This window comes from Procambarus clarkii, chromosome 43 (genome assembly GCF_040958095.1).
Source record: "Procambarus clarkii isolate CNS0578487 chromosome 43, FALCON_Pclarkii_2.0, whole genome shotgun sequence".
Taxonomy (NCBI): Eukaryota; Metazoa; Arthropoda; class Malacostraca; order Decapoda; family Cambaridae; genus Procambarus; species Procambarus clarkii.
The window spans coordinates 35,394,607-35,466,695 of NC_091192.1; the positions used below are offsets into that span (position 1 = coordinate 35,394,607).

Consider the following 72,089-nt stretch of genomic DNA (forward strand, 5'->3'; position numbering starts at 1 on the left):
TGGAATACCCTGCAGGTCTCGGTCCATTTCAGGTTTATTAATACAATCATCGCCACAGACAGTTGGCCAAGCTACCAGCACGACTAGTGCTGAACTCTGCTTCCTATACCTGGCCTACTTCACCAAACAGCTCTTGTTTATTTAGATATTCGAAAGGAAATATTAAACAATGACTCGTTTAGTATAATTCATTTCCGTTATTAATCTAAATTATCTCGTGCACTACAGGAAATAAAAATAACATTTTCAATGACAGCCGCGCAAATATCACATAAGTCCCGGATGGCTAGGGCTAATCAGCGAGCAGCTTACAAATCCGCTAAAGAAGTGATCCAATCAGCACCACCGTCTCATTGGAGTGCTGGTGACGCGGACCAATCGGCGAATTTGTTTTGACGAGAGTGCTGGAGCCGAGCATGAAGGAACACTTCCCATAAGGATGTCTGCTGTCAAGCATCGCTAAAAGGCGCCATGGGGCTTATTATATCCAGATTTCGGGTAAGATGGACGACCTATGAGTGATGTAATGAGTGTGATGATGAAGTAAATTAGTGGCGTAAGGAAGAGGAATAGCGACCAGAGAGCAACAGGCTGGACACACCGGCCACTACCCAGTTTTGATGCTACTTGTTGTTTTCCTTCGTGCCATATATGTGCTTTTTGGGTGACGTGTTACTTGGTGCTATTGTTACTTGGCTATGTTCATAGCTGTGTATTGATGATCCTGCAATGCTCCCCTCACCTGGGTGAGGTTATACCAGTGTTGCTTGTATGGTTACCTGTGTTGCTTGTATGGTTACCTGTGTTGCTTGTATGGTTACCTGTGTTGCTTGTATGGTTACCTGTGTTGCTTGTATGGTTACCTGTGTTGCTTGTATGGTTACCTGTGTTGCTTGTATGGTTACCTGTGTTGCTTGTATGGTTACCTGTGTTGCTTGTATGGTTACCTGTGTTGCTTGTATGGTTACCTGTGTTGCTTGTATGGTTACCTGTGTTGCTTGTATGGTTACCTGTGTTGCTTGTATGGTAAACTATTGTTAGGGAGAGGAGACATGCAAGTCTTCTCAAGGACCACCCTAGCCTAGGCTGTCCATACTGACAGCCATCCTGTGGTGGCCATAACCTGGCTCCCCCTGCCGATACACACATTGTCAACTGTACACTGCCCCTTAACTACCAGTCTAACATTCATTGTCACCAATATACATGTTTTAACATAGTGTTCATATTCCCAAAACTGCAAAATGGTTACTTATGGTGTTGGGTTAAGGTACAGTAACGTCTAAATTGTTCTTGGCATAGAAATCTAACCTAACATGAAAACTATACAATTCTTTAACCATTTTTCATCTCATTTGGCAGTAGAATGGCATATGTTTGGTCTGTGTTGCAATATTATGTTTTCCATGTGCATATATGGTAGTGACATGGGCAGTGTGTGTGTTGGGGGGGGGGGGGGCAGTGTCATGGGCAGCATATGTGTGGGGCGGTTATGGGCAGCGTGTGTGTTTGTGTGTGTGTAGGGCAGTGGTGTGTGTGCGCGCGTGGGGCAGTCTCATGGGAGGCATGTACTCGCCTATTTGCCACTTATTTGTGCTTGTGGGGGTTGAGCTGTGGCTCTTTGGTCCCCGCCTCTCAACTGTCCTGCCTCTCGACTGGTGTACAGGTTCCTGAGCCTACTGGGCTCTATCATATCTACACTTGAAACTGTGTAGAGTCTGCCTCCACCACATTACTTCCTAATGTATTCCATTTGTCAACCACTCTGACACTAAAAAAAGTTCTTTCTAATATCTGTGGTTTATTTGGGCACTCGGTTTCCACCTGTGTCCCCCTAGTGTGTATGCCCCTGGTGTTAAATAGTCTGTCTTTATCTATCCTTTCAATTCCTCTAAGAATCTTGTATGTGGTGATCATGTCCTGCCTAACTCTTCTGTGTGTTATGTCTTGTGTGCGTATCATGTATTGTGAGGGGGGGGGGGTGTACTGGGTTAGTTGTACTCCCCTAGTTGCAGGCGATGAGTCACAATAACGTGGCTGAAATAATCGATTTGAGAATGGTCCAGGACGGACCGAAACGTCGTCGTCCCTTCAACTTCTAGTGTGTGGTCTGGTCAACTCCCCTAGTTATGCTTGTGGGGGGTTGAGCTTCAGCTCTTTGGTCCCACGTCTCATCTGTCAATCAACTGGCGTACAGATTCCTGAGCCTTTTGGTCTCCATGTCTACATTTGTCATGTATTGTGTGTGCATGTCATGTCTCATGTGTCTAGTGTCATGTATCATGTACTGTGTATATGGGGGGGGGGGGCAGTGTCAAGTGTGATGCGAGTTGCTGGGGGGGGGGGGGGAGGTTGGGCGTGTTGAGTTGTATTCACCTAGTTGTGCTTGCGGGGTTGAACTCTGCTCTTTTGGCTCACCTGTCAATTGTCAATCAATCAAATGTTACTAACTACTAATTCTTTTTTCCACCCCCCATCCCCCAGTACCTATTTGCTGCTAGGTAACGGGCATCTGGGTGAAAGAAACTGCCCATTTATTTCTGCCGGCCCTGAGAATCGAACCCTGGTCCACACGACTATATATCAAGCATGCTATCCACTCAGCCACCGCCCCCCCCCCCCCCCCCCGGTTGTTAAGGGGGGGGGGGAAGTTGTGGGGTGGGAGGGGGTGAGTTGTGGGATGGGGGGGTTCAGGCGAGTTGTGTGTGGAGGGGGGGTCGGACGAGTTGTGTGGGGAACTAATGATGATGATGATAATAATACAGTAATAAAAATAATGCTAATAATGATACTGTATTTGATAGACATAATGGCATTTTAGTGCACTGATCTGAACCTAGGCATCAAGGTTAGATTCTCACGATTGGTGGGGGGGGGGGAAGGTTTTTAAAATAATCGGTATTGGTGGCCTACAGTGTGTTTACCATGTATGTTACACAAATCAAATAATGCTCTCTAATGTTCATGTATTAAGGCAGAGACTGGGAAAAAATGTTATATGATATTTAGTAATTAAATATGAGGTGATCAGATATCTAATGCAGGTCACTGGTGTGGTAACTGCAGATGGTGTGTATGTCGCTCGGCTTCGGGTTAACAGTCGGGTATGGCCAGGGCTTTATAAAAACACTTGTCCCTCTTCTCTTCAAAGTATAAGAGATAGAGTATTATAGCCTATGAGAATAAAGTCTATGATCCTGAGGGGCTACAGAGCCTTACATCCTCAGTTTTATTCTCAAATTAGAGAGTTCAGCTGATGTTTTGCAAAGTAAACCTAAATGTTATAATAATACTGTACTTTGTTTTTATTCTCATCATATTAAATCCAAGTTAACTCTAATGCCTTGCTTGACTACTTTAAGTTTGCCTTGTGTATTGTACAGTACTAACATTTCTTTTTATTTTCAGAAAAAACAATCAACCAAAGACTTACTTGAAGAGATTCAAAAGGTAAGAAATTTAAGCTTTTAAAGTACAGTATGCCTATTTTATATAGTTCTCATTATTAATGCTGAATTACACATTATTTGATGGACAGTTTTGCAATGATCTTTACTTTAAAAAATTATAGTTAGCAGTAAATAGACTGCTATAATTTCTTGCAGTTAATATACTGCATATTCAATAAAGCAAATATAATGTGGTGGAGACCTAAGTACAGTGCATGCACTAAATGAGGTTTGAGGGAAACTTCAAGTATATGAATTGTATGTTATTGCAAGATAACTTTTTGGTGTTCAGGAGACGGTAATCTAGCAAATTAAAGGCAGTAAATTTAGAAGAGAATTTATTTCAAAGGAATTAATATCATGAATTGTGCTGTATAAAGGGCTTTAATACTGTGCTAGGTAATGAATGACTAGCTTTTGCAGGTGAGACTTGAACTCTATTATTGGATCATTATCAAAGGTGATGCTCCTTTTAAATGAGTAACTGTATGAGACTGTAAAGTTGGTTATGGGTATATTAGAGATAGTTTCATGGCAGAATGTGGAGGCGATCGAGGAATACCGGGAGACGACGGAGCAACGCCAGAAGAAGCTGGTGGGGAGCCTCGTCCTCTACTCCATCGTGCTATACTTGGTTGCCGCTGTGGTCTTCTACTTCTATTACTTCCCCAACAAGCTACGCGAGAGGCTGCTATATGCCACCCCTTTTATTATCTTTCCCTTCTTGTGAGTACCACACTTCATAGAGTTCACTCTATTAGACTTAAAATTAAGACTAGAAATGTACATAAAACACTTGATGTGCAGTAATTATTAATTATTATTAACTGAACTACAGTGCCCAACAGAATATTTACTCATGGGAAAAAACATAAATACTGTACTGTACATGCTACCTCCAATTTTCACAGAACAAAGTTCTGTGAAATTGAGTTCTGTGAAAAACTGTGAAAAGTTCTTTTTGTTCCTTAAAAAAGTGTAAATAAAAAACTAGCACATCACATTTGTTAAGAGGAAAATTGGATAAAGCTCCAGAGGGAATAATATCCACTCTCTACACAATGATACACTTATTTTAACATTAATATTTAATGATCCTCCACTTTCCAGAAATAAATTCATGGTACAGTATAATGATGTCCACAATGCTTAGGATGTGCATAACTAAGCCTAAAAGATTTGCAAGACACGAGAACATAGGCTGTGTGGGAGTCCAGCTCTTTGCTGGGAATGCTGTAGACATGAGATTAGTCTGGGTTGTTCAGTAATTTACATAAGTACATGCAATCTGCATTGGCACAACAATTAATACAGTAATTTTATTCAACATTTGCCGCCATGAATCAAAGAATATGTTGGTAATTTTTTTCCAGTTCAAATTATATTTACAGTACTTTATAATTTTGTTGATGTAAATTTTTGAGTTCCCACATTTCTCTTAAATTTGTAAATCAAAGCATTTTTGTATTAGCTTTCTGGCATTACCCAGCTAATTAAACCCCTAAGTTTTATTCCACGATGTCTTGCTAAAACTCCAAAGCCAACCCTCTGAGAATATATGCACTTCTTTGTATAAAACTGTAATTGCTTTATAAACATGCTTCATTTTAGGCTTACTGCCTTCCTTACCATAAAAATCCTCTCATTTTCATTCTTAGCAATATCAATTAATATTTCGAATTTTCACAATACCCATTGTTTTATATTAATATCTAATATCATAGTTGTCTTCATCACCATGAACTCTGCCATGCTCATGGCAGAGCATAAATATTATTATTATTGGTCAAATGATTGGCAAATGCAGTTTAATGCTGACAAAGTAAAGTTCTGAGGCTAGGTAATGATGATAGTGTAGAGAAACTATCTAAACCTTAGGACTACGAATCCGAAGATCATCTATTGATCTATTTTCAGAATCTATTTTCAGTATAGAAAATAGATTCTGAAAATATATTTGCAACTCATGCATTTAGGGATGCAATTCTCCTAGTGAGTCGCACCTTGTGTCAAACCTACGTGAGGCTGACAGAGAAAACTAAACCTTTCTCCTTGGAAGGATCTCAAGTTTATTTGGTGAATAATAGGAAGCCAATGCAGGCCATGACCTTGTATTCAGGCCCTGCATATGTGTTTTGACTAATCACAAGATTCAGTAACAGGCATTAGTTATTCAGCTTGTGCAGTATTTATACTGTAGTACTATTTTGTGTACTTAGCCCATGCTAAACGCACTTTTTCTGTGTACCGTAGTAGCTATCTTTTGTTAGTTCTTAATTAACTTTAATTGGGTTAGGTTGTACATAACATTTTATAAAATGATTTAACTTGTGAAGTTTTCATCTAAAGTTAGAATTTGTATACAGTATATTGTATTTAGTATCATTTGCAACTACTGTACAGGACAATACATTATTACATGTACAGTACAGTAGTACTCACCAATACAGTACTGTGATTTAAGTTTTAAAATTACATAAAACTCTGTTGAAATTTAATAGCTGAAACTTGATGTATTATGCAGGCATTTTATTAGATATTTTGTTAGCAATTTCATTATGAAGAGGCTTAACTAATTTTATATTTTGGTTGAATTGTTTTGAGGCTTTATGTCCTGAAACATTAAAGTATTTTAACATTTTATGAACTCCCTATATATTATAGTTAAAACTTCCACAGAATCTACTCTTTAAAGAGGCTGCTGACTTGGTATTATCGACGGAAGATTTCTAAAAATGAAGAAAAGTTAAAAAGTCTCCGCGAGAGACAAGAGAAGATCTTGGAGCAGGTGATGGAGACAGAAACATACAAGGTGGCGAAGGAGATACTGGAACTGTATGCTCCTGACCAGCTACGCAGGAATCAGGTGTGTTGTGTACCTTGACATGACTAAGTTGGATTCAATATAAACGATGCCCTCCTTACAAACTGGAATTCTCATCCATGTGGAGGGCAGTACTCTAATGCTAAATTAGCCTATAAATAGTGAAGTATTTTGTCATGCAAGCCAGTAGAGGTTGGAGGGAATGATTGTTTTCTGCTGCAGATGTGGCCATTCAGTTGATACCTGGTTGATGGGGTTCTGGGAGTTCTTCTACTCCCCAAGCCCGGCCCGGGAGCCAGACTTGACTTGTGAGAGTTTGGTCCACCAGGCTGTTGCTTGGAGCGGCCCGCAGGCCCACATACCCACCACAGCCCGGTTGGTCCGGCACTCCTTGAAGGAAACAATCTAGTTTCCTCTTGAAGATGTCCACGTTTGTTCCTGTAATATTTCTGATGCTCGCTGGTAGAATGTTGAACAACCGTGGACCTCTGATGTTCATACAGTGTTCTCTGATTGTGCCTATGGCACCTCTGCTCTACACTGGGTCTATTCTGCATTTTCTTCCATGTCGTTCACTTCAGTACGTTGTTATTTTACTGTGCAGATTTGGGACCTGTCCCTCCAGTATTTTCCATGTGTATATTATTTGGTATCTCTCTCGTCTCCTTTCTAGCAGTTAAAGTAGTAATTGGCATATTACTCTTGTGATTAAGTGCACGAGATACTGTAATTGGTATTTCCTCAGCATGGCTTTTTTTCTCTGAGGTACAATATTTGGGTTTAAGTGCCACTTTTGGAAACTTGGTTATAGATGTTTTATATAGACTACAAAAAAAACAATTGTCAGGTTTATTGCAAAATTCATGGTATTTGAATGAGGAAACATTCTGTAAAGACAACTGGACTGGACACTAAACAGATCTCAAGAAGGTAATAGTCATAACCTCAAACTAAATATACACTAGAAAACAAAAATTGCAGTGTAGTGTCCCATGTACCACTGCATACATTACTGGTTTCTATACATTGAGTCATATTACCCATTTTTATTGTATTTTTCATCAATATAAAATGTATATTATGGTCTATATTATAGCTTTTTTTCTATGCTGTTGGACAGAGCTCTTAAAAATAACATGCCTAGTTCCTGGATGTTTGACTTTATGGGTGTCAGATGGGTGCCAGCCTTTCCAATGTTCAGTGTCTCACTTCTGAGAAACACCAAGCTTTAAGATCTAATATTACTTACTGTCTCTGCTCATTAATCCATATCATATGGGGCCATCCTCATTCGAGAGTTAGTCAAATTTCTTACCAGGAATATCCAAAAATGAAAAAATGTACAATTTTTGTTGTTTCACAACTTGCTTATTCCCACAGCTTACTCGTGCATGATGAGCATGAATTGATTCAAATTGGCCAAAGATTTGGGTTGCCAAAATTTGGATTATTGAGCTCTTATTACTTTTCTTTCTTTCATAGATATATAATTTGTTTTGCTTTTCAAATACTTTATGCCCAGTTTTACTCAGTTATGAGACTGATCTTAGATCCCTATGATCCGCTCTTCTCAAAGAGCATACCTGATTCTGATCCTGGTGTTCAGTAGGCCTACCCAAGTCCAGAGACATGGTAGTTGTAATTATCCAAGTATAGTTAACAAATAAAATCTGTGCTTGTGGTGTCCTGTCTTCCCAGTACTGTCATACGTTGTTTTGAAACTACTGATTGGTTTTGGCCTCCATCATCATCTTGCTTGTTCCAACCATCTACCACTGTTTGCAAAAAGAGAACTTTCTAATGTTTGGCAGCTTTGTTTCCTGAGCATGACCACCTTGAAGATGTAATTCTCCTTCGTCAATTTTTTCAATTTATTATTTTGTATGTAGTGATCACATAGCCTCTCTTTCTTCTATATTCTAGGAGATAGAAGAAAAGAAGAAAAATATACCATATTTGATATATGAGGACACCTTTATCCTCACTTTTATTCTCTCCTCATACCATAGCTCTTGGTTGTTCAGTTCCAGACGTGATTTAGTTACCTGTCTTTGCATCTTTTCCAGTTGGATGTGCTTCTTGAGATATGGGCACCATACATACAACTGCTGCATGTTCCGATTTATGTCTCGTGAAGATCTTGAACAGTTTCTTTAATATTTTGCCTTCATGTACAGTATTTAAAAGCGATTTTGAAGGATTGGTATTTCCTATTGTTTGCAATAAAAGATTGAGGACTCCTGTCAAATGTTTTGTTCCAGCTTTGGGTTTGATACCATTTCCTTTCTGACTTCCTGTCTGATATTCACACTTGTCTGTTTACTACAGTGTCTGGTTTCCTTAATCACTTCTAATATTTCTTACTCTGGCAACTTGTGCATAGGGTAGTTGCGTATCCTCCTTGCACTTTTCTATTCCTTGTGTGACCACCTTCATCTCTACTGAAAAAGATCTTTTCCCTGTTGAATTTTCTTGCTTAACTTTTTGTATTCACTAACATACAGATTTGATTTAGTGTCCTCAAAAGTTACTTTTAATACTTTATTTTTCTCCCCCAGGACTTTTCCTTTAGTGTCCCAGAGCTCTTTATCATTGCATAATTCCTTAATTTGACTTACTCGGGCTTTCATTACTGCTGCTCGGTTTCCTAACATGTCCATGTGATATTTTACAGTGTTCTCTATGTTTGCCGACGTGTGCAAACCACTCTGGCTAATATTTTCCTCATCAAAGCCATCAAAATAAATTCAACTTTTGTCCTTCCTCATGTTGGCAGCCATAATTGTCGTACTTGTCACTGTGATACTAAAGCATTGGGGAGCTTCTAAGAGCTATTCCAGACATTATCATTAAAGTTTTCTATTGGATCTCTTACATGCTTCAGTGTTTTTGGAGGAGATTTGAACAGTTCCTGGGGCTGTATGTTTTTCTTTGCTAATGCCTATCTGGACACCGAAAATATTTAATTAGATAAACTATGTCTCACAGCTAAGCAGAACAATTGCATTCGTGTGGAATAATGAGCTTTTGTCTTCTCTAATCTTTGTACTGTGTACACTTGCATTCATGTTGTACCCTGTGGTATGGTGTTTAATGTGTAACTACGTGAAACACTGTCTTAATGGTGGTGTAGCACTTCTCTGCTTTAGATTCATGTTTTGTGGCACTTGTCTCTGAACCTCCTGCAAGAGCCTCGCCAAATTCTGCACAATGTAAATCATTAACACTTACATTTTTATTTTCTATCTTCAACCTTGTATTATTAACTAATAGCTTGAATAAAAGACTTATTAGTATACTTGGCAAGCTAATACAGTAGCTTTAGTTTCTTCATGCTTTCTTATGGTCCTTCACATTATGTTTAAAAGTATTTTACCAATACTATATTTCTGCCCTTATCATTGAATACTTAACCATATGCTCCAGAGTGCATTCTGATTCTTGCCTACAATCTCTATCACTACCCACTTGAAACCTTTTAATTATTCCATCCAAATTTGTGAACTTCCCCATTTTAGTCTAGTAATGTGGTCATTTGTTTCACATCTTTTCTTATTGCTTTAATTTTTTGTTAACATCTTATGTTCCCATATGTGGTCATTATGCATTTCTGATAAATTGTTCTCATGATCTCTTCAAAATTCATGTTGCATCATCTGCTTTTTCTTAATTTTTATCACTTTCATACTTTTAGTACAACTCAAAATCTACAAATAATAAATTGTTTTCAGATGCTCAAAACGCCAACGCCTGTGGGCCCAATTGCACCGACCCCTGCCAGTCAGCATGCAGGTTAGCCGAAAGGAAAAGTTGTCGTTGCCCTCAGGGCATCATGTTCTTGAATGTTGAGGACCAGCCGTGGGATTATTGGAAGTGTGGTGTTTGTTGTTTTGAGTGTTTGTTAGTGAAGTTATCAAACCGCTTGGCCTGGTTGGTAGAGCGATGACCTCATTTCTTGCAGGTCAGCATTTGGTTATTGATGCTCCTAAGTAGTTGCACGCTGTTCCTTATATCCGACTTCAAATCCCAGCTCCCTATCCTCATATTTCTTCTTAGTACTGTATACAGTAGTTGCGTTAACTTAACATTTCTCATTATTATTCTTTACTAGCTGAACCCGGCCACGCATTGCTGTGACTCGGCAACGCATGTGCGTTGTTGAGCCACAGCAACCTTACCCCCGTCTCCCAGTCCTTCCCACCATTCCACCACCTCGTCCCCTTGTCCTCCCAACTATTCCTCATTCCCCTATCCCTCCATCCCTCCATCCTCCCATCCATTCCCCACTTCCCCGTCCCCTCGTCCTCCTCGTCATTTCCTCCCTCCTCCATCCCTATGTCCCCACCATTCCCCACTCCACTGCCCCCTTGTGCTCTTCACCATCTGCCACTCCATCCCCTTGTCCTCCCTACCATCCCCCCCTCCCGTTCACTTGCCCTCCGCACCATCCCCCCCACTCGTGTCCCATTGTCCTTCCCACCATTCTCCATTCCCGTCCCCTCGTCCCCACCATCCCCAACTCCCCCGTCCCCACCATCCCCAACTCCCCCGTCCCCACCATCCCCAACTCCCCCGTCCCCACCATCCCCAACTCCCCCGTCCCCACCATCCCCAACTCCCCCGTCCCCTCGTTCCCACCATCCCCAACTCCCCCGTCTTCTCGTCCTCCCCACCATTACCCCCTCCCCTATCCCATTGTCCTCGATACCATCCCCCACGCCCATCCCCTCGTCCTCCCCACCATTCTTAACTCCCTCGTCCGATGCATTCCCAAATAATCTGATGTTCCCATCAGAAAATTGGGAACATAAAATGATCTGATGTTCCCATCACTGAAATATAAGAAAACAGTTAAACAAAATGAAAAGCAATGACAAAATAAAAAAAATAAACTATACTCAAGAAATGAGTGGGTATGTATGAGTTGTTTACCATACATTGCCATATGTATGGTAAACAACAAAGCTCAATTCCAACACAATGTCACACAAAATAATTAAATCAAAATTAAAATAAATCAAAATTTATAAAAATTCAATTTATCAATGAAATCGGAAACATTGAAATGGAATCGTAACATATTTAGTATAGCATGTGTTGGTCTTGGGTGCAACAGATGGCGCTGTTTTTCAAAAACGCATGTTTTACCTGTCACAGGGGTGGCATCTATATAGTATGTATATAAAAAGACGCTCCTATTCGAATGTAACGTTGTGCCAAAATTTCAAAGCAATCGGTGAGGAACTTTCGGAGATTACAGCGTGTGTGTTGCTCTTACCTTCAACAGATGAAGCTGTTTTTTTTTTTTTAAAGCATGTTTTTTCCTGTCACAGGTGAGGCATGTATATAGTAGATATATAAAAAGACGCGCTTATTCGAATGCAACGTTGTCAAAATTTCAAAGCAATCCGTAAAGAGGTTTCGAAGATTTCCCTCGCATGAAAAACACATGAAAAACACAGTTTTTCAGAAAAAGCATGTTCTTTTACTGTCACAGACGTGACATCTATATAGTATGTATATAAAAACCTGCTCGGATGCAAATGGAACGTTGTGTGAAAATTTCAAAGCAATCGGTGAAGAACTTTCGGAGATTAGCCGTTATGCACAAATGAACATTTCTATTTTTATTTATATAGATACCTGTTTCATTTTTTATTTTTTGTAATTGCTTTATTTTATTTTTAATTACTTTATTTTATTTTATTTGTATTTTATATTTTTATTTTACTAAATGAACTTGAAGTTTGAGGTCAGTAAGAAAGCTCTATCCCTTAGGCTGCGGACATCATCAGTTGTGCAGGCACAAATAGCAAATACATGTGTAATAGGAGTGATATAAATAGATACAAATATAAGGCAGCTCCTGTTTATATTGATATAAATAGGAGCTGCCTCATAATCCAATAAGCCTTCTGTAGTTCCTTTATTATTATGATGATCAAATGACTGGTTGACCTGGTATACTTCATTACAACCATATAAAGATGTGAAACGTATAAGAACATAATTGGTATAATGTATAATGTACATGTTTAATTTTAATGGAATTTGAACCATGAAGATTACTGCATTGGTATAGTAACATTTGTGATAACAGCATTTACATAATATGGTAATTATAAAATGATAGGATTTTTTCATGTTTGAAGGTAAACACCACTACATTTGTATATAGCTATTATATCCATATTAGCCTCGTTTGTGTGAAACCTAAACGGTAATAGTTTAGTTACCAACATATAACTAAAGTTGTACCCTAATGCAGGAATGTAATAAAAAGTGGGGATTAACACTTTTGCCCACTAATGACGAAGTATGGAGTCAAAATTTTAGTACTGTACCTTATTTCCACTGATAATGAAGTATGGCGTCAAAAATAAAAAAAATTTTGGCCTGCTTTCGTCTTGGATGCGGGAGAGGCGCGCCGCGGTTTTGGACATTATATGCCTATACTCCTGTAGGGAATTTCATTGCGAATACATTGATACCAAAATGAAAGACCTAGGACGAGAATTGAGGTAACAAAGTTGAAAAGAGTAAACACATGTTATTGCTCTTGAGTGCTCATGAGGGGTAACGTGTTGTCACTTTCTCTGTTTGCTGTGAGTGGTACGCTGGGCTTTTGGACTTTATATGTGCATATTCTCATGTTCTATTGGGTGGGAATTCTATTGTGAACCCAATGATACCAAATGAAAGACCTAGTACAAAAATTGAGGTGACCAAGTGAAAAGTATACACATTTCATTGCTTTTTAGTGCTCACGAGTAACATGCTCTCACTTTCTCTGTTTTGTGCAGGCGGTATGTCGGGCTTTCGGACTTCATATGTATTTAATCGTGTAGAAAATTCTATTGCGAACACATTGATATCGAATTGAAAAACCTAGGACGAGAATTGAGATGACAAAGTTGAAAAGAGTATACTGTACACTTTTTAGTATTACCGCGCCCTCTAATGGAAGGCCGGGCACGCCTCCCTGCTCTCTTCTGGGTAACTGCGGCTTGCTTTCATCACGTCGGCGGGTGGAGCGCACCACGGCTTTTGACATTATATGCATATACTCCAGTTGGGAATTCTATTGCGAACCCATTGATACCAAAATGTAAGACCTAGGACGAAAATTGAGGTAACCAAAGTGAAAAGAATGTACTCATTTTATCGCTCTTGCGCGCTCCCGGGTAACACACTCACTTTCTTTCTTAACTCATTTGCTGCGAGTGGTATGCCGGGCTTTTGGAGTGTATATGCTTTTAGTCCTGTAGAGCATTCTATTGCGAACACATTGATACAAAATTGAAAAACCTAGGACGAGAATTAAGGTGACAAAGTTGAAAAGAGTCTACACTTCTCATTATTACCGCACGCTCCAGCTGAACGCCCAAAACCACTAGGAAAGGTGGAGTGATCGCTCTGGAACCACGAAAGTGTTAAGGAAAGACAAATGAAAATTGTGAAGTGTCAAGAGATGAAAGTTGGGTGTTCCCATCTGTAACTAAACTGAGCTGAGGTGCTTTATAGCATTTTAGGGTTCCATGGACCAAAATACCATCTCTACAATGTTAGCCCCTTTCACAAATATGTGAAAGGGGCATTAATGATGCCCCTTTCACATATTTGTGTTTAGCCGAAATTGTGTTGGTGGAAATTCTTGTTACCTGAACTTGCACTAATTGAGGGTTCACTGCATATTTGTTTTTCTCTATTGATGCTAAAAATATGAGGATTTAAATTCAGGAAAATAAATGTTTGTTACACACAAAAGGAGATTCAAAAGTATAACAAATGGGAACTAAGGTGAGGCATTTTATATAAATAAGGGTAGTTTGAAGAAAGCTTCTGATTTGGCATTGTTAATTTAACACTTTCACGCTCTGGGCGAGCGAGCGCCAGACCACTCTTAAGGTGGGCCGGGCATTCCACGGGAGCATGCGGTTTTCAATTTTGTCACGTCAATTCTTGTCCTAGATTTTTCATTTTGGCATTAATGTGTTTGCAATAGAATTCCCTACAGGAATACAGTATATGCATATAAAGTCCAAAAGCAAGGCGTATCACCCACACCAAGCCGAGAAATTGGCACCTGTGAGTGCCCAAGAGCAAAAAATGTGAATATTCTTTTTCACTTTGGTCACCTCACTTCTCGTCCTAGGTCTTTCATTTTGGTATCAATGTGTTCGCAATAAAACTCCCTACAGGTGTATATGCATATAATGTCCAAAACCACAGTGCACCCCCACCCTCAGCCAAGCTGAAAGCAATCCGAACTTTTTAAATTTTTGACACACCGATACGCCATTCCCGCACATTCGTCTTAATAAATTTTTTACTCTATGCTGTGTTGTCCCTGGGAGAAAGTGCTAAATATTTTTAGGTACCATATTTGGGCAGGATTGACTGGCATCATCCACACAAAATGTAGTTAATGGACTTGCCTCACAATTACTAAAATGACCAGTTCTGTAGCAAGTAACTGTTGACACCTTTTTTTGCTGGGATTTAATCCATACTGTACGTGTTCTCATTAAAAATGTTGGTATTGCACTTTTAAGAATTTGTTGAGCTGTTATTACTGCAATTTATTCCAGCAATAACAGTAAATATGTTTAAATATAAACATATATTTAAGTATTTGTTTTAAATATTTGAATATTATGGAGGTGGATTATGTAGCATTCACAACCTCTTGATAATAGTAGACAATCATTTAAGATGTTCGAAGACGAGTGGTGAGCACAGCACCGACTCCTCAGTCTGTGCCTCTTGGAAGCATGGGAGCACGACCCTTGGGCCCCCAAGTCTTGCCGCACCAGACTCCCATCTACACTTCCAGGCCACTGCCAATAACACAATCGACGCCTGTGAGACCAGGTGAGTCGTGGCACCTGGATAAGTCTTAATGAGATAGATGGCCCTTAGTATGGATGGGGGCAGGAATGCTGCATTACAAAAGAATGTACTTTGTACATTGGACACGCTGAGTGGGCAACACTTATGAGGTTAGTTGGAATTTAGAGGAATGTGGAGTTCTTTTCGTTTGACCTTGCTAAAGCTTTATATTTTATTTGATGCTATTAAATTTGTTGTGTGATTATATATTTGTATTTAGTGGAATAGAGCTATTTTCATGCTGTTCCTTCATTTTATTGATTATAATGCAGGGAATGTCACAATAATGTGGCTGAAACAAATAACTTGACTCCCGCACCTAAAGTGAAAGTGATTCAGTTTGTCCTGTACTCTTATCAGGTCATGTCACGATTTAATCGGGGTCCAGGTCAAACTGAAAATCAATCTTTATTTCACTTCGTGTTTGTGGTTTGGGTTATTATAGATTAAAACAAATATTTGTTTTACTTGCAGTGGTTTTTGAAAAGGCTGCCATCACCCATATGCTTATTTCCAGTTTGTTTTCTCAAGAGTTATATTATTATTTCATAAATTGTGTGGATATCATCTCGCTCTTATTTTCTTGGTCTTCAAATTGGGCATATTCAATACACACCTTGAACCATTTGGCATAGTTGACATTTCTTGGCTATAATCCATTTCATTAAAGGAATGATCATATATTAGATGGTCATCACACTACTGTATGTACAATACTACCTAAATGTCTTGGTTTAGATCAGATATAATATAATTTGTAGCATTTCATTACCTGTTTACTTAAAAACACTTCAAAATTTGCCAGCATTGTGTAAGAAAGTGGGGTATCTGTGGTTTACTGGTGATAAATACAGTAGCTCCATTCCTTTACCTGATCTTAAAATGTCATCACAAAATCTGTTATACTTATTTCCACTCTGCAATTTTTTTATACATTTATTTACATTTGAATTCCAACATCCATATTTGGCTCCATTTGTTAAGCTTAATTAGATGTACAGGATTATTATTTTAGCCTTATTTCATACAGTATTATATTGCTTTGATTTTAATTTTTGATTTGCATTGTTTCGTTTAATAATGTGCATGAATGTGAGCCGCGTGTTGAAGCTAGTGTAATGCAGGTCTAGCTGGCATGAGCACTCTAAGGTCAGCATCATCAGGAGGGGTTGTGCCTCTAGGCCCTGGGCCAGCCAAAGGCCTCCCTGTTGTTGGCATCACTCCCGCTTCCTTCACCGCCACACCAGCGCCCCCTCTCCATACAACTGTCCCACGTGAGTCTTCTGGCCACTGTCTTGCATTGTGTGTAAATAATTAAATTCTAATTTTACTACAGCATTTGTGTCTTGGCGAGAAATAAACACTTGTTCTTCAAATCATAACTATATTCTGTACACATTGCCGAATGTTAGGGCTATTGATATTTTGCTATACAGTATTATGAATTTGGAGAATATTGTCTTAAGTTTTTTTTTTTTAAAAACTAAGGTCATTTAAATAATATTATGGAATAAATGTAAATGGAAGAAATATTTTGGTTTGCTTTTAATAACAGGAATTTTTAAAGGCAAGCACAGTACAGTCTTGATATGGTTGCTGGTTGTCTGAACTTCACTTTTTCCAGACCACCTCTGCTTGCAATATCACCAGTTGCTATGTGCTTTACAGCCCAGAGAGGTTATCCATGGTTATCCAAGTAGACCCATTGTGAGGTGTTTGTTCCCTTTGTAGGTAAACCACCTGCAACAGAGGCATCCAAATGAACTCTGCTGGATTATTGGTTGTCTAGCTCATCCTGGATTCAAGTAGGGCATTAGATGCTTAGTTTACATTAAAGTTTATAGATGTAGTGCTGCATGAATAAAGTTCCCAGATGGGGATGAGTTTAACAAGGGAGAAGGGTTCACAGGTACGACCATATGCATTAACATAACTATTTATTACGCTTAATTCAATATAGTTTGGGATTTCTCTATTTTATGAAGTGTTTTACTCAAAACTAATCAGTGATGTGTAAATGTTCTGCTGAATGATTCTTAACCCTCCCAAGGAACCCTGTCTTAATACTGGCCTATATGACTTGCTTCACTTATACAGCTTCTTAATCACTGTCGTAATTACAAAGTGATTATAGGAGTCCCAATATGAATACTCAGGACATCAATTTACATGCACAAAACATATCTTTCACATGGTATAGCTACATGTATGGTGGAATTATCACCGACACGTCCTCTACTTGGCGGCACTCGAGTCATAGCTCAATGCTGGACACTGAGTTCGGAATGTGTCTAATCTCTCGGATTCCACCTCCACCTGTTCCAGGTGCTTGCAGGCAAATCAAACTGGGCTACCTCATGGGCAGTCACGGATGGGAGACAATTGTTTATTCAAAATCAAATGGTACGTACTTGCATCTTTCACTCCCAATTCGCTATTTCTCGTTCACATTGTCCTCGTTGTGAAGCCAGGTGTCATAAATTTACACTGGCAATTTGTCTCGACTGCCCTCAGTTCTCGTTCCACAGACAGGAGGGAATTAATGATGACGATACTGTAGCTTCTGTAGACTTCAATGTACAGTAAGATGGTCTTGTTTGAATGATGAAAACAACTGGGGGTCATGTGCTGGTGAATAATCACAGCTAATCCATGCAATTGTTATGATTGTCTTATGTTTTTGTTCTCTATACACAATAGGGGGTCACATGTTTGGTATGACCATGGCTCACAATTGTTACTGATAACATCCTCATATTATGTGTCTTGCTAACCTTGCAAGTCACTTGCATCTTGGGTGTGAACTTCGCCTGAAAAATACACACCTTCTGGCACTGGTCTCCTGACACTTGTGCTAAAATAACCTATAGCACCCACCAGCGCAATCAACACAACCAAGTAAAACCAGGGACTCGAGTACAGTACTGTATATGTATTTTTAAATTCATATTAAAATATGAAAGGTATGGAATAGAATTGTTAAAATAAATATTGTAATGTGGATGTTTCTGTGATTTAATGCACGTTTCTTGCAATGTTTTAATTTTATTGTCAAATTTAAGCAATTATATTTTATTTAATTTCTCTTGTGTACAGTCCTTGAACTGTAAAATGGTATGGTTACATATCTATACAGCTGTATTATGGGTAATAATTAGTGTCTAAGCTTGTATTAAATCAGCCTTGTTTTGGTCTCTGGAAAGCAAATAAAAAAATACTGTACTGTATCTCAAAATTAATTGAAAATGCCAATGATGCATGCCAAACATGCCATGGTATATTTCATATTAATAGACCTAAATGTCAGTGGTTTCCTTAGGAATGGGTCACCAAACATAGATGTCCCATTTCAAATCTCCAGATGCATGGCAAGAATTTTGCCAAGCAATATGAAAATACCACTAAAGAGTATTGACACTGCTGCCATTTACAGCATTGTTAGATCATGCTCAGTGGTTCCTGAGCCCCTCTGGGTCAAACTTCTAAGTACTGGTTATGTTTTTCAAAGATATTTGCATAATTGTATGGGAAGGAATGGAGCTATAATAAAGATCATAATAAACATGTTTATACTGTACTAGTACTAGCAAAATATCCTTTCAAATGGGCGATGTGTCTTGTCTGGGAGAGACGCTTGGGTGTCCGGACACTTGAATGTGTGGCGAAACTTCCGGATGATTCAATTATTTGTTAATTTCCTTGAGATTTGCATGTACAGCATTCATTCCAATGTCCTGCTATTGAACAATGTCTTTTGATTTATACCAAACCAAAAGTTTTGCAGCAAACCTAATCATATTTTAGTCCACTGTAAATGTCAGTAGCTTTGTCTAAAGACAGTAACTATAGTGCTCATGAGCTGCATATAATTAATTTTTAATTTGTAAATCCAATTTTGTTACCCAGTCATGTTGAACAGGGATGGATACACGAAGTTTATTTTCCAAAATACCGATATTGAACATTGTTCCAGTTTGGGTCTATTAATTTTTTTGGTTGACTACTTATAACCAATTTGTTAATTTGTTGGATTTATAATCCATGTGCAAATTTGTGATTTATTACTTACACCATCATTCATGTGTGATGTTGACTAGTTTATCTCAAGCCTTGTGCCTTTCTGCAATTATTAGAGCCATAAACAAATCAGTCGTCCTCAAGTAAAAACAAATCAAGATTGTTACAATTTAATAATTGAAGTATTGTACTTGACTTTAGAGCCCCTTATAATGATTGGGCCTAGGGTTTGACTTTGCTACAAATATTTGTGATAACAAGAAAAGCTAGTTAAAATATATCTTGTTTCTGTCAGTAGCACATCTTTTCACCACTTTCCCTACCCACTTCCTCGTTTTGTGGAAAACCCCATACATGCCACCGATACTCATTTTTTAATACAGTATCATTTCTACGTAATGCCAACAGATCTAGGATGTACACATTATTTACTTCGGTATCTTGTGCTTTGATGCCAGTAGGTTCTACAGGATATCTTGTGGGAGAACGTGGTGAATACTTTATTACTTTGTTAATAGCTTTTGTAAGATGCCTAATGCCTTATTTACAGCTCCCAGCAGTGTCAGAGGTGATGGCGCACCTCCGGGACCGCCCATGCCACGACCAGTGCTGCCACGGGAGCGAGGCTACTTGGATCGTTTCGTTGAGTACTTAGTGGGTGATGGGCCTGCAAACCGTTTTGCCTTAGTGTGTCGTCAGTGTGAGTCGCACAATGGGATGGCACTTAAGGACGAGTTTCAGTACCTAGGTGAGTGCCGGGGACAATATGAATACTGTAGTAAACAAACATCACTAGTTCAGGTTCATGAAACCTGTAATTCTAGGTTATATGAATTGATTTTTATAATGAACACTTCTAAATTATTTAGGGTGCGACATTACTCGTTTTTCTAGGTATTTAAAATGTGAATTTTTATTATTATGTATTAGTTAAAGATCCATTTCCCTACTTCTTCAGTAATAACTTTTGTGCGCATTTTGTGTGCAATAACATCATGGTCTCGTTTCTTGAAAGCTTTTGCGAAAAATGGCCTCTATTGTTCTCTGCCTCCTGAAATTTGATTCTTACAACTTCAGCTCAGTGTTTCTCTACATAGCCTTCTTTGTCATTGTTGGGATAGAATGGAACATTTGAGGTGTTCTGCCATTTTTTATTTGCCTACAAAGGGAAAGAAAAATGACAGAATTTTTTCAAATTTGCATCTTCTTTCTCCTTAGTGGTATGTGACTTGCACATATTTCTAGTGCTACTGTGCCTTTTTCCTCAGGTACCGAGTTAAGTTTGTGTTGTTTAGCTGGCCTTCTCAGCATATTTCTTTGAGATCTTGGTTTATTTGTTCTGGTTAATTCAATTATTAAAATTGAATTAGCATAATCATCTTCCTCTTGGAGTTCAGACTGGCTGCAAAGGTCTATTGCCCATGCAAGTCTAAACTTCAATTATTAGTTTGTGCTCTGAGTAACATGTATTTGTAATCATTGTCCCTAATCAGTTCATTGTTTGTAAAATTAAGATCTAGCATTTTAATTTCTAGTTCTACTATTTGCTAATTAAAGGAAAACCTGTCACACATCTGCAAGAGTTCATTTGTGTGTGTGACTATTCATTTTAAACTGCTTCATGGGTTTCTGTCTAGTATAACTGTATTTGCCACAATTGTTCCATTTTAGGTGCTGTAAGTTGAAGTCGTCAAGCAAGTTTGTGAAGGGTTGCTAAATAGTATTCTATTTTTGTAAATTTAAAACTGCTGAGGATTTGCATCTGGTGATTTATGAAAGGACAGTCACCAAATTCAGAATTTCTATTTTGATCATCGGCACTTCCACTATATTATTTGTGGTGCTTAGCAGCTCTGTGTAGATGAGTGTGTGTGATGTACAGGCTGACCCCACCCTGTAGCCTGTGTTTCCTATCACATCTGAAAATATTGAATTCTGATATTCTCATCTCACTGTCATAAGTCCTTTGTGCGAGTTTGTCAAAGCTACAAGTGCTACGTTGGCCTCATTTAGGAGACCAGTTATAAAGTGGACTTCATTTTGCATGTTATGATACCTTGTAAATTGTCAAATACAAAAGATGTTACACATTTGTACAAATGCTGGGTATTTTACGTGGTGTTAATATCCAAATATTTGTTGTAAAGTAGTATTAATCAATACATCTATTGTATGTTTGTATATATATATATGTATGTATGTGTGTGTGTGTGTAACAAATATATGTTATGAGGTAACATATTGTCTGTATATTAGTGAACAAATATTAATTTGTACTGGTGATGCTCCCCAAGACCTATTATTATTTACAATGGTTCAGAATAAACAATAAAGATGTAAAGGGGTGATGTTGAGCAATGAGCCTAGTGTCCCTAAGATTTAGGGACTGTTTAGTAGAACTTCATTGATTTTTATTCTTCTTAATGGGTTGTATCAGACAATAATAGTTTCTCCATTAAATCTGATGGGTAGAGTATGTTTGGATCACCTCATCTTGTGCCAATTGAATATAGGTGTTATAGCCAGTTTTATGGTGCGAATATTTCTAAAATATTTGGAACTTAATTAAATCTTTTTGTCATTTTATTATTTTTTCAATGTAAATTTTCAGCATTTAGGTGTGCGTATTGTTTTTACTGGAATCCTGCTCGAAAGCAACGTCCCTCTGCTCCTCGTCTAGAGAATCTTGCCCCTCCGCTTCCTCCATCACTACCTATTGCCGAGGACCAAGAGGACGAGGATGACGAGCAGGAGTCATCATCAGGTGAAGAGGAAGAGGATGATGATGATGAGGGAGGCGTGGAGGAAGAAGGTAGGGAGTGTGATTGATAAAAACTTGGAAGGAGGTAGGGAGTGTGATTGATAAAAACTTGGAAGGAGGTAGGGAGTGTGATTGATAGGAACTAGGAAGTATTGGCAGGTTTTATGGATAGTGGGATGGTACAAGCTTAAGAAATTTGATATTAGTCTTGGATATGATGCAAGATATTTAAAGAAAGGGTTGGATGAATATACAGTAGAAGAAACAATGGGGTACTGTAATGGAAATGTTGACAAAAGTGGTGTATGTTCTTAAGCAAAGGATGTATTAGAATGGCTTAGTTTTTAACCAAGAGGAGAATGTTCTAATGAAAGTGAGGCAAGGTAAGGAATTTTGACATTTATAGCTGGAAAGGAAAGTGTTGATGGGAAATGATATTGAAATCAAGGTGGAAAGGGCATCCTGAAAATAAGGGTGAGGGAAAGAAAGTGAATGGGGTGGTGGTGGAGGGGGTAGAAAGTGGGAAGCTGAAAGTAAGGAGTAAGTGGGAAAGTGGAGCTGTTGACTAAATGTAGGAGTTTTGGAAGAATGACTGTGTGCATGGAATGTTAGGTGTTGTGTGGAGATGATGATGTAAGGAGGCATGGATGTGCTAAAGATGCTGTTAGTGCACAAGGCAGTAAGTTGTTTTAACAGATATAAGGCTGTGTTTATATGAACCCATACATGCACTGCTCAGTAAATCTCTCCTCCTTTTATCGTTACAGGTGGGCATACAAACAAAATTAATTTGCTAAAGTTATTTGCAGTTAAAACAAATTCAGGGATTGAAGTTCTCCTTTGAGGTTGGAAAATACCATGTCAAATGACTTGCAGATAATTATTAGTTTAATTAGCCAACACATTGTGTTAACTAGAATTTAAACATATTTTTTCCTCTACAGTAACTTTATATAAATATTTAGAGGGCGATAGATGTTTATACCTAGTGTTTATATTTGTTAATATTAGATTTTTATTCTTGAAGCTGTGGAAGGTGGTGGCTAACACTACTTCTGAGCATTTCTCTCGTTGACCTTCCTCACTCTATGCAGGTGTTCAGGAAATCTTTGACTCGCTTGCATTTTCAAGTCCCACTCACATGGAGTTCTGAGAACCCTGGTTCTAAATCTGGACCCGAGACCTGAGGAAGATGTGCTTCATAATTTGTGCCCTCTTTTTACTTATATGGTCTCATGTGGTTCAGTTTTGTGAAGTTTCAGGAACCTTTCAAGTTTCCTTAGTCACCTTGTTGCTTTCCTTGACATTACCAAGTCTCCTTAACCCTCAAATGGCTCTAGTTATTGTGTAATTGTCTTAATTTTTTTTTTTTTACTCCTGCCTGTTTTTTTATCTAATGTACATGTTGACCCCTGTCATGTTCTCTGTTTTTTATCTTGTCCTTTGCTTCTCTGTTATCTAGTAAACCAAGGTTTGCTGCAAATTTTTTATAGGTTTCCTTCCTGAGTGGGATCTAACTCTGTTTTCTATACATTTCGTGAGTTATTAATTCCATTTCATTTGTTGCCTTCACCTCCCAATCTGTTTTCACTTGGATTTCCTGCAGGCAGGCCCTTCACCTTCTGTGACCCCCTAGTCTGTAGTCTCATGCCTTCTTCAACCTGTAACTTGGTCGGGCTTTCTCTCCCTACTCGGCTTTATTTTTAATATTAACAGATTGTTGGCTCCTTGGGACACGTCTTAATTTGTCTTCTCAACATCTGCCTTATATTTAGGAAGCACCAGGTCTAGTGTTGTTGTCTTCTTTTCCTCTTGTTGGTTTCTTGATAGGCTACTCCAAGGAGATACGTGGCATCATTACTAATGTCTTGCCAAGACTTTCAGTGAGGCAGTTGCTTTATTTACAGAATCTGGAAGCAGTAGTTCTGCAGAGGAAGATGACGAGGAGGAGGAAGGTGTGGTTTCATCGGAGGTATCGAGCACTAAGGCTACATCCAGTCAAGGTGGGTTGCGTGAAATCTTAATAACCCGTGAATGTAGGTCTGACTTTTTCACAGTAATATACTGTATAGTACAGGGTTACTTCTCGAGCACAAAATCGTGTTCAATAAGAAATTTGGCTGTACTATCTCAAACACATCTAGAAATGTGATCTCTAATAGTTGAAAATAATGGTGACGCAGTGTGAATGTCTTGGCGAGAAGTGTAGTCGACGGGCATGAATGTGATACGTGTGCTGTCATGTTTCATGCCTGATGTTCTGGCACTTGTGGTTAGCTATGCATCACTAGCTGTTAAATATTCTATAATTCATTGTATTGTTGTTAATTGCCAACGTCTTTATATTTCAATAATTCCAATTTTCATCCTAATAAATCTTGGAAGAATTGAGTATAGCTTGTGTAATATTGATTTATAGAAGGAATTTTGTAGATCTCACATTGTATGATAAGTGCTGTCTAATTTTGTTTATTGTGATTATATGGGGTCCACACTAGACGAATTAAGCTGGCTTTTTCACCACGAAAGTAAAAAATTAACATAAATAATTTTTTGTATTACAACCAACATAATTCATGTTTCCATAAAATCTACACATTGTTAGTGGATGATTTTCACATACTAATACAGTATTTCACAATATTGAAACAATTTAGTGATTACAGATATTTCAGATTTTGTTTTGAGTTTATCTGCTTGATGAAGAGCTTCAAAATGTTCATTCATATAACATAGCACAACACTAAAAATTACTAAACATGAACTTTGTTCCCTTAACCCTTAGACCACACACATTACCGCAAATTTAGGGGGCATAACATCGAAAAATATTCAAATTATATAAAAATAATTTAATGTTAAACAAATCTCCAACTTATTGACTTTAGTGTCGTGAAACTCTCGTAAAAATATTTTCAGAAATTGATTTTAGACAAATTTTTGAAAAATAAGAACATTTTATTGATAAGAACAGCTCCTAATAACTGTAACTGAAGGATTATGCAGTAATAAAGAGATGCAAGCACCTGTCCGACGCACAAAGAAGAACAACAGTAGTAAGAAGTGTCCACAAAGTGGATATGCAGTTGGTACCTTTATATCATTGCTGAATAATACATAATAACACAGAACATAATGAATAACTATGTTAATATGATCTATTTTGTTATATATCATATAAATACATTGTCCAATGTTAATGTGTTATTTTCATCAATGTCCCAAAAGTATTTTTTTTAGGGAATTTTTTTTAAGATTTGTTATTTTTTTTGTATATTATCTGATTTTGTTTTAAAATATGCACTCTGGGTAATGCAAATGTTTTCATACCTATGTGGAGATAGAATGAAATTGGTCAACAAATAAGTCAGTCACAACTAGCAAAACTTGGAACTTTTAATTTTTTTTGGCTGATTTTTTCTCCGATTTCAAATTCTATTCTTTGTCTCTTTGGGTAGTTTTAATGATTAGTGACCATATTAGGGCTTTTTCACTTATATAAAGTATACCCTAAATCATTATATTTATTATACTTATCCATATATTTTGTTTTTTTGGGGGAAGGTATTTTTTCTTAATTTCAACACATACAGTGGTACCTTGGATTACAAGCGTTCCTGGTTACGAGTTTTTCGGGTTATGTGCAGGATTTGCTTGGAAAATTTACATCAGAATATGAGGGTGTTGATACGCGTACAGGCCAACCTAGCGCATGGTGGCACGGCAATCGCCCCTCAGTTTACCAGTGCCTCGCGCTCAGTGACTATCCCGCCTGAATTCTTCGCCAGGATTTATAGTGTTTTGTTGGATTTTTGGCCATTTGCCCATAAAAGTTATTTTATAACTCACCATGGGTCCCAAGAGAGCCAGTGGTAAGCTTCAAGGCAAGAAATCGCATGTGAGGATAACAATAGAGGCAAAACAAGAGATCATTCAGAAGCATGAAAATAGTGCACGTGTTATTGAACTTTGTAGGCAGTACAACAAAGCCACGTCAATGATATGCACTATACTTGCCAAGAAAAAGGACATTAAGAGTGCTAAAGTGGCAAAAGGCATATCAACAATCACGAAACAAAGACCACAAATACTTGATGTGGAAAAGTTATTAATTTGGATACAGAACAAGGAGTTAGTGATAGTGTTTCAGAGGCCATCATTTGTGAGAAAGCCAGGGTATTACACGAAAATTTTGTAAAGAAAACCCCTGGAACAAGTGCAGATACGATAGACTTTAAGGCAAGCAGGGGATGGTTTGAAAAATTTAGAAAAAGTGGTATTCATAGTGTTGAGAGGCATGGGGGAGGCTGCCATCTCAGACAAACCAGCGGCTGAAAGATTTATTGAAGAATTTCAAGTTTGTAGAGGCTGAAGGATACCTACTGCAACAAGTGTTTAATTGTGATGAGACAGGACTGTTCTGGAAAAGATTGCCTAAAAGGACATACATTACCAAGGAGGAAAAATCATTGCCCGGACACAAGCCTATGAAAGATAGGTTTAGGCTTGTGCTGTGTTCAAATGCGAGTGGCAATTTGAAAATTAAGCCCTTACTTGTGTATCATTCTGAAAATCCAAGAGTTTTCAAACAGTATAAAGTGCACAAAAACCAAATGTGTGTGATGTGGAGGGCTAATAATAAGGCATGGGTGACTAGAATTTTTCTGGGGAAAGTCCTGTTGGCTCTTGCCTACCGGGGACCACGAGCCAGAACCTGGTTCCCTCAGAGAGGCACGAGGAGCAATGGCCTATAGAAACCCCCTTGTGGTTGGGAGCATTCTATGTCTGCCATCGACTGGGATAGGCACCCAGAAAGGTAGGCGCCCCAAAACAAACCCCTATTCTGGTGAAAATATTGCTACCGAAAGCCGAACGATTGGATGGAACTCCCCAAACAAAATTATCAAACTAGCATGATGTGATCACGTCGCCGCGCCACCGTCTGTGCAACCCCTAACCTTCCCGGGGGGGGGAAGGGGGAGCCCCAGACCCTCCGCACCGGCGATCCAACTGGCAGTTCTTGGCTGATGGAATTACTGGCCGGTCAAGTGCCTCTGGCTCCGGTTTTTGTTTGTTCTGTGCCTTGTGGTGTGGACTGTCTCTACTGGTGGGGTGTGAGCCAGGAGTAAGATTCCACAGTACTCAGGCTGCATGCGCCTAGGGCTATCTTCCCTAGGTGCCCTGTAAGTACTGCCCTTGGGGCTTGGGGCCACCTTCCACAAGTCACCTTGGGTTCTACCTCCGCTGTGTCCTTTACTGCTCGGTACTGGGCTGCCCTTGGAGTCGGCTGGGGTTTTGTTGCCCTGGTTTGTCTCTGGGAGGTGGTAGTTTTCGTCACTGGTAGGGGTGCGGGGCACAGCTCGTTTTCACCAATAACAGCAGCCGGCTCTGTTCTGCCTGGATACGTTGTTCTCTTGTGGGGTTTTTCTTTTGTTTTTGATTTTGCCTGGTGGGGGGGGGGGTCTGCCTTTCTGGTCCCCCTTTACTGTTCTAGGTGTTTTTATTTAGGTATTTTCTGTTGGTGGTACTGCCCGCTTGGCCCCCCGTGAGTGGACATGTCCCAGGGGTTCAGCTTTTAGAAGTTTGTTTGGTAGACTTGGGTGCCAGTTTGCGGTACCCTACCTGGGCTTCCCTTAGCATGTACCCAAGGCTAAGGGCCTTGGAAAACCCCACGGGGGCTCCTTGGTCCCATGGGTGTGTCCCTGGAGTTCCCCCTCGTGTCTTGCGAGTTTGCCGGTTGCTCTGTCCCCTTGTCTCGGGGTGACACTCGACAGTTGTTCCTCCGCCATGCTGCCTGTTGGGTCATTGTTTCTTATGACCCAGAGTCGTGCAATGGGTGTTGTCGGTACGTGTTTTAACTTTTAATAAAAAAAGCGCATTCCTTAAGTATTTAACCCTTCAACTACAATGGAACCACAGGAACACATGCAGTCCCAGTGGCGTAGTGGTAAGACCCTTACCTGGCGTTTTGGGAGTGCCTTTTCCTGGGTTCATATCCTGGCCAGGGAAGATTTACTGGCCATCGATCCTTAACTGTAGGTCTCTGTTTAACCTAACAGTAAAATGGGTAATTGGTTGTTAAACAATTTAGTGGGGTCGTATTCCAGGGAACATACCTTGAGTTTCTCGAGATGGTTTCCGGGCTTAGCATCCCTGCGGCCCGGTCCTTGACCAGGCCTCCTCGTTACTGGACTGGTCAACCAGGCTGTTAAATGCAGCTGCTCACAGCCTGACATATGAGTCATAGCCTGGTTGATCAGGTATCCTTTGGAGGTGCTTGTCAGGTTCTCTTGAACACTGTGAGGGGTCGGCCAGTAATGCCCCTTATGTGTAGTGGAAGCGTGTTGAACAGTCTCGGGCCTCTGAAGTTGATCAAGTTCTCTCTGAGTGCCTATTGCACTTCTGCTCTTCAATGAGAGGTATTCTGCACATCCTGTCATGCCTTCTGGTTTCATGTGATGTTATTTCTGTGTGTAGGTTTGGGACCAGCCCCTCTAATATTTTCCACATGTAGATTATAATGTAATATATGATTAAGGACCTGTCAAAACGCTATGCGTGCTAGTGGCTGTGCAAGAATGTAAGAACTCTTGTTCAGCAGTTTTTTATACTGTTTATACAACGAGAGTTGTTGGTGCACACAACAAGGGTTGTTTTCAGATCTTGTATAATGTTTAAAACTTTCCCGGGTATAAGGGGCTCGTACCCTGTTCTTCAGGTCTCCTGTAATCAGACAATTTTTGAAAAAAATTGTGGGCACCCTTCCTGGATACTCACCTAGTACCCAGCTGGGCGAGAGCATCAGTGCTGACACTGCAACCATGGGTCAACCATGGGTATTGCATGTTGCTGCAGCTGACAGCATTGCCATGGAGTTTGTGCGACACAGCATCACTTAATGATTAAATAAATATCTGCATTTATTCACTGATGATATTGACTTAGAGACCCTGACAGTGAAAAAGATTATGTACAAGGTTAAGATATAAGTAAATGTGATCCTAGTGACGTTTCCAAAGCAAGACAAACTACGCACAGCCGATCTCTGCACATCATGCAATGGGACCACATGTTCCTTTAAAAAATGAATAAATGTGAAAAAGATTCACATTCTGGATTTAGAGATCAGAATCATGTCCAGTGATAAGTGACATCATCATGATATTTCCCCACTTCTCCACAGCCAAGTTATTAAGCTACATACAAATTTTGTTTCCTTTGATCAGGGAACACATTTTAACAATACAGCATTTGAAACAATATTTTAAATAATTTTTGTATACAACATAGGAGGGTTCACAGGTGCACAGTGTAGAGGGTAATTACAGTATTCTGAATTCATATTTGCATCATATAAGACTGTAATATACTCTGTAACCTTATGAATCAGAGATGAAAAGAAGGAAACAATGCCAGGTTGGGTCACACAAGAGCTCCACACTAGGCTAACATTTCCTGCTTTTGTGCTCCTGTCCTGCTTAGATTGTGTAGCTGATCATAATGAATATTGCAAGTGCCCTGAGAAGTGGGGAGATGTGAGTGTAAACTTAAAGCAATGGGGATATGGAGGGGGAATATACTTTACCAAGATGTTGGCAATTTTGCATTTCAAGTACATGAGGAATACATGAGGTATTGCTGGCATTATAAAAGTTATGATATGCGAGTGATTATGCTTTTTGAGACTTGTGCAAGTATTATTGTCTTAACATATTGTAGACATTATTCCATTATAGAGTATTAAATTATTTTATTAATGTAAAAGTGTTGGTGTGGTTATACATGTGGAGTATAACTCTGACAGGTGTGTGTCGTCCCCAACAAGCAGGTTCACTAGAGGATGTGGCCAAGTCGACCCCTTCGTCTGAGCCCAGCACATCAGACGATCACCAGCCCTGTGAAACTGACCTTGCCCCACTTGATACCAAGCATGCGCCTTTACTAACGTCTTCATGCACCACACCATCCTCCACTACGGAGGCAGAAGAAACGGAGTGAAAGCTCCACAGTGAGCTAATTTGGCCAGGATCAAGAGATCATAGGATATCAGTCACGACTTGTTAATGCCCCCATTTTCATCATATTCTACTTATGCTTTATCTTGTACACATTGTGTATTTGTGTTACTGTATTTTGTGCACAGAATACTAGTTTTGTTGTATAGTATTTTGTGCATTTGATATTGCCTTGTGTACATCCCACACACGTTAAGCCTTGCACATGTCCTTTACATGTTGCCTCGTCTATATTATGCCATCTCATTTTTGTTATCACTGTTTTGCTTAGTCTGTGCATGTTCATTATGTTGCACATACTCCTAGATTATTCATGCAGTTGCTTCTATTTTTGTATTGACATTATCTTCGTCTTATATTTCCCATTTTCATATTGCAAGTAGTCTACTTCATTCTTTATCTTCGTCTCTGGCTCCCTTGCCTCGTGTTGTGGTCCTCGTCTCTGGCTTCCACACCGTGTGTTGCGGTCCTTGTCCTTGGCTTCCACACCCTGTGTTGTGGTCCTCGTCTCTGGCTTCCACGAACGAATTGTGTTGTGGTCCTCGTCTCTGGCTTCCATGCCCTGTGTTGTGGTCCTCGTCTCTGGCTTCCACACAGTGTGTTGCGGTCCTTGTCCTTGGCTTCCACACCCTGTGTTGTGGTCCTCGTCTCTGGCTTCCACGAACGAATTGTGTTGTGGTCCTCGTCTCTGGCTTCCATGCCGTGTTGTGGTCCTCGTCTCTGGCTTCCACACCGTGTGTTGCGGTCCTTGTCCTTGGCTTCCACACCCTGTGTTGTGGTTCTCGTCTCTGGCTCCCCTGCCCCGTGTTGTGGTCCTCGTCTCTGGCTCCCCTGCCCCATGTTGTGGTCCTCGTCTCTGGCTCCCCTGCCCCATGTTGTGGTCCTCGTCTCTGGCTCCCCTGCCCCATGTTGTGGTCCTCGTCTCTGGCTCCCCTGCCCCATGTTGTGGTCCTCGTCTCTGGCTCCCCTGCCCCATGTTGTGGTCCTCGTCTCTGGCTCCCCTGCCCCATGTTGTGGTCCTCGTCTCTGGCTCCCCTGCCCCATGTTGTGGTCCTCGTCTCTGGCTCCCCTGCCCCATGTTGTGGTCCTCGTCTCTGGCTCCCCTGCCCCATGTTGTGGTCCTCGTCTCTGGCTCCCCTGCCCCATGTTGTGGTCCTCGTCTCTGGCTCCCCCACCCCGTGTCGTTGTCCTCGTCTCTGGCTCCCCCACCCCGTGTTGTTGTCCTCGTCTCTGGCTCCCCCACCCCGTGTTGTCGTCCTCGTCTCTGGCTCCCCCACCCCGTGTCGTCGTCCTTGTCTCTGGCTCCCCCACCCCGTGTTGTTGTCCTCGTCTCTGGCTCCCCCACCCTGTGTTGTCGTCCTCGTCTCTGGCTCCCCCACCCCGTGTTGTCGTCCTCGTCTCTGGCTCCCTCGCCCTGTGTTGTCATCCTTGTCTCTGGCTTTTCAACTTCCACATGTTGTGTTCACGGTCTAGTCTGGGCACATGCTCAGTTGTTACCCTGATATGTTGAATTATCTGCTCACTTCAGTACCTGTTAACACCTAACATATCCAACACTGATTAATTTTCTTCTGTCTAAAAGTATTTATACAGCGAGTCATGATCAGCTTGCTGGTCCTACACCTAAGAGTATATATATGATTTTTCCCATAGGTTCTCTTCAAGCTCCTGTGTTTGGATGCAATCGGTTAATCATTATACCTCAGTGATATTTATAACTTAATATGTTTATTAGGAAAAGGAAGAAATGTGGAATTCTTTATTTTTAAACTTTATTTTACAATCAACTGTTACTTATTAATGTTTCCTTCTTTATTGTAAGGTAGACTGAATGCTTAATTATTTTGCTCATAAGCAGGTGCTATTAGTGTTTTTTGTGGCCATAGGATTCTGCACTCTGCCTCCTTCAGTCTGATATTTAAGATTATATTGATATTAAATTATATTGAGAGCGGGACCCTAACCAGATACTCTATTTAAGCGTAATATGTATAGTGCTTTTCTGACCCATTTCTTTTGGAGTTTATTTAGTACCAATAGATGCCACTAGTAAGTTTGTCTAGAGAATATATTTTGTATTTAGATGCATTAAGCTTCTTTGGGTTGCTATTGATCCCGAGTAGTGAGATGTAATAAGTGATGTGGTGCAGACCTTCATACTGTTAATTGGGTGAAGCAAACCTACACACAGCACTGAACATACACTACCTGCCACTGTTTTATTGTGAAATGCTTTAGTAAACTCTGATATGCTTTATAATGAAGTGATTTTAATTTTGTCCTTTGGCAGTTCTTCATGTAGGCAAATCTACAGCAGTTCTGTACATACATCTGTGGTGGCACCCACTGTTAATGGGTAGTGCTGGCATTAGTTATGGAGGGCAAGATGGGTGTCATGATGGTTGCATCTTAATAAGGTGGCTGGCTTTCTAACATCACACTTTTTTTTTTTTCAATTATTTTGACACTTCACTACATGAGCTAAGATAATGCAAAGATTTTGGCAAAAATGTTAAGTACTGTACTATATTCTTTGCAGTTATTGTAACACACCAAGTTGTAAAATATTTTTAGAAGATTTGTGTGTAGTTGCACTGCATGTTTTTCTCAATCTGGTAGTTGTACAAATATTAAATGTAATTGATAACGGTTTAAAACCAGTAAATTTTGCTTATATCAGTAATGCTCTTTTAGGTGAAGACTTACTGTACATCTATCAATCTAAATTGGCAAATTCCATAGCTAAGCAAACAAGTTCCTGAATATTTTGTAATTTTGTATGATTTTCAGGGGCTTAATGTAGACTCTTAGAGTTGTCTTGAGTGTTAAGAGCTCAGCATGTGATATGGAACGGTGTGATATGGAATACTATTGCCATCCAAACTAAAATTAGAATAAATTTGTCTAAACTATCTTTTTGATTTCTTAGTAATATGCAGTGTCATTCTGAGCCGTTACCAAATAAAACTAAACGTTATTTTATCCTCAATTTATCCAGTCGGTCTTTTGTTTGCTAACATTTCCTTAATTTTGTCTCCCTGCTTATGTGTTTATTTGCACTCTTCCCGAGTGCATCAAAATTCAGATGTTCAGACCACATTGTTGCTATGATTATGAGCACAGTATTGTGATGTAGGAACTGTTGCTGCTGCCAAAGTTGAATTTTTTCTGTTCTAAAGGAACTGTTCACATTGCTGTCTTTTTTTTTTTTTTTTTTTTTTTTTTTTTTTTTTTTTTTTTTTTATCTGTACAGTACATTAGTTTGTGAGTGGAGTTAATTTGTAGAGTACACATCTGGGATCATTAACGAGTCATGATTATTGTTACTTGTGTGATGTGTGAGTTTTATTGAGAAGTTTGTGTTGAAGCTTGTTTGACAATAATGGAGTTTGTACAAATATTTTCTTCAAATCCACTTGGCTTGTAGGTTTCAGAAATTGTAGTTGGTGTGTGTGTGTGTAGGAGTTTGTCTACTTCTTGGCAGGTTTGTTTGTTTGGTTAAAGACTAACATTCGTGTATTTTGCGTAAATATTGTTGGCATCATGCTAAACCATGGCCTCTGCTGGTTACTGGTCTCATACATGATGAATCAACAGAGTATACATGATTCAAGGTAATTTGGTTAAACTTATTTTCATACATCCCTCTACATTGTGCATCCACACAATACATTACCGAATTAATTTTGTGACAAATTTTAAAGCTGAACCTAGTACTGCAATTGTGTCCAGGTTTCTGTTCTGCTGACACATTTCTTAAAAATGATTTATTTTAGAGGACACTCGGAGCCTATTTGGGATTATGTAGTAACGGTAGATACACGAGAATCACACCGGACGTGTTATTTTCTGGCAAATTATTTGTTTTATAATGAGCTTTGCCATGTAAAATGTTAACTTTGGGCTCGAATAGAGCTGTAGTCAAAATTGTTAATATTGCTACATTTTGCTTATGTGAACATAGTATATTGCAAGAAATGAATCGTATAAGCATTAGTAGAGCACAAGTTAGGTCTTGCATTAACTTTGCACTAATAATGGTCTCCATTAGTGTGTTGTTATAATGCTTGTTTACCTTTAGTCTTTTGATCCCATTGTGGATAAGTATTTGTGAAGAGGAAATACTGATATTACGAGTTTTATGTACATTTCTACAGGGAGTCTTTAAGGAATTACCATACATAATTTATTTCCAAACATTCTGAAGGTCAATAATTTTAAGCAAGAGAAATTATCTAATACTTTTCTGTACATTATACATGCCAGTCACACAACTACATCTATTGAATCTTTCAATATTTTGTTGTAAATTAATTTATGCTCTCATTGTTGTCAACCTTCAGATTTATATAAAACATGTTAAACTGTCTTCAAATATTTTCCATCAGTTACTTGTTCAGTCACTTTAAATATACACGATCTTCCTTACAGAAATGCACTTTGAAAGATAAGTTTTATCTTTGGGTGTTTTTGTTTTACCAACTTCATGTTGTGTTATGCTTTCCTTGTGTGCAGTTTGGTGTTAAATATTGCAACTTTCTGGATTAAAATACAATTAGGTAAATATTTGCAGTTCAAGTTAACAAGTGCCACTTTTGTGTGATAACAAATTTGGGCCCTAAAATGTGTAGCCAAGACACTGCTCTTGGGTATTTGTTTGTCCTTTATTACCCCCCAAGCCCCCATACTATAGTCCAGAATTGGTTCCTTACAATAGTTGGGCTCCCAAACTAAAATACATATATACTATATCTGAAAATTTTATTTGTATTTTTTAATATGAAATTTGAATAAAAATATTTTAAAAGCCTTTACAAACCTGAATTTTTATTAATTTTTATCCTTTCATAATGACCCAAACTTGAAATCGGAACCGTTTCTGGAAATCTAAAGAGAGTACTAATTTAAACAAAAAAATTAATACTAGGAGCTGATCTGTGTTCAGGATTGATTATTGCTACAGGTAATTTCATATTTTACAATGGTTATACCCTTCCCTTTCCAGCTCGTTGTCGTCATGAGGGAGCTTGGTTGGCGGCTGCCGGGGTATGATGTTCCATGGGACAGAGTTGTCCTTTTGGAGCCTTGTGCTCCTGCTGCTATCTTCACAAATTGTGCTGGAAGCCTTTTCCTCCTCCTTATGTTTAATTCCCCCCCCCCCCCCCTCTTTGTGATTGTCATTTCCCACTGACTTTTTGCCATTCTTGATTACTCTTTCAGATATCTGTTCTGACGCCCATGTGTTTGGGGAGGTGCGCACACTCACCCGTAAAACTGTGGTACTCGATGTTTCAAGCGAGGGGACGCTTTCGTTGTCAATCCTTGCCTTCGTTTCTGAATCCAGTTTTGATGGACTGACGGTTCTTAAGGTGGCGATTGCAGGGCATATACTAATGATGCACCCCTTGGGGGGGACCCCATCTTGGCAGGTGTCTTATCCTTTAATTGTGGCTCCATGGTGGGTATGGGGCTTATTTGTGGATGAAATTATTACATGTTTGTTTATATGCCAAAGACTGACCCTCTTTTATAACTTCCCAGACTCGTGGGGTGGGCGACAAGGCCCCCTAAGTTGGACTGTGATGGAAGGCTGGGCTCTGTAGCCCCTGCTATATTGGGCCCAGACCAAACTGCTTCCCCGACTACCCCCCTCCACTCCCCTCCCACCTCTGTGGCAGGGTCAAGCCCCCAGTGATGACCACCTCATCACCTAGAGCAACTCCTCTCATTATGACAACTGCATCTTTTACCCCGCATCTTACTAGAAGTGCTCAGTGCCGTCCCTTTCGCAGATGCATCCACACAATTCCTTCCAGTTGTTCTACGTTCCAAGCCTTGTTTGGTCCTGCTACATTGACTAAGTAGACTGATCTCAACCATGTGGAATCTACACGTCTTGATGATTTCTTCTTTCATAAACACCTCGTTGATTCAGTAGATACCTTTGTTACTTTTAAACCCACCCGTACTGGTACACGTGACATTGCTGCTGCTCCTCGGGAAACAGCTGACCGCTTAGCCTCATTGTCCAGCATTGGGGAGACCCCTGTTAGGATCTCCAAAAATGGCCTGTTAAATACCAGTATTGACACGGTTATTCTCCTGCACCATGTTGTAACTGGTGTTAGGGACCTGAAAGACTGCCACGAAGATATTAAGCATGTCCTTGAAGCTCGAGGCCATTCTGTCCTCCAGGTTGATGTGTTCACGCAACCCGCTGGTGGTTGTCGTCGTCTACCTCTTCGAGTTGTGAAGATCATTTGATAGTAGGTCCCTTCTGCCTTCTATCATTCTTGCTGATGCCAGATGCTCCATTCAGGAGTACATTTCCTTTCTTAGACTTTGCAATAGGTGTTGGAAATCTGGGTATGGTTCCCCTCAAATGCACGAGTGCAGAACTCACCTAGTTGTGCTTGCGGGGATTGAGCTCTGGTTCTTTGGTCTCGCCTCTCAACTGGCAATCAACTGATCTACAGATTCCTGAGCCTACTGGGCGCTTTCATATCTACATTTGAAACTGTGTATGGAGTCAGCCTCCACCACATCACTGCCTAATGCATTCCATCTGTTAACTACTCTGACACTAAAAAAGTTCTTTCTAACGTCCCTGTGGCTCATTTGGGTACTCGGTTTCCACCTGTTCCCCCTTGTTCGCATACCACCCGTGTTAAGCAATTTATCTTTATCTACCCTGTTAATTCCTCTGAGAATTTTATACATAGTGATCATGTCTCCCCTTACTCTTCTGTCTTCTAGTGTCGTGAGGTGCATTTCTCGCAGTCTTTCTTCGTAACTCATGCCTCTTAGTTCTGGGGCTAGCATAGTGGCATATCTCTGAACTTTTTCAAGCTTTGCCATGTGTTTACTAGTTGTGTTTTTACGGGGGTTGAGCTTTGCTCTTTCGGCCTGCCTCTCAACTGTCAATCAACTGTTTACTAACTACTTTTTTTTTTTTTTTCCTCCACACCACACCACACACACACACACCCCAGGAAGCAGCCCGTGACAGCTGACTAACTCCCAGGTACCTATTTACTGCTAGGTAACAGGGGCATTCAGGGTGAAAGAAACTTTGCCCATTTGTTTCTGCCTCGTGCGGGAATCGAACCCGCGCCACAGAATTACGAATCCTGCACGCTATCCACCAGGCTACGAGGCCCCCAAGTGCTTGACCAGGTACGGGCTCCATGCTGGGGCCGCATACTCTAGGATTGGTCTTACATATGTGGTATACAAGGTTCTGAATGATTCCTTACACAGGTTCCTGAAGGCAGTTCTGTTGTTAGTGAGCCTTGCATACGTCGCAGATGTTATTCTTTTGATGTGGGCTCTAGGAGACGGTTGGTGTGATATCAACTCCTAGATCCTTCTCTCTGTCCGTTTCATGAAGGACTTCATCTCCCATTCTATATCCTGTGTCTGGCCTCCTGTTTCCACTGTCTAGTTTCATTACCTTATTGACTTGGGTTGAACTTTAGTAGCCATTTGTTGGACCACTCATGCAGTCTGTCTAGGTCATCTTGTAGTCTCATACTGTCTTCCTCCGTTTTAATCCTCCTCATAATTTTTACATCATCAGCAAACAATGAGAGGAATGATTCTATACCATCTGGAAGATCATTTACGTATATAAGAAACATTATGGGTCCAAGGACTGAACCCTGCGGGACCCCACTGATGACGTCTCGCCAATCTGAGACTTCACCCCGCACAGTGACTCCCTGCCTTCTGTTACTTAGGTACTCCCTAATCCAATGGAGTACCTTTCCTTTCACTCCTGCCTGCATCTCCAGCTTTCACACTAGTCTCTGGTGTGGCACTGTGTCAAAGGCTTTCTGGCAATCTAAAAATATGCAGTATGCCCACCCCTCTCTTGTTGCCTGATTGTAGAATTCAATTTATCCTGTGAGGCATGACTTGCCATCCCTGAAACCATGTTGGTGTTTTGACACAAAGTTCCTTTGCTTCAGGTGTTCGACCAGCTTTTTTTGCAGAATTTTCATAGACATAGATTTCGTAGATTTCTTTTGTGCATGATAGTGTGATAAATTTACTGAATATCATTAAACATTTGATACCAAGTAAGTTTTATAAATTTTTTAAATGGTATATTATTTGCAATAAAACTTTATAGAAATGTATCAAATTACTAATTGCATACATATGGGAAGATAGAGTAATTTAATATAAATTGACATGCTAAGTTGGAGTATCTTTTATTTTAGATATAAATTTTATACAAACTGGTTTATGCACTTGGTACCAGAAGCTTTGATAGTGTAAATGGCTTTTACTAAAATCACCAGTTTAAACACTTATGAAACACAGTCTTCATTGTTGTAAGTGACTTGTAATAATGTCTGAAGTTAACCATTTTATAGTAAATTATTGTGGTGTAATAAGGTCTTGTTCCCAAGCATGGTTTTCAACATACGTTGGCAGCTCTTGTGCCTTGTCTTTCTCAAAAGCCTTTTTTGCTAGTAACAAAATTGTTAATCAAAGAAGCCATGGTAGTGTAGAAGTTAGGTCGGCATTTTAGCCGGTGTTCAGAGATGGCTTATTATTTATAGTAAGCCTTGGTTTAGATTTTATAGTATCTTGGTTTAGATTTATAAACCAAGATAGTTATGTGGTTCTGACTGTAGCTCATCAGTTTATGAAAATGTATGTACAATAATGGCTTGATTACAGTACAATATTCCTATTTGGTAAAACTTGAATAAATATGAGAATAAGATTGAAATGCTGATTGGAAGATTTGGGGAAAACCTGAGATCAGAAGTGAAGAACATAAGATGGTAGAATCATGGCTGGTAACAGTGCTGTAGTAAACCACAGTTGGGAAAAGGATCGCAATGTTAATTTTTAAGAAGTGTGAAATAGCCTATAAAACTAATAATAATAGATCTAGAAGGGGTTCTAATAAATACTCTGAATACTTTCACTGGCAACAAAAGCTTTACTACGGAAAATAGCTTTACTAGGAAAATGATTAAGTGAATTAAAATTAGATCTCAATAAATCAATGAATGAAAGCAGTCCCATTAGTCACATTCCTTCAGGTATGGAGAGGGTTACGAGGGATATCATCCAGATGAACATCTCTATTGTCCAGTTCTCAGAACAGCAGGATTACAGGACACATGACCATAATTCCGTAGAAGACATTACTGCAAGTACATTGGCAGTTGGGAATAGAGGTAACTTGGTCAGGGGGGTCAAGAAGGATAAGACTGAACCCAGGATAGGCAGCCTGATTAGACATTGAGATGCAAGTCTTGTCCTAATCACACTCAGACCTTCACAAAGCACTTAGAAGAGTGCAAAAGACTTTGTGTAAATTCGTCACATAAATTTCACAAATACACAAGTGTGGGTTTTAATCTTATACCTATTGGAATTTAAGGCTTTGTCTTTGGTAAGAACTTCCATAAAGCCAAAAATAATGTAATGCTGTATGTGGTGAACTCTTGGGGCAAACACTGGAGATAATCTTGTGTAATCTAAATGTATTGATATCTTGCCCAGTCTCTACACCAATTCGCTCCCGATCCCACAGTTGCAGTCTGAGGATGTTTTTGGCGACGAGTCGGTGGATGGTGACTTTTTTCTGGTTTTAGTGAAGTTGAATCAGAAAATAGTATTACCACACCTGTCGCTAGTGCCAGTAGTGAGCATGGCGTTACCAAGTGGTGTTTTGTCGCGTCAGCGACTCGTCCAGTCAAACACCGCCACATGGCACCACATGGAGACAATGAGTAACAAAGTCCCTTATGTTCACATGATTTTACCCACCTCATCTTCAGTTTGCACCTGTACTGTGTGCAGACAGGCTTCAGCTCCTGGTCCACGATGTGCAACGATTCCTCACCATGGTGCCGCTGTTGGTGTCTTGCAAGACACCAGGTGTACTTGTGTGGAGTGATGGTGAAGAATTTGTTCCACTAATTCCTGCCTTTGACAATAAAGATGTTGGGATTACATACCTTTTCACTGATACTGGTGAGGACATATGTGAAATGGATTTTTTACTGCCTATTTTGACGAGCCCCTCATAGAACATATTTTCAAGAAACGAATATTTACGCGGCTTATCTCATTGAACATGAGTTAACAGATTTTTCACAATTACAGTGTTAGAAAACACTAATGAAGGCAAAATGTATGTATTTTTTGCATTATATATGTTGAGACATTGTGTAAAACATCATCATCTCAGATTATTGGGGCAAAGACCATTATGTTCCAACACCTTTGTTCGGGAAACATACGTCTCGAGACACGTTTCAGATACTCCTTAGGTGTCTTCATGCTGCAAGGAATGAAGACTGGACAGAGGATGATAGACTTTGGAAAGTGAGGCACGTTCTGAATGAACTGATTTGAAAGTTCAGATATTTTACGTACCAGTTCAGAAGCTGGCGATTGAAGAGTTCCTTGTGCTTTTCAAAGGACGTGTTGCCTTCAAGCAGCATATTCTCTCCAAAAGCCACAGATTTGGGTTAAAATTCTTTGTTCTCTGTGACTGTGAAACAGGAATTGTGTTACACATGATTCTGTATTCTGCTACCAGTGTAGACAGTCCTTATAATGACCAACATGGGTTTTCAGGTAGTGTGGTGAAAAGACTGATGGCACCATGGCTGAACAAAGGCCACATTTTTTACACAACTATTATACAAGTCCCTTGCTTACCCTCCCTATTTTCTTGCTTAAAAATAGAACTTGTGTGTGGCATAGTACAGGCAAAAAGAAGGGAAATGCCTGTATTTGACAATAATATTGCAGTAGGTGACTGTGAGGTAAGAAAAACTGATCAAATGTTCCACCGCTCTCAGTGCGGTGGAAAGACAAGCGAGAAGTAAACATGTTGACAACCGTTCACACTGCTACAATGATGGACAATGACAAGGTGAACAAATGAAACAACCAATATATAAACCAGATTGTGTTATGGACTATAACATAAACATGCATTTGGTTGACAAATGTGACATGGTGGTGGGTGCTGTCAAGTGGACCAAACAGATGATTTTTCACCTTGTTGACATAACCATGCTGAACAGTTTTAATATGTATCTGGTGAAAACAGGTTGTAAACCAACATTCCGTGTGTTTAGTTTTTTCACTTGTGACACAGTTACTCGCAAAATTTGACAAAGACATTTCTGGCATACAAAGACCCATTCAGTCTACGGGCTCACCATAGCCCGTGCTACTTGGAACTTTGTTCCAGGTAGTGAATCTTTAACAACAACAGAAGACCCATTCAGAACCCAGTATAGCAACATGCTGCTACACCCAGGCTCGCTCACAGAGAAGGCTTTCAAGTACACAAATTAAAAAATTTGCCACCAACTGGAAAGCGTGCAATAGCCCAGCGCAAGTGCATTGTTTGTAAAACCACACGAACGAGACCACAGAAATGTAAAGTGGTACTAACGTGGTGCGAAGCATGTGCAGTCCCTTTGTCATGTCAACTGCTTCAACAACTACCACTGTCTCCAGGACTTCTAAATGTCCAATAATGATGCAAAAACCTGTACATATTGAGTGTGTGAATATATTGATGAAAATCTGAATACATATATAATATGTTGTAAAAGAAAATATTTATGCGACAATTTTGACACTAATATGTGTGTATTGAATGTATGCAAGTTGTATTATAATACAACATCGTGACAGTATATTTAACTATCAGTGAATAAAATTGTGGTAAAATATGCCTAGACACTAAATAATGCTGCAGAATAAATTTGTGGCAACTCTGGCTGCTTGAAGGCCACGTGTGACGCCACCGGGATGCGAGCTGCTTGAGCGCGCACTTGCTGTGATGTCATCGCCTATCTTCTCGGCTCATTTACATCACTGTAAAGTTAAATAAAAAGTTTTTTCCCGTGATCAGGGAACACAAATGAACACTTGTATAAGAAGAAATATTTTTTTTTATTTTTACCTGCACCTGTGTGTTGCAGGCTAAAATCGCAAGAGCAGCCCAGTGGTTAAAGGCAGGGTACACAATTCACAAGTACAGTATAGCATCGCATTGTTCCTATGCCAGGTTCTCAGAGTTGTCAATCCATGAAATGAACATTTTACTTCTCATTTTTACCATCCACAGCTGTCTTGCAGACTGGACTACCACCCAGTTATCCCTGGCACTACAGTATTAAAAAAAAAAAAAGTGAATTATCATCAAGTCTTTGTAAGGTTTATAATAATCATTTTATGAATTGCATCTATTTTACTTGAATGGGCAAACCTATCATCTTTCCTTTGGTGACTACAAGCAGTGACACCAAGTCATGTTGTTAAGACTCATCACAGTACAACATAATACAAATTAAATAAAATCTTCAATGTTTATATATACAGCATGACAATAGTACTAAATATCGACAGTGTCATTAGTGTAAATGCATTAAATTCACTCAACAGTTTTATCAAGCACAACAATCATTTATTCTGCAGCATATAACTTGGTCACACTGGTACAAAGTGAAACCAACTACTGTATTTACAATTTAATATTTACATGATAATGTAATGTTTCACGTGCTTTAATATACAGTATATATTATAGAATGTTTCTAGCACAAATGCAAGGGAAACTGGGTCAGATATATATCATTAAAGAGGCCAGCTGTTCCTCAGCTCTCTCCTCAGGTCAGGAGGGAAGGAACAGTTTCCTGTGTTTACACACATTCCCCCCCCCCCCCACTCTAAACTTCCTTGTGCCTTCAGTTAGGTTTTTGTCAATAAATTTATTAACTAATTTTAAGGAAGTGAGCCATAAGCCCCAAATTACTTCACTAGGCACTACTCAGATCTCACATACACTTGTTGCCTTCAACTTAATGCTTATTATTTCTTTTCACTTAGTCTTAAAACTACTATACATTTTAAAGTGGCCCATTCTCATTACACGACAGTCCATAAAACATTCAATAATTTTGCCTAACTAGAAACATTCTAGCTTGAGCAACAAACCTAACTACCAAGGCCAACGCTTAGAAAACAGTAATATTACCATTTCAATTAAGAAAAAAACAAAAATTGACAGGTTCATTGCATTCAAAACGCAGTGTGAAAGGACAGGTTGTGTAAAAAGATTTCCGAGTAGCTACATGTACCTTGCAGCTGCTGCTGATAAACTTTCAAGGTGGGTGAACATTGGAACTGTTGTACCTTAAAATAATAATTCACACACAAATTTATGACTGAACAATTGATTGTAGAGAGCAGAAAGTGCTAACGATGATGTGGAACACACCAAAATGAGTGGCCTTTGTGTAGATATTTTGCCTGTAAAGGCTGTATCAAATTAACAGATATACATGCTAGTGATTATAGAGGGTTAAATGGGGAGTGGGGTGTGATGCCAGCAAGTAGAAGATAAAATCATGATGGATTATGCATTAACATTTATATTTGTGAAGCACTAAATTATAAAGATGGGTAGCAATGTTGAATTGTTCTTCATTGTGTGATTGTCGTTTTGTTTGTTTGATAGTGTATAGAATTTACAGCTATCAATCATCAAAATAACACAAGCAAACAGAATGAATGAAAATTCAACATTGCTACTCTTCTTGCTAATTTAATGCTTCATTAATATAAACTATTATGAAGAATTATTTCTTGCTTTCTCAATGACCTCACCTTGCCATTTTCCTCTTTATAAGCACTAACTCTGTTTCTCCGTTATTTAATTAAGGCCTTACACTTTATATGGCATCTACAAAATAAAATTGACATCTCGGTATTCTACATCTATGAGCAGAAAATAAATTATTAGTCTAGCTTATATTCTAGAGCAAATACAAGCCTTTATCTCTCTTCTTACATAATGAAAATGGGTGGTGATGCTTACAGTATTTTAAATTCAAGAAGAACGAGTACTTATGACATTCATTAAAATATATAATAAATAACAATCACTATGACCTAACTCATACCCTGAGGTTCACACACGCTATAAAGGCATTTGAGTATCATTGTGATGGAAGACAAAATTGAAACATATTTCACAATTTGAAATGCAGGACAATGATAAACTACAACATGGACATTATCTGTCAACATAAATGTGAATGTTCATCTTTCATCAAACAAGCAAGGATACCGCCAAACACAGGTTTGGTTGTAAATACTGTATGCTACTTTATGAAAACTAAGAGAAACTTAGTTTTGAAGATTTTTACCATGAAAGCAATTACTATAAAGCATAACTAAAAGCAATAAATTCTGCTGTGACACCTAAAAAATCATAACAAATACAGTACAACATTCTCTTGTGCTCACACTGTCTTCCAGGATTTGTTAAAAGAGCATCTGTAAAACTGGGGTTACTCTACTGCTGTAATGCGTGCACCAGTCCAATGTTTACAACATTTGGCAAGAATATTCCTTTATTCACATTGCATTTTCTGCAAGTAATTAATTAATTATCAAAAGAAGCATTTTCTGCAAATGTGTAAGTAAAATTATGATTTCATACAAAGATTTGCTAAGATTTCTGTTCCAGGAGCACTGTCATGGTGTGAATAGTAAAGTTTTCCAAGGGCAGCAAAACTTGACTTATTCTCCATAATTTCTGCAAGAGTGGTATGATGAAAGTTGGTGCCCATAGAGTAATGGACACAGGCTCCATGACACTGAGTTTGTGGTCCATTGCCCTACCACTATACAGGCATTATATAGTATAACAAAATCACCTATAAGTAACTGCATAAGAATAAACAGTAAGTGACAAATGCCTGTAGAAAATATGGAATAAAAAATGCATTGTGTAGCGAGACATTTGACTCAACATTTCAATGTAGTCAGCATGTCACAGCATTATTAAAAACCAAAAGCTAGAACTAATCCAGCCATCCACCTAAACCTGGAAGCCCCCTGTCAGTTACAGCTTTTTCATCAGTTGCTAGATATCATTCAGGATGCCATATAAGATCAGAAAGACACAAGACGACCATTGTCATAGTACAGTAAACAGGTTTCAACGAAGATATTATCGACTATTATCGGATGATCGACTCAAAACAGCAGGAAAGCAAAATTCCTGATCCTGAAAATTGGAATATTCTTTGAGATGTGAGACTGTTAACAGAACAAAGTTCTGAAAGTACAGTACAGGTTTCTGTTCCATTAAATGTCATCGAGTTAATTGTGTGTGGCCACGGACAATTCCTCTTCACCCGAGTCAAATGTCCTGCAATATCTTTGGCGAGTGCTACAAAGCCTTTCATGGTTGGCTCATTTTATTAGTAATTAATTTTGGAACTGGAATAAATGGCTTCCTTAGCAGTGAGATCATTGGAGGCAACACCAATATGGCTGGGAAACAAAACAATCTACGACCTATACCCACACCACGAATCCAAAATAATGTTTAAATTATAAGTTGTTCTTTGGCCTCCGCTAAACAATTATTAACTTTAATATGCAGTGGAACCTCAATCAAGTGAACATTGTTTCAACAAATCTCAAGTTGCAACACTTCCCAGGCCAGATTTACTCTTCTGCTTCAGTAAATAAAAGTTTGACGAAGCTGAGGATGTGCGGATTTGCTTAGAATGCAGGGCCAGAGCTCACAGACTGATGGAAAAGTTGTCCATAATATGATAAATTGAAATTAACATTTTACTCAGTGAAATTAGTCTACAGAACATATGAAATATTAGAGCACAAATGATAACTTTCTCATTATGGCTCCAATCACATTTTCAGTGATTTTCATAGATGGATAGAACATTATAAGAAACAGTTGGTGCCTTGGGAAAACTATGGAGAAATTTAAAATAAAATTCTATAGTTCACTTTTATTTTGAGTTGGCAAGGTTTTTATTCACTCTGGTATAACCTCCTGCTACATTTGAAAGTATATGTTGAGGCTGGGGGTGTGAGAAATAAACTAAATGTGGTGAATTTCTTTACATATATGCTCTCTTGGTACTTGATATGGTAAGTTGAAATTTAAATTTTGGTATGTGAAATTAGTCCACAGGGTGTGGAAAATATTAGAGAATTAATCCTAACTTTTTTAATAATGACTCCAATTACATTTTTAAAGAAATTTGTAGATGGACAACACATTAGAAGAAAAAGCCTTGGGAAAGCCATTGAGCATATTTAGAATCATATTCTATGATTCGTTTTCATTTGGAGGGATCGCATTTCATTTATTAAAATATCCTCTTTCTTTGAAAATGAGGTTTCGAGGCTGAGGCATGGGAAATACGCTAGGTATTGTGAAATCTCCTCACTGACGGGTTCTGGTAGTTGTCCATCACATGATAGATTGAATTAATGTTACACTCGGTGAAATTAGCTCTCGCAGTTTGGGGAATTTTTAGAGTATGATTGGTAATACTTAATATGGCTCCACTCACATTTTTAATGACTTTTGTAGAAGGAAACAACACTGGAAGAAACCGGTTTAGCATTGTATTTTTCTTATATTTTTTAAAGACATCTCACAAATGCTTTCTGAAGTATCTCCAGTTGCAATGAATCCTTGACCCCAGCGAATCAGGGTTGGTCCCATATAGTTCGCTGAATTGAGGCTGCACTGTACTAATGCTCCCCTCTTAATAAAAATGTTAGGGGATCATCTATTTAAAAAAAATAAGAAACTATCAGTTGTGTTACTAGTGGATATACATAATGAAGATCAGTTGCTTGGAATCAATGTTGTTTTAACCCTTAAACTGCGCAACACGCTTCCGGGTATTTGTATTTTTCACGTTCCATTCAAAACTCCCGCGGCTACATGAAGTTCACATCAGCTTCCTCAGGGCTCTTGTAAACAGACGCCATCTTTAAAAATCGGGTGTGGGAGCCTCAGTAGTGTGTGAGCAACCAAGGCTGGCGCTCGCAGCATGAGCGCACAGCACTGCTGTTCAGCGTGTGACCACAGCATCGCTAATAATGTCAAAATATATATAACTTGTATTATTTAGGCATGTTAGTGTTATAGAAGAGCCTGAGTGTGATGACTGGGTACAATGTTCAAATATCAGTGATTCAATGCTGTTCACGATGTTCACAGCGCTACAGCATTATTTCGTCCATCTAGGAATCTTCAAATGATTTCTTAGGTTCCTTTTCAAAATAAACATGTGGTCAATTATTCATTTACAGGAATTAGTGACCAGGATTGTGGTTATAATTAGCGTTGTGCGTAGTATTGTGGAAGGAGGAATTTTGGTGAGGGAGGGAGGGAGAGAATTGAGTAGCCTCTGTGTGTGTGTGTGTGTGTGTGTGTGTGGCAGCCACTCTTGTTTTGCTCACCATACTAGCTTAGTGGTTCGCTATGGGCAACACATATGTACATGTGTATATACAGTGTGTATATAGTGTAATAACAGCAACAGGAGAATGTTGAGAGGAGCTATTTTGGCGAGGGAGGTTACGTAGTAATCGTAGCATCGTCTGCTGTGTGATTTTTCATGCAGTGTATGGTGGCAACTGTACTGTTTGGACACAATACCGGCTTACTTGCATAGTTCTGGTAAATAAAACATGTAGATAGGTATATATAACATGTGTAATAAGAACAATAACAGTATGGTGGGAGGAGCAATGTTGGCGAGTAAGATGTTGGAGTGAGGGAGACTGGCTGGGTGTGGCTGCTCTCACTCGAGGTGTTCTGAGTGTGTTGATGGTGAATGTATATAGTGTGTGACAGTGTATAGTGTGTAAATAGATTGTATATATACATAAATTAGCATGAAACATAGTAAATATGTGCAGCATATGTGTACACAAGTGTCATGCACGTAACACAGTGTCTTCGGACAGTACGGATGTTTTACTGCCATAATATAGTGTACGTGTTCATTATACATAGGATTAGCACGTAAAAACAAATAAAATGCATTTGGAACTGTGCGTAAAAATGAACAAAAATATATTTGTGGCAACTCGCGCGCCCCGCCCCAGGCGCCCTACTGGCCCTGGGAGCGTACGTCACTGGCGAACGGGGAATGTTGTTGTCACGCGCCAACTTACGGACCCCATAGCAGCCAAAGTAAGTACAATTTCAATTTTTTTTTATATACCCATACTGAGGGAAGGGTTTTTGACACTTTAAAAAATCAAAAGAATTTTTTCCAGAGAATTTATTTCCTGCGCACTGAGGGGTGGAGTGTCATATTTAGAGGCAACGCAGTTAAGGGGTTAATGTACCAAAAACTTGGTGTACCCCAGCTTAGCTGAATGTCCAGTACCTTGTATCAATTTGATGGTTAATAAATATTATTACTTGCACTGTACTGGGGTTCTCGGAACTGTAGAACGTGGAATAAACATGCTGAAAGTAAGTCATAATACCGGGGCTGAAAATTAGACATCCAACTCATACATTTGAAAATAAAGGAAGTGACGACCTTTTGGGCCATCCTGGACCATAATGGATCTGGTGTCTAATAGACAAAATTAAACATGATTATAGAACATGGAATACAAATAATCCCTTAGATAACCAAAACATTAATATTGTACTGGACAATTGATTGAATTTTTTAGTGTATGAAAACAACACGAGATGAAAATGTTGGGAATCAATACACGTCTGAAGAAATATGAAACAAATTACATACTCCTATTGTGCATTTTTTGTTGATGAAATTAAAAACAATTGATTCAACACTCATCTGATTTGCAGACACCATTTATGGAATAATTTGCACTTCACATCAACTTGAGATTAGATTAAACTAATTTTACCTCTATTTGAATTAACACTTTCGCTCGGCGACAACTCAGCATTGAGTCCTCCGCTAAATAGAGGGAAGTCCGGTAAGGACTCCGCATCGAGTCCTCGGCAGTAATTGGAGGGTGGCAAATTGGCGGCGGCTTCGGGAGGGGCGCCGCGGTTTTGGACATTATATGCATATACTCCTGTAGCGAATTTTATTGGGGATACATCGATACCAAAATGAAAGACCTAGGACCAGAATAGAGGTAACAAAGTTGAAAAGAGTATACCCATTTTATTGCTCTTTATTAGAGCTCACAGGGGGGTAACTCTCCGTCACTTTCTCTGTTGGCTGTGAGTGGTACGCCGGACTTTCGGACTTTATACTTGCATATACTCCTGTAGGGAATTCTATTGCGAACACAATTATACCAAAATGAAAGGCCTAGGATGGGAATTGAGATGTCCAAAGTGAAGAGAGTGAAGAGAAGAGAGAGCTCTTGCACGCTCCTGGGTAAGACGCTCTCACTTTCTCGCCGGGCTTTTGGGCTTTATATTCATTTAACCTTGCAGAGAATTCTATTGCGAACACAGTGACACCAAATTGAAAAACCTAGGACGAGAATTGAGATGACAAAGTTGAAAAGAGTATACACTTTTCAGAATTACCGCACTCTCATTACATTAGAGGTGCCTTGGGATGGCGCAGCGCTCTCTTTCTGGTAACCGCGGCCTGCTTTCATCACGCCAGACCGGTGGAGCACGCTGCTGTTTTTGACATTATATGCATATACTCCTGTTGGGAATTCTATTGCGAACACATTGATACCAAAATAAAAGACTTAGAATAAGAATTGAGGTAACAAAACTGAAAGAGTGTAAACATTTTATCGCTCTTGTGCACTCCCGGGGTAACTCTCGCTTTCTCCGTTTGTTGCGGATAGTACACCGAGCTTTTGGACTTTATATGTCTTTATTCCTGTAGAGAATTCTATTGCGAACATAATGATACCAAATTGAAAAACCTAGGACGAGAATTGAGGTAATAAAGTTGAAAAGAGTATACACTTTTTCAGAACTACCGCACGCTCCCGTGGAATGCCCAAACCCACCCGGGGTAGTGTGGTGCACGCGCGCCCAGAGATCAGTGTTAACACCGAATTTATCGCTGAAATTGAAATAAGTTGTTCCTTGCAACTTGGCAATATTTTACATGATGTAAAGTTGAAAACAAATGTTATTTGGGCTGGACGGTAGAGCAATGGTCTCGCTTCATGCAGGTCAGAGTTCAATCCCCAACCGTCCAAGTGGTTGGGCATCATTCCTTTCCCTCCGTCCCATCCCAAATCCTTATCCTGACCCCTTCCAAGTACTATATAGTCATAATGGCCTGGCACTTTCCCCTGATAATTGCTTCCTTCTTCTTTATCAAACTTTGAGAGTACCTTCCCTCTATATATATGGCAGCAAAAGCCAGATATATGCACAAAATAGTCTGTTTTGTACTCAAGTGTTTAGTACATTGCTGCTGAATAAAGGGAAAGCCAAAGACCACGAGCAAATCATTGTGCAAAATAGTAAAAATACTGTTTATTATAAAGCTTCCATACTTATCAAATTCCAGCAATTGGGACACTCCTCCTTTGCGGCTTTCCAATAACTGTTTACCATAGAGTTAAAGCAATAAAATTAAAATAGTCTTAATTTTATTGCTTTAACTGGTTTATTGCTGGTTAAAAATTAACCAGTCTCCGTGGTGTAGTGGTAAGACACTCGCCTGGCGTTCCGCGAGCACTATGTCATGGGTTCGTATCCTGGCCGGGGAGGATTTACTGGACGCAATTCCTTAACTGTAGCCTCTGTTTAACGCAACAGTAAAATGTGTACTTGGATGAAAAAACGATTCTTCGCGGCAGGGGATCGTATTCCAGGGACCATAGGATTAAGGACTTGCCCGAAACGCTACGCATACTAGTGGCTGTACAAGAATGTAACAACTCTTGTATATATCTCAAAAAAAAAATTAAAAATTTTGTTTTATTACCACCCTCTCAGCACTGCCTTTTGGTCACAGTTTAATGAAAATGTTTTGCAAATATCAAGGTTCCATGGCCATAAAAAAGTTTGAAATTGTCTTAGACATCATGGGATGCCCTCTACACCTAGTACCTCACCCACTGCTCCATATACACCTGGACACTCACCTAGTACCTCACCCACTGCTCCATATACACCTGGACACTCACCTAGTACCTCACCCACTGCTCCATATACACCTGGACACTCACCTAGTACCTCACCCACTGCTCCATATACACCTGGACACTCACCTAGTACCTCACCCACAGCTCCATATACACCTGGACACTCACCTAGTACCTCACCCACTGCTCCATATACACCTGGACACTCACCTAGTACCTCACCCACTGCTCCATATACACCTGGACACTCACCTAGTACCTCACCCACTGCTCCATATACACCTGGACACTCACCTAGTACCTCACCCACTGCTCCATATACACCTGGACACTCACCTAGTACCTCACCCACAGCTCCATATACACCTGGACACTCACCTAGTACCTCACCCACTGCTCCATATACACCTGGACACTCACCTAGTACCTCACCCACAGCTCCATATACACCTGGACACTCACCTAGTACCTCACCCACTGCTCCATATACACCTGGACACTCACCTAGTACCTCACCCACTGCTCCATATACACCTGGACACTCACCTAGTACCTCACCCACAGCTCCATATACACCTGGACACTCACCTAGTACCTCACCCACTGCTCCATATACACCTGGACACTCACCTAGTACCTCACCCACTGCTCCATATACACCTGGACACTCACCTAGTACCTCACCCACAGCTCCATATACACCTGGACACTCACCTAGTACCTCACCCACTGCTCCATATACACCTGGACACTCACCTAGTACCTCACCCACAGCTCCATATACACCTGGACACTCACCTAGTACCTCACCCACAGCTCCATATACACCTGGACACTCACCTAGTACCTCACCCACTGCTCCATATACACCTGGACACTCACCTAGTACCTCACCCACTGCTCCATATACACCTGGACACTCACCTAGTACCTCACCCACAGCTCCATATACACCTGGACACTCACCTAGTACCTCACCCACTGCTCCATATACACCTGGACACTCACCTAGTACCTCACCCACAGCTCCATATACACCTGGACACTCACCTAGTACCTCACCCACAGCTCCATATACACCTGGACACTCGCCTAGTACCTCACCCACCGCTCCATATACACCCAGGTATATGGAGCGGTGGGGTAATGCTGTGGGTTCTTACACCTGTGCGCGCTAAAATTAGCTAGTCAGGTTAATATGATGAACACAAGTGTGTGTCTACCTTTTACTCTTACTCACCAATGGCTGATAATAAACTGCTACGGAAGCACCCAAGAATAATAACAAATTTGTTGTATCCTGTGCAAATTTATCCTTCAGTTTATAGCAATATAAACAAATGTTTAATGTATAATAATGTACTAATTAGCTCTAATGTACTAATTATTCTAATGTACTAATTATTCTAATGTACTTGTTATACATTACACTAATGTCTAATTGTACTAATTGATGTACTAATACTATGTATAATGTTTATGATTACACACAGCATTAGTACAAGGGGTGGCAGATTAAGCAAGTGCATTAATGACTAGCCCATATTACTGGGGTGTGTGTGTGTGTTGCTAGCTCATATTTCCCATGTGAACCCTTCAAGCCCACACACACACACCCTCTCGCTAGGCCTACCCATATTGCATAGCCTGTCAGTCAGTGGACTTGGTGCTACAGGTTTACATAAAACACTTCCCAGTGACCAGGTATGGGACAGTTCATACCTTGGTCTACTGTCACTAAGCTTCCTCACTTAACATTCAATTCTCTTACGCAAACATTCATGTCATGCACACTAATAATCTTCTACACAATGAAGAGTCTTTATGCAATCCTTTATTTTTATAGGGGCCTAAAATATTACCACATTTACTTATGAACTCCAATTTCCATTTTTAATTTGTTTATATTAAAAAACTTCAGGTTGGACATTTGTTGAATATATCTTTAAAAATTTAAGTAACATTTGAATAATGAATTATAAAATGTTGCATCACAGAATTGAGACATTTTACCCGAATATCAGCTGGTTTAACCACTGTGCCGTCCCTGGGTAACACTAACAATCCCTAGGTTCACCAGCCTCAGTCAAGGTCTATCTTGACTAATGCATCAGCTTGTCTGTTGTACACTCTTGACTCGCTCATCTTGGTAAGGGCCTGTTTAAAGTCAGCTCTTGTTATGGGCCGTAGAGGCTCTGTTGACTCGCTCATCTCACTTTCTTGCAGTGGCACAGCCTCTGTTTCCTGACCACATCTGCAAAATATACTCCAACTAAGTCACTCCTGGAAACACCAGATTAAAGGGAAAGAGAACAGTATGTCTTTCACTTGCTTTTAGTTCCTCTTTACTTCATTAGGTAATCCTGTAACTAGTTTTTAAAATATAATCAAAAAGAATTCTCAAAGTTGTCATAAATTTATGTGGCTGCTATTGTTTCTCTTCACCCCAACTTTCTATCATGGTTATCTAGTTTTCTCTTTCAAAACTGGAAAGACACCCAACATTTTCTTCTACCTTCTCATTTAGTACCATCAAGGTAAAAAAAGGTATCACCCTAGCCAACCAGAAACTTGGACTACCATTCTGAAGTGAAATCCAAACTAATACACAATTCGTTTTATATCTCTGGAATTGTCATAACACAATCATGACTCGAACAAAAATCATTGCAAATTCTACAGCATCATACTACAGTAGCAGTAGCAATACAAATAATGTATACTGTACAAAGAAGTAGACACTACTTTCATACACAGTTTTGCATCTTCCCTCTTGTATGTACTCTACTTTCATTTAACAATACATTTTTGAGTAAATACTTCCTATTGAATAACTCACGTCTCACTGAGCAGGTGACGAAGCCTGTATACAGCTGCTGTACGGCACAATTCTAATAAATCTGACCCAGAAAAGCTCTCTGTCTGTCTGGCAAGGATGGCAATGTCAGTGTCGTCTGCCATGGACTCATCACGTAAGACCAAGCGGAGGATGTCTTCACGCTGTTGCAAACCCTGAAAGAATATAAATGCAACATTGTCTACATTTACGAGAAGGCTAAACAAAATTGTTGTGCAGACAGCTATAATGACTCTTATAAAGTAATCACAATTTTTCACACCTTTTAAAATAACTTAAAATGTATTACAAAATTGAGAATTTCTTCAGCCTTCTTATGTTGTCAATGTAAACATCACAAGCTGCACAATGTAGGCATAAAATGTGAAAGCTTTGTGAATCTGGGATGGTTTAAAAGTAAACCAAAACACCACTAGTTCACTCAAAACATATGCTGAAGGTAAACCAAAACATATGCTGAAAGTGCATAAACTGCCACGGTGTCAATGCAAAACAAAAATACACAGAGCTTGCACAAAAGGGGGTATTGCGACATCAACAGGCTCACTAGTAAAGAACACTCACTTTTTCATACATAAACAGTAATAGAAAAGTACTTTTGGAGAGTGATGAGCATGTCATGTATGGAGTTAACAGAATGCTGTTAAATGGTGCACATGTTTATATGTTATTGTAGTAAGTGACTGGTTTAATATTAATGAAGGTATCCTTTAGGGTTGTGTGTGATCATCCTGGTTGTTCAGTATATATGTAGATGGGGTCAAGAGGTAGGTCAAGGTAAGAATGTTAGAATGGCGGTTGTAATATGAGTATACATGGTATATCAAATTTGATGTGAGCACATGATACATAGTTTTTAGGAGAGTAGAGAGAGAGAGAGCTATGTAAAGTAATTATCATGAGAAAGCACTAAACCATTATGATTATACAGCACTTGGAAGGGATGAGGATAAATATTTGGGACAGGACAGAGGAAAGGAACAGTGCCCAAATGAAAAAAAAGAGAGCTATGTAGGCTAGTTGAAAACTTTATTATGTGCACAAATTATTAAAATTTAATGTAGATAAAAATGAGGGAGAGAAAGAGAAATTGTGTGAAATAAATGTGAATAGGGAATTTCTAAAGGTGGTCAATAAATTTGAATATCTGGGATGTGCTATTGCTAGATGTGGTATATGTGCAATTAAACTTGAGAGTAAGGTCAATCAGGAAAGGGACAGTGGCTGGTAAAATTAAAGGTCTGGTGTGGAAACACAAGAGTTGTACAGATGCAGCCACAGGTCTGCATGAAAGGGCGATGGTAAAGACTTATGTATGGGTGCATCATCATAGTGCCATAAACAGCAAAAGCCAAGAGTTACAGCAGTAGAAATAAATAAATTTGAGAAGCATGTGTGGCGTTAGGAGAATAAAGTAATCAATAAATATCTCGGGTAGGAATGTGGGGAACAAAAGTCAACAAATTGGAGGAGCAAACAGTGCACATTGAGACGGTCTGGTTGTGTTCAATAGATGGATGATGTTACACTGGTTAAGAGTGCTTATTCAAATTAATTTGAGGGTAAAAGTAGAAGAGGAAGTCTGAAAAGAAAGTTGGCAGACACGGCAAAGAATCAAGGAAGTGGAGAGTGATGGTTTACGGCTCAAGACATGGTAAGGAAAAAGGCTGAAGGAATTGGTTTGTAAGAAGGTTGTAAATGCATCTGTATATAAATATGACAATTCATGAAGAGCACTGTACACCTGGTGGTAGGGGTGGTGGGTGCTGCAGTGTGGTAGTGCTTGTTTATCCATGATGCTATAATTTGTATTATCAGTCCTGCAATGAGAGGACAAGTGACATTTGTAATGTTTAACTACTCATATCAATAACCCTCTTCTGTGTTACTTACCTTTTCTCCAGGCTCATGCCTCTCTACCCCATGAAAGTGAAAAAATGGGGTAATGGTAATGTGAGTATGTAAAAAAGTTGTTTCTTGTTGGACAAATACGAAAACTTGTTTTATTATATATATATGTCGTACCTAGGAGCTAGAACGCATTTCTCGGCCTACTATGCAAGGCCCGATTTGCCTAATAGGCCGAGTGAGTTTCTTTATTTTCAACAAATTGTTTCCAATTGATTTATTTGATTATTAATATATTATATTAGGAACATAAATTATTGATGAAGTTATGTTAGATTAGGTTAGGTTAAGATAGGTTAGGTAGGGTTGGTTAGGTAAGGACATATATCTACCTTAGTTTTAACTCAAATTAAAAAATAATGAACTCGACCATAATAAAATGGATAACTATCATTTCATAAGAAAAAAATTAGAAAAATATATAAATTCAGGAAAACTTTGCTTATTAGGCAAATTGGGCCTTGCATAGTAGGCCAAGAACTGCATTCTGGCTACTAGGTACAACATTATTTATTTATTTATTTTATATAATATATATATATATATATATATATATATATATATATATATATATATATATATATATATATATATATATATATAATATATATATAATATATATATAATATATATATTATATATATATATATTATATATATATATTATATATATATATTATATATATATATTATATATATATTATATATATATTATATATATATTATATAATATATATATAATATATATATTATATATATATTATATATATATTATATATATATTATATATATATTATATATATATTATATATATATATATATATATATATATATATATATATATATATATATATATATATATATATATAATATATAATATATATATAATATATATATTATATATATATAATATATATATTATATATATATATTATATATATATTATATATATATTATATATATATTATATATATATATAATATATATATAATATATATATTATATATATATTATATATATATTATATATATATTATATATATATATATATATATATTATATATATATATATATATATATATATATATATATATATATATATATATATATATATATATATATATATATATATATATTTATTTATTTTAGTATATTTTGGTAGCAGTCTTTCCTGTAGACATATATTATTAAATATGACCGAAAAAGTAAGATTAATAATTCTAACACGAATTTTCTCAATATTTCTTATGTTTTTCTTCACTGTCGGTGGTAATGGAAATCTCAATTCTCCAAAATTCATTTTTTTATGGTCTGATGCCTCAACGCGTTTCGTAATGGCTTATTACATTTTCAAAGACTAATTTACACACATATTCATCGTACTTATACTCTATTGGGTGAGGTGATATGGTACAAAAGTTTTGGGTGAGGTGAACAAACTTGTGATAAACACAAGACAGAACACAAAACAATGGGTATAACTTGGATATGAGAACATAAGAATGGAAGTAACTGTAGAAGGCCTATTGGCCCATACAGTATTTCCTCTTGCTGCTTCCATATTGGTTCGGGGTCTTGAAGTGGGTAGAATATAGTTGTGCATTAATTGGTTGTTGATAGCTTGTGTTGACTTTTTGATGTGTAGTGCCTCGCTGATGTCGAGCTGCCTGCTATTGCTGTACCTATCGATGATTTCTGTGTTGTTTGTTAAGATTTCTCTGGTGATGGTCTGGTTGTGGGAAGAGATATGTTGGAGACGCATTTTGGACAAGTATATAACGGGTTGGACAAGTATATGAGTGGGATTGGGTGGTTATAGAATAGGAGCTGCCTCGTATGGGCCAATAGGCCTTCTGCAGTTACCTTTGTTCTTATGTTCTTATGTTCTTATGTTCCTTGGTCGAGCCCTGTTGTTTATGCATTGTTAATCGCCTGGAAAGAGACGTTGTTGTCTTGCCTATATACCGAGTTCTTTGGGGCTTACAGTCCCCAAGTGGGCATTTAAAGGCATAGACGACGAGTTTCCTTCAGGGCATTCTGCTTAGTGTCTGGGGAGTATTTCATGAGTAGATTGGCAGTTTTTTGTTTTATAGTAAATTGTCAATTGTATTTTCTGATTTTTGTCTGTAGGGATAACGTTCCTATCAACAATATCTTTCAGGACCCTTTCCTCCGTCTTATGAACCGTCGAAAAGAAGTTCCTGTAAAATAGTCTAATAAGGGGGTACAAGTGTTGTGTTGATTGACTCTTTAGAGGTTGCATGGCATTCCACCTTTCTTTTTAGGATATCTTCAACAAAACCGTTAGAGAAGCCATTGTTGACTAGGACCTGCCTTACCCTACAGAGTTCTTCATCGACTTGCTTCCATCCCAAGCTGTGGCCGAGAGCACGGTCGACATAAGCGTTGACAACACTCCTCTTGTACCTGTCTGGGCAGTCACTATTGGCATTGAGGCACATTCCTATGTTTGTTTACTGCAGTGTGGAAGCCTCCGCTCCTTTCTGTTTTGACTCCTTATGTACCTTGTGCTTTCAGCCTGAAGTCTACCAAGGAATTTGCTGACTTACTGCGGGGAGCACGGGCCACAGGGATAAGAGCCTCTTTGGATGTAGAGTCACTATTTACTGAGTTACGATATAAATTTGATCGGAAAATGTGACTCGACTTACGATAGTGTCGTCGACTAACGATATTTGTTGGTACACGTTTGGGTCGACCGAGCGCATGGTTCCCAGTCACGTGGGCCGACCTACTTCAGTTTACTAGAGCTGCCCCCTTAGTGACGATCACGCTTACAAGAAATTCAATTTTTCTGGTGATTTTTTGCCTTTAGAACATAAAACTGATTATTATATATCATGCCATGGGTCCTAATGAAGTCAGTGGTAAGGTTCATCATATGAAAACACATAAGGATGACCATAGAGCAAAAACAAGAGATCATTCGTAAATATGAAGATGGTGTGCAGGTTGTTAAACTAGCTAGGCAGTACAACAAACCTCAGTCAACGATATCCACCATACTTACTAGGAAAAAGGACATTATGAGTGCTAAAGTGGCAAAAGGCATAATAATAATCATGAAATATAGACCAAAACACGTTTAGATGTTGAACAGTTATTATTTGGATACACAGCAAGGAGTTAGAAGGTGATAGCATTTCAGAAGCCATCATATGTGAAAAGGCAAGGAAATTGCATGAAGATTTTATAAAGAACACCCTTGGAACGAGTGATGCAGATGTGAAAGAGTTTAAGGCAAGCAGGGGATGGTTTGAAAAATTTAGAAAAAAGAAGTGGCATTCATAGTGTTGGGAGCTGGTGAAGGAACACAGCTAAGAACTGACCACCGAAGAACTTCACAAGGAGCAGCAACAAGAGACAGCCGAGGAAATTTCTTCAGGGGGAGGAGGTGGCAGTACAGAATGTCCCTTACTCATTAATTAAAAAAATGTGTGCAGCATGGGAAGAATGGCAAACTTTTGCTGAAACGACTCACATATGGTAGTAGGCCGTTGCCTACTACCTACTACTACATGGTGCAGTAGGCCGTTGCCTTAACCTTTTTAATGACACTGTGATGCCTCACTACAGACAAAAATTAAAATGTACGGAAAAACAAAAATCTATGGAAAGGTTTTTAGTGAGACAAGCAGTGAATCACAACCAGGTCCTAGTGGTATGCAAGCAAAACGTACGAGTGTGTGTACCCCAGAGAAGTCATCACTGCCTGATGTTATAATGGATGGGGACTCCCCCTTCAAACAGTAACACCTCCCCTCCTTCCCCCTCCTTACCATCTTCCATACGCCAACAAGAGTCCTCGATAAAGGTAAGATGAACATATGTACTGAATTGTAGAGAAAAAAATTGTGTTCAGTGTAAAATGTATTTTTAAGTTAATATTTTTGTGGGTGTGGAACGGATTAATTCAATTCCCATTATTTCTTACGCTAAATTCATTTCAACTTACAATATTTCGACTCACGATCTGTCTCTGGGAATGGATTAACATTGTAAGTCGAAGCTCCACTGTAATTCAAATATACTGTTCAAGTATTTGAACCCATCATAACACAGTACAAGAGGTCTAAGACCGCAGAGAAACAGACACCATTGTACACACTTATAAACTGCTGCCACCCAACCTTGTCCTTACTATGCCCTGTGTGCTCTTCACACTAAATGTCCACCACCTCACACAATCATTTTCCCACCTTCTTTTCCTCTTGCTCCCAAATACGGCCCTCTCTTCACTGGCTCATCAATAGCGATTTATTACACATGCAAAATCTAGAGACAATATGCCATAGTCAAATGAATAAGTGAAATGCTAGGGACAGAAACAGATAGCTGGTAGAAAAACTGAAATTAAATCTTGAAAAATTTAACAACTGACTGGCAGAGGAATGTGGAAGGCAGCTGGCATGCGGCGAAGTATGGCACGATCCACATCATTAGGCCTGTTGGTGGCACCCATGACTATGACACAGCGGCTGTGATCAGTGGCAAGGCCATCCCACTGCTGCAGGAACTGTGCTTTCATCATGGCTGTTGCTTCATGATCTCCAGTCGCACGCACACGTAAGAATGAATCTGTCATGGTGACAAAAGAATAATTAATTTGCTAAATATTAAATAGCATAAAAACAATGAATCATTTGTTATCTATAATACTTAAATATAAAAATTATATATTTTAATCCAACTATAGCGTAAGAACCTCACACTTTTAACCCTTGAACTCAGCATAACATCATATGATGTTTCATTCTTCTGAGCTCTAGGAGATTCGAACCATGGACCCCACGCATGTGAGGCAGAGGCTCTATCCACTCAGCTGTGAGTAGTCTTGATACTTTCGTCCGGTGGAGATGGAAATTGCATCCATAATTAATTCTACGGGCGTCTGGCGGAGACGCATTTTGCATCCAAAATTAAAATATTTGTTAAAATTCCATTTATTATTCGATTATTATGGAACCAAGTTTAAAATGTGCATCTTTAGATTGCGGACCATTTGATACCAAAATTAACAATGTAGCATGACAATCAAGGTCAGAACACTGGAAAGATTATAAATACTTGTATGGTGATGAGCGTCCAAAATTGTTAAAATTCCATTTATTGTTCGATTATTATGGGACTAGTTTTAAAATGCGTGCCTTTAGATTGCGAACAATTTGATACCAAAATGAATGATATAGTTCAGAAATTGAGGTCAGAACACTGGACAGAGCATACACATGTTAGTGAGGGTGCACACTCCCGGGAAATGCCAGACCTACCTTGGGGTGAGTTGGGGTGCGCGCACTGGGTGCGGCAAAGTGTTAATTAATAAGGAAAGATTCCAGAAGCAACTACTGCTGCTATGCTGGAATATTTAACTTTCCCCTCACTATGTCATATAAATTGTCAAAAATGAATGTTTGAATGAAATGTTTATTTCTATGGCAGTGTGGATGACAATTTAAATCATATGATGTTTTAGGTACATTGCAACATTTGAACTCCTGCTGGCGCACGGTGTGCTCATTTGGTATTTGAGGCTTCCAGTAAACATTAGCCTTCTTGAAAAATAACATTTTTGGGGACATTGTTCCTATGCTCCAGGCATGGTTTTTAAAAATATAGGAAGACAAAACCTTGTTTTAAATACTGTACTATTTTATGTGTGCATGCAGACAATGTCTCGTATAACCCTTCCATAAAGCAAGCAGATGCAATTAAACCAGTATATTTTAATATTATAATAACACTCTTTTTACCAATTTCATCAATAAATATGATGCATGGCTCAATCTTCGAGGCTAGGGAGAAGACGGCTGAGGAGAGTTTCTGAGACTCTCCATACCACTTGTCTGTCAAGGCTGCAACATCCAGGTTGATAAAGCGAGAACCAGCTTCCTTGGCAATGGCACGGGCTAAGAGAGTCTTGCCGCAGCCTGGAGGCCCATGCAGTAACACACCTGAAATGCATACAAAACACAGTTTCTAACAAGAATCATTATTACCCCATTTTCAATTATTATTGGATGTGAGGAACCGGCATGGAACAGGTTAAGATGCACCAAAGACATTTATAGATTTGTAAAAAATTGGCTCAGAAAAGGAGGTATACATGCTGAGACAATAACAAGTGTCTTGAAGAATTCAAGAGACACATAAATGAAAAGAATAATGAAATGAAAACAAATCAGAGCATCAGCAGAAGCATGAGTGGTGTTACATAGCCTTAAGCTAGCCTATAATCATGCTGGATGTGTGTGCAAATTGTATGGATTTTAAAAAACATTTACATGAGCGTAACAACATCCCCTAACTTATATTCAATAATAGCATGACCTGCCAAGTTTGGCTGAAAACCTTACTGCATTTCTGGTGTTTTTATAACTGATTCCATCCATGTTACAAATACAGGATAGGATGCATTTATTATGAGAAGCGATTACTGGAAGAACAGCTGCTGCTGATTCCTGGGAACAAGTTCCCATATCTATAGGTAGGGAGAACTGACCCTGTAATGAAGAGGAAGGCTGAAAGAAAAGTCTTTGGACTTAATAGAATGTAAAGTAAGCTTATCTAAGTACAGTATGGGAAATGAAATAACTATTAATGGGAAAATGTTCACTACATACAAACATAGCAAATGTTTATCAAGTAACCAAGCATAACAAGGCTGACAAAGAAATGAATGTGAGTATAGAGAAGTATATCTTGTAAAACTTTGAAAGAAATTATAGAAAAAAAATTGGCCCTAAAAATGAAAGGACCCAGTGAAATTCTTTAATTTGCAGCTCTTTGAGCTCCTATTCTTAGGGAGTAAAACTGAAGAGTACCTCTGGTAAGATTTTGAAAAAAAATGTATATATTTTTTGTAAAAATCACAAAAACTTAAGTCCATTCATGTTTAAGAGCAAAATTGGTTTCTCTCATATTTCTTTCAAAATTTCACCAGATGTATTTCTCTGTATGCTGATAATGGACACCGAGTAAAAGATCCAGCACTGATGTAATGAAATGCCTCATACTGTCGGGTCCCTCAATGGTCAGGTTATCTTGAGATGATTTCAGGGCTTAGCGTCCCCGCGGCCCAGTCCTCGAACAGGCCTTCTTTTTGTTACACATCCCCAGGAAGCAGCCCATAGCAACTGTCTAACTCCCAGGTACCTATTTATTGCTAGGTAATACAGTAGTGGCATCAGAGTGAAAGAAACATTTTGCCCATTTGTCTCCGCCTCCACCCTCCACCGGGGATCGAACACAGAACCTCAGGACTGCGAATCCGAAGCGCTGTCCATCCAGCTGTCAGGCGCCCTGGTAAGGTCTACCTTGCTACCTTGAGGTGCTTCCGGGGCTTAGTGTCCCCGCGGCCCGGTCGTCGACCAGGCCTCCTGGTTGCTGGACTGATCAACCAGGCTGTTAGACGCGGCTGCTCGCAGCCTGACGTATGAGTCACAGCCTGGTTGATCAGGTATCCTTTGGAGGTGCTTATCCAGTTCTCTCTTGAACACTGAGGGGTTTGCCAGTTATGCCCCTTATGTGTAGTGGAAGCGTGTTGAACAGTCTCGGGCCTCTGATGTTGATAGAGTTCTCTCTCAGAGTACCTGTTGCACCTCTGCTTTTCAACGGGGGTATTCTGCACATCCTGCCATGTCTTCTGGTCTCATGTGGTGTTATTTCTGTGTGCAGGTTTGGGACCAGCCCCTCAATTATTTTCCACGTGTAAATTATTATGTATCTCTCCCGCCTGCGCTCAAGGGAGTACAGATTTAGGCTCTTTAGTCGGTCCCAGTAATTTAGATGTTTTACTGAGTGGATTCTAGCAGTAAAGGATCTCTGCACGCTCTCTAGGTCAGCAATTTCTCCAGCTTTGAAAGGGGCTGTCATTGTGCAGCAGTACTCCACTCTAGATAGCACAAGCGTTTTGAAAAGTATCATCATCGGTATAGCATCTCTAGTGTGAAAAGTTCTTGTTATCCAACCTGTCATTTTTCTTGCAGTTGTGACGGCTACTTTATTGTGTTCTTTAAAGGTAAGGTCTTCCGACATGAGTACACCCAGGTCCTTTACATTGCCTTTTCGTTCTATGTTATGATTTGCCTGCGTTTTGTACGTGGTTCCTGTTTTTATGTTTTCAATTTTTCCGTAGCGCATGAGCTGAAACTTATCCTCGTTGAATACCATATTATTTTCTGTAGCCCATAGAAAGACCTGATCAACATCTGATTGGAGGTTTGCCGTGTCCTCTATGTTGCCAACTCTCATGAAAATCCTAGTGTCATCTGCAAAGGATGATACAGTGCTATAGGTTGTGTTCTGGTCTATGTCCGATATGAGGATGAGAAAAAGTACTGGAGCAAGCACAGTACCCTGGGGGACTGAGCTCTTCACGGTTGATGGGCTGGATTTTATTTTGTTGACTATTACACATTGGGTTCTGTCAGTCAGGAAATTGTAGATCCATCTGCCTATTTTCCCGGTAATTCCTTTTGAACGCATTTTATGTGCAATAACACCATGGTCACATTTATCAAAAGCTTTTGCGAAATCTGTGTAAATTACATCAGCGTTTTGTTTGTCTTCCATAGCATCTAAGGTCCCTGGTAAGTGCTACACAAGTTCTGAGGTATGCCACCAGGCTAGTCCCCAAGCTGAGAGGAATGAGCTATGAGGAAAGATTACTGGAAGTGAACCTCACAATAGGTTGAAGATACGAGTTAGTGGAGACATGATCACTACTTACAAAATTCTCAGAGGAATTGACAGGGCAAATAAAGATAAACTGTTTAACACGGGTGGTACGCGAACAAGCACACACAGCTGGAAATTGGGTACCCAAATGAGCCACAGGGACATTAAAAAGAATTTCTTCAATGTCAAGGGTAATTAACAGATGTAATGCATTAGGGAGTGATGTGGTGGAGGCAGACTCCATATACAGTTTCAAATGTAGATATGATAAGAGCTCAGTAGGCTCAAGAATCTGTACACCAATTAATTGACAGTTACCAGCTTGATGGGGTTCTGGGAGTTGTTCTACTCCCCAAGCCCAGCCCGAGGCCAGGCTTGACTTGAGAGTTTGGTCCACCAGGCAGTTACTTGGAGTGGCTCGCAGGCCCACATACCCACCACAGCCCGGTTGGTCCGGCACTCCTTGAAGAAAACTATCTAGTTTTCTCTTGAAGATGTCTACAGTTGTTCCGGCAATATTTCTTATGCTTGCTGGGAGGATGTTGAACAACCGTGGACATCCGATGTTTATACAGTGTTCTCTGATTTGTGCCTATGGCACCTCTGCTCTTCACTGGTTCTACCTGCATTTTCTTCCATATCGTTCACTCCAGTACGTTGTTATTTTACTGTGCAGATTTGGGACCTGGCCCTCCAGTATTTTCCACCTATATATTATTTGATATCTCTCTTGTCTCCTTTTTAGTGAGTACATTTGGAGAGCTTTGAGAGATGATCCCAATAATAATAATTTAATAATTATAATTAATAATAATAATAAATAATTAATTATTATTATTGGAAAGTAATAATAATAAGTTGAGACGTAGGACCAAAGACCCAGAGCTCAAACCCTGCAAGCACAACTAGGGAAGTACACATGTCCCATGCAAGTGAGAATATCATCTACGGCAGAAAGGCTAAAACCTGGTCTACTCACAAGGCACAGAGGAGCAGCAGATATCTGATCACTCAAGTCAAGAGAATAGATCACCAGAATGGTAGAACAAACTAAAACAAAACAACTGCAAAGGAAATACCAGTATTAGCAACCTCTGACAACAAAGAACATGGTAACAACATATGCAAGCCAAAAACACTTATAAGACAATAGAAGCCCTTGCAGATGAGGGACCAGACTACCTAGACCAACGCACAAAGGGGAAGCTAGGCCACTAAGAATCAAATCATAAAATGTTGTGCATGCAACTCAGGCAAGGGTTCAATCCTTTATCAGAACAAAATCCTATATTGGTTTTTGTTAGTACTGTCCAAAAAATTTGATGATGATGATGATAATTTATTTTGTCAGGGACAGGCAGCCTGTGTATTTATATATTAGGCTGATATTAAGGTCACCCCCCCCCAAGGTCAAAGTACTGACACTCCCAATAACGCAAAGTAACTCCCATTTACTACACAGTGAACAGAGGCATTAGATAATGTGCCTGTAGAACCATTACTGTTCCACCCAGGATTCCTAACCCAGATTCCAGCCCGTCCTCCAAACAAAGACTGAAAAGCGATTCCATGCACCCGCCAAACCACCTATTTATGAATGAAAAATGGTTTACACGAGACTCAATTGATTTCGTTCCAACACTTCTGAAACAAGTGCTTCACTGACGAATTTTGTTCGAACCACAATGCTGTAAATGCTTCATCCACGTACTACAAATCCAAATAATCGCCAACAGAACCTAAACACAGAACCTAACCTATGCCTATATATGCACAATATGCTAATATATTATAATATTAATTTATATTTGAGAAAATTCCTGTTTTGAATGAACAGCATGTTAAAATTTATGAATGCGTCTGTGGGGTCGACCGCTAGATGTAATGGACTTGAGTCGAGGATGAGTTGCAGATTCAAACCCAGATTTCCTAATTATGAGTCGAGAACAAATCCAACTGTACTACAGAGGCATTGTGACAAAGAATAACCAATACAGTACAATATTCCTCTGAACTTTAATTGTGGTTTAAGCCAATACCTTTGGGAGGCTGAATAAGCCTTGATGCCTGAAGTCGATTTCTCTGCTGAATGGGTAATATGAGTGTTTCCCGCAAATCTCGGATGACAGATGAAAGGCCTGCCACATCTCTCCACGATGTAGAAAGTTGTGTTGGTTCCACCAATTGACTGGCAATCATCATTTCATATTCACTGAGCTGTAAAGCATGTTCACAAGCCAATGAAATAGGAGTAATTTGGAATCTATTATAAACATGACAAATAATTATAAGCAAGATATGAGCATTAAAAGCAATCATGAAGTGAGACTGTGACAAGTACCAAGTACATATTCATACACCATGCAAAATAATTTTGCAAACACTTAAAATAATGGGTTGATTGATTTGTTTAATTGTTACCACAGGCATGATCATCACGTTACAACAATGAGATTGATTTGTGGCATGACGAAGAAAGACGTCAACAATAAAAACAACACAGGTGAGCTAATGACTACAAAGAGTTGTCAACCGGTTAGAAATGAGGAGCAAGATGAAGAGGACTCGGTGAGAGACATTTACAAACAGTGAATGGTAGTAGGCTGGGGAACCATGTGTATGGTAATAGTAGGGAGACAGTGTATGGTAGTGGCTGAGGATGTGTATGGTAGTGGCTGCCTTTAACATTATATCCCAGGAATTTATATTTCCTAACTTGAGCACCAACGTCGACCATAACTCACTGTAACCTTCTGCGTGATGCCAAGTCTCTGCATCACTTCCTGTGCCTGAAACCAATGAAGAGATCTTATCACAAAAAAAGAATATACTGTAGTATATCTACCTATAATTTAGTTTGTCTAATATTTTTTGTTTAATATTATTTCCAAGACACTATTATAATTATATTTTCTATGGTTCAATAAAGCATTGAGTTTTGGAGCTAAGCAAAATACTGTATATAGGTAAGGCTCACGGATATTACACTTCTCATTCCCCAAGACAGTCAACAGTAATATACAGCATTATATTTTGACATGGTGAATACTGTATCACTTTTGTGATCAATTTACTAGTTGGATAGAGAAGCAAACGAGATGTATAAATATTGTACAGTATCAAAGCTTAAAAGCCACATGAATTGGCCTTATCCAGTGAATACAATAAATTTGGTTGCCAAAAATATTTTAAAAGTTACACATCCCAGCTATATCTACCACCGTATCTATGCACAGTTAACTGTCAGCACTCCTCCACACTGACTGTCTTATCTTTCCATAAATGCTAGCACTTCTCAAATTTATCACACACTTATCATTAACTGGAAATTGTATTTACTAATTATCTATCAGGAATGCAAATAAACTTGCCTTCCTCTTGGCATCTTTTTTCTGCTTGGCCGTGGGATCCATGGCAGATACCAAAAGTTTGACAGTGATGTATGATGCAGCAGTTGCAAAGGCCAGACGAACTAGAAGGGACAGCACCTCCCCGCGGGTCAGCTCCCCTCCCTCCATGCCAGCAGGGCGCGATGACAGCAGCCGGAACACCATTAACACCACGCCACTGTCCTTTTCTACCGGGATATACAAGATCCCATACCTCTATACAGTAATAAGTTACATTAGGGTAAATTATTTAAAATACAAAAATTGGATGAGGATCAAAACTCATATACACCATATCTATGGTGTATATTTTACATCTATGGTGTTAACTTAATTTCTATGCAGGTACAACATTTCTCACAAACTTTTTAATGTGTGATCCCATTAGGCTCTCATGTCTGTGTACTTTATACTGTAAATGTACTTTTATAATGTACTTCATACTGTCACCTTGTACTGAATGTACAGTACTTTATACTGTCACCCCAAATAATATAGTGACAGACTGTGATACAACACAGAGAGAGAGAGATAGAGATAGACCATGCTAGGCAAGGAAGTAAATGAGATGTATGCCAAATTTTGCAAAATATATGATGAAGGCACAAACATTCATACCAAAACAGACATGCAGACCTAGGAAACAGGGTTGGTTCAACAGAAATTGCAAGAGGACCAGAGATCAAAAGACACAAACATGGAATCATTATAGGAAGAGGCCAAACCCTCAAACATACCAGCGATACAAAGATGCAAGAAACAACTACACATCAGTAAGAAGAGGGGCAGAGAGGAACTTTGAGAACGGTATAGCAGACATATGTAAATCAGATCCAGGCCTTTTCTATAAATTCATTAAAAGCAAGCTGCAGGTAAATTATAATATTCAGAGGTTGAAAATGGGGGACAGATACACGGAAAAGGAAATGTGTAAAACATTAAACGAAATGTTTCAAAGTGTGTACAAAATGAGATTTTCAGAGAACCAGACATAATAAGAATTCCAGAGAACAGCATAGAGCACATAGGTGTCTAGAGATGAAGTGAAACAAATGCTCAAGGAGCTAAGTAAGAACAAAGCAGTTGGCCCAGATAGAGTTTCACCATGGGTTCAGAGAAAATGTGCACCTGAGCTCAGCATTCCACTTCAGCTGATTTTTCAGACATCCCTGTGTACAGGAGTCGTAGCAGACGTGTGGAAAAAGGCTAACATAGTTCCAGTCTACAAAAGTGGTAGCAGGGAAGACCCCCCCCCCTCAATTATAGACCTGTATCATTGACAAGTGTAATAGTCAAAATATTGGAAAAATAATAAAAACTAAATGGGTAGAACACCTGGAGAGAAATAATATAATATCAGACAGACAATATGGTTTTCGATCTGGAAGATCTTGTGCATAGAATTTATTCAGTTTCTATGATCGAGCCACAGAGATTTTACAGGAAAGAGAAGGTTGGGTTGACCGCATCTATCTGGACCTAAAGAAGGCTTTCAACAGATTTCCACATAAGAGGTTGTTCTGGAAACTGGAAAATATTGGAGGGGTGACAGGTAAGCTTCTAACATGGATGAAAGATTTTCCGACATAGAAAAATGAGGACAGTAATCAGAGGCAATGTATCGGACTGGAGAAATGTCACAAGAGGAGTACCACAGGGTTCAGTTCTTGCACCGGTGATGTTCATTGTCTACATAAATGATCTACTAGTTGGTATACAGAATTATATGAACATGTTTGCTGATGATGCTAAGATAATAGGAAGGATAAGAAACTTAGATGATTGTCATGCCCTTCAAGAAGACCTGGACAAAATAAGTATATGGAGCACCACTTGGCAAATGGAATTTAATGTGAATAAATGCCATGTTATGGAATGTGGAATAGAAGAACATAGACTCCACACAACTTATAAATTATGTGAGAAATCTTTAAAGAATTCTGATAAAGAAAGAGATCTAGGGGTGGTTCTAGATAGAAAACTATCACCTGAGGACCATAAAGAATATTGTGCGAGGAGCCTATGCCACACTTTCTAACTTCAGAATTCCTTTTAAATACATGGATGGCGAAATACTAAAGAAATTGTTCACGACTTTTGTTAGGCCGAAGCTAGAATATGCAGCGGTTGTGTGGTGCCCATATCTTAAGACGCACATCAACAAACTGGAAAAGGTGCAAAGACATGCCACTAAGTGGTTCCCAGAACTGAAGGACAAGAGCTATGAGGAGAGGTTAGAGGCATTAAATATGCCAAAACTAGAAGACAGAAGAAAAAGAGGCGATATGAACAGGAACTTCAAGAACAAGAGGTCATAGATTTAAATTAACTAAACAAAGATGCCAAAGAAATATAAGAAAATTCACTCTCACAGAGTGGTAGACGGTTGGAACAAGTTAGGTGAGAAGGTGGTGGAGGCCAAGACCGTCAGTAGTTTCAAAGCGTTATATGACAAAGAGTGCTGGGAAGACGGGACACCACGAGCATAGCTCTCATCCTGTAACTACACTTAGGTAATTACACACAGGCAATGTATTGGACTAGAGAAATGTCACAAGTGGAGTACCACAGGGTTCAGTTCTTGCACCAGTTATATTCATTGTCTACATAAATGATCTACCAGTTGGAATACAGAATTATATGAACATGTTTGAAAAATATCAATTCTCATTACGATACCACAAATCCCATCTTGTTCTACTACAATATTTCAACAGAATATAAGAATAATCTAACAACAGACTATTATAAAACATGCATTTTATCTGAAATTAATGTTAGATTAAGGAGCTGCCCGAAACGCTGAGCGTACTAGTGGCTTTACAAAATTGTAAATACTATGCTATGTATTCTCTCTAACCCAATGTACATTCTTGTATATATATAAATAAATAAATAAATAAATAAATAAAATAAATAAATGTTCTCTGGTAGTCGTGTATATGCTGGCTAAGAATGATTATGCCTCTCATACAAGTCAGAGTGGTGTTAAGGTGGTGTTAGGTGGTGTGCCGGTACCATAACACCTGGTAGTTGGCAAGACACAGTGGGCGGCCAGGGTATGTAACACAGCAGTGACAGTGGCAACAGCTGTGTTGTCATACAGGTGTAACAGCAGGCAAGGCGTGACACCACTCCCTCTTCCAGGGAGACCGCTGCCAGTCATGGCCGACTGGACATGAATGTGTGCATGTATTTAACCCCCTCGTCATCACCATGTATATATATACACCGCACCGGTCAAACTAACGACCACACTCTCACATACAGCTGACACTAACATCACCGTGATGAGGCCAGGACGTCGTCTGCAGCCACTCACACCACCTCTCCTCTCCTCTCTCCTCACTCTTCCCCTCACACGCTCCTCTCTCTTCGTCTCTTCTTCTACTTTTATGTCCTTCTCCTTCTCCTCTTCTTAACTTTTAGTAAAGCCACAGAAAGGACAGACGCGAAGTGAAGGCGACCACGGGAATTGTAGCACGGCTCCAGTGACGTCATCCGGATGCAAACAATGGCGGGGTCGTTCCTGTAAAACTTGTCGTTCTTTTAAGAAATGTTACGTATTGGAACAAATTATCTACATCTCACTGTACTTGTAGTCGATCTCGAACCCATTGATGATGTGACGACTTATACTGAATTTTGTAACTAGCTCATCAAGATTGTAACTTGCTTAGCTAAATGAATTGTGGGGGTTCAGTCCCTGAGCCCATTATGTGCCTCTGTAACCCTTTCCACTACTGCCCACAAGATGAGTATGGGGGGCATAATAAATGAACTAAACTAACTCACCATACCCATTATTATTATCACTACTACTATTACTGTTGTAGTAGTGATGGTCCCATCATTATTAAAACCACGCTGTTTCAGGAAATTAAATCTGACACTACAGAGATCACAAAATACCCGAGAAACACAGCGTGATGCGATACTTGCATGTATGGGTTGGGACTTATTTATTTATTTATTTATTTATTTATTTATTTTTATTTATTTATTTATTTATTTATTTATTTATTTATTTATTTATTTATTTATTTATTTATATACAAGAAGGTACATTGGGTTAGAGAGAATACATAGCATAGTATTTACAATCTTGTAAAGCCACTAGTACGCGCAGCGTTTCGGGCAGACAACTTCAGGGGGTCTAATCACGGGAAATAAAAAATTTCCGATTTTTTTGAAAATTTAATCATGGAATTGTTATAGAAGGGGCTGCAACTGGTCCAAGTTTCAGCATCACACCCTAAATAGAAATGGAGAAAAAATATACAGAACGTATTATGCAACGAATTTTCAACATTTTCAAAAAATTTCAGGGAACATATGTGTCAACTAAAATCATTTCTATAACACTCAGATA

The 72,089-nt window shown here is 39.0% G+C and overlaps 3 protein-coding genes across 8 annotated transcripts; 1 reads left to right on the top strand and 2 right to left on the bottom strand.

Annotated features, from left to right (window-relative positions):
• Positions 1–348: 348 nt before the first annotated feature.
• Positions 349–32,935, top strand: Lnpk (zinc-ribbon metal-binding protein lunapark). Of its 5 annotated transcripts, none has more exons than XM_045738954.2 (12): positions 349–498; positions 3,409–3,450; positions 3,988–4,175; positions 6,129–6,315; positions 10,005–10,065; positions 14,989–15,147; positions 16,290–16,439; positions 17,491–17,568; positions 19,733–19,930; positions 21,794–21,994; positions 23,851–23,946; positions 29,772–30,085. In XM_045738954.2, exons 1-12 carry the CDS (start codon positions 472–474, stop codon positions 29,939–29,941), a joined length of 1,557 nt encoding a protein of 518 aa, XP_045594910.2. In that variant the 5' UTR covers positions 349–471; the 3' UTR covers positions 29,942–30,085. The 5 variants fall into 5 exon arrangements, with proteins under 5 accessions (XP_045594910.2, XP_045594908.2, XP_045594912.2 ...); XM_045738952.2 differs by having other exon boundaries at positions 350–498; positions 29,748–30,085; XM_045738955.2 differs by lacking the exon at positions 17,491–17,568 and having other exon boundaries at positions 351–498; positions 29,748–32,935.
• Positions 32,936–50,222: 17,287 nt separating this feature from the next.
• Positions 50,223–52,505, bottom strand: LOC138349951 (elastin-like). Its single transcript, XM_069299954.1, has 3 exons — positions 52,502–52,505; positions 50,685–52,026; positions 50,223–50,360 (listed from the first exon to the last, which is right to left on the bottom strand). Exons 1-2 carry the CDS (start codon positions 52,503–52,505, stop codon positions 50,807–50,809), a joined length of 1,224 nt encoding a protein of 407 aa, XP_069156055.1. The 3' UTR covers positions 50,223–50,360; positions 50,685–50,806.
• Positions 50,686–71,230, bottom strand: LOC123755961 (outer mitochondrial transmembrane helix translocase). Of its 2 annotated transcripts, none has more exons than XM_045738957.2 (8): positions 70,999–71,230; positions 67,700–67,905; positions 67,073–67,117; positions 66,368–66,545; positions 61,403–61,603; positions 60,034–60,230; positions 53,708–53,880; positions 50,686–53,122 (listed from the first exon to the last, which is right to left on the bottom strand). In XM_045738957.2, exons 2-8 carry the CDS (start codon positions 67,880–67,882, stop codon positions 52,951–52,953), a joined length of 1,149 nt encoding a protein of 382 aa, XP_045594913.2. In that variant the 5' UTR covers positions 67,883–67,905; positions 70,999–71,230; the 3' UTR covers positions 50,686–52,950. The 2 variants fall into 2 exon arrangements, with proteins under 2 accessions (XP_045594913.2, XP_069156339.1); XM_069300238.1 differs by lacking the exon at positions 70,999–71,230 and adding an exon at positions 70,736–70,928 and having other exon boundaries at positions 52,753–53,122.
• Positions 71,231–72,089: the final 859 nt, after the last annotated feature.

Coding starts and splice junctions, on each gene's coding strand:
- Lnpk (XM_045738952.2), top strand. CDS start 472: ATGGGGCTTATTATATCCAGATTTCGG. Junction 19,931..21,793: donor GGACGAGTTTCAGTACCTAG/GTGAGTGCCGGG, acceptor GTAAATTTTCAG/CATTTAGGTGTGCGTATTGT. Junction 21,995..23,850: donor GGGAGGCGTGGAGGAAGAAG/GTAGGGAGTGTG, acceptor CTTTATTTACAG/AATCTGGAAGCAGTAGTTCT.
- LOC123755961 (XM_069300238.1), bottom strand. CDS start 70,883: ATGACTGGCAGCGGTCTCCCTGGAAGAGGGAGTGGTGTCACGCCTTGC. Junction 53,881..60,033: donor CCTTCCACATTCCTCTGCCA/GTCAGTTGTTAA, acceptor ATATTCTTTCAG/GGTTTGCAACAGCGTGAAGA. Junction 53,123..53,707: donor CGTCACCTGCTCAGTGAGAC/GTGAGTTATTCA, acceptor TATATTTTGCAG/ATGTGGTCAGGAAACAGAGG.